Source organism: Ambystoma mexicanum, chromosome 11 (assembly GCF_040938575.1).
Source record: "Ambystoma mexicanum isolate Mex_15411 chromosome 11, UKY_AmexF1_1, whole genome shotgun sequence".
Lineage (NCBI taxonomy): Eukaryota > Metazoa > Chordata > Amphibia > Caudata > Ambystomatidae > Ambystoma > Ambystoma mexicanum.
The window spans coordinates 5,116,763-5,188,851 of NC_090934.1; positions in this window are offsets into that span (position 1 = coordinate 5,116,763).

The window sequence follows — 72,089 nt, forward strand, 5'->3', positions numbered from 1 at the left end:
AGTACAAAAGGAACAGGTAATAAGGAGGCAGAGGAGAGAGTAAGACCGGATGAAGCATTTTGCAAAGTACAGCGGGAACAGGTAATAAGGAGGCAGAGAGGAGGCAGAGGAGAGAGTAAGGTCTGATGAGGCATTATGCAAAGTACAGCGGGAGCAGTTAACAAGGAGGCAGAGAGGAGGCAGAGGAGAGAGTAAGGTCTGATGAAGCATTATGCAAAGTAAAGCGGGAACAGGTAATAAGGAAGCAGAGAGGAGGCAGAGGAGAGAGTAAGGTCTGGGGAAGCATTATGCAAAGTGCAGCGGGAACAGGAAATAAGGAGGCAGAGGTGAGAGTAAGGTCTGATGAAGCATTGTTCAAAGTACAGCGGGAACAGGTAATAAGGAGGCAGAGGAGAGAGTACGGTCTGATGAACCATTACGCTAAGTGCAGCGGGATCAAGTAATAAGGAGGCAGAGAGGAGGCAGAGGAGAGAGTAAGGTCTGATGAGGCATTATGTAAAATACAGCGGGAACAGGTAATAAGGAGGCAGAGAAGAGGCAGAGGAGAGAGTAAGGTCTGTTGAGGTGTTACTGGGAAGTGAGGAGGAGGCCAAAGGAAACTCATGGGAGCAGAGGGAAGAAACCAGACTTGGAAGGAGAGCTCATGGGATAAGACCTGATTTAGAAAGGCAGTGGAGCAGCAGAGAGCAGGGGGGATGAGCAAAGGCCGGAGATTGAAGTTGGGAGAGAGGAAGACACACACACTAAACTCAGTGTATAAAAAAAAGGATAACAGTAAAGACAGTGTGCTAATCCCAAACATATTGATCAAGTCGACATGTGTTTCAACCTTATGTGCTCTTTTGCAAGGCTTTACATTGGCAAATACAATCACATGCAGGTATTCATTCATTCATCTAACATGAATAGTTTGACCACCATTCGATCAAACATAGTAACCAATAAAAAATAGAAATATAATTTAAAAGAAAGAGAAGTCCCAGAAAATGGGGGAAGAGGGAGGAGTATCAGGAGAGATACAGACCATCAACTAATCAAAAGTACCATAGATCTTTTACAATAAAAGAAAGACATTAATTACAACGATAGAAGAAATACAATTGCAAAATCTAAATAATAAATATAACAATTTAAAAAAGATATAAAAAAAGTGTACAGAAATAAAGCAAAAAGAAAGAAAAGAATGTAGTGTTTTTTTCTTAAATTATAGAATCAATACTTTTTCAAAAGGGAGTTTAGGTGGTGCCCCACACATGCGCTATCCAGGAAATCCACCACACACTTTGTTCCTGCCTCCAATAATATGATGATACGCGAAGGATTGGGAATTAGTGTCCCTGCGTGTTTGATTATTGCTTGATGTGAGCAATGTGGTAATGTGGGTTTATAGTCATAATGTCGACAGTCAAAATGTCGAAAAAAAAATGTCGAAAAATAAAATGCCGACTTTTTTTTTCAATGCATTTTTTTTTATATGGGGGGGTTCCCCCCCACCCCCCCTTTTTTAATTTTTTTTTTAATATTTCCCTTTTTTTTTAGCTCCCAAACCCCTAAAATAAATATATAATTAAAAAAAGAGAAAGTCGACATTTTTTTTTCGACATTTTTTTTTCGACATTTTTGTCTGTCGACATTTCTTTTTCGACATTATGACTGTCCACCCTGTTGCTTATAGTGATAGGAAGTTGGAGAAACCCGGGAGTAGAGGGGAAGAGAAGACTGGTGAGTAGAGATATAGTGTGCAAGGGACTGGAGAGGGGAAGTGGTGCTATGTGGAAGGAGGTGACATTAGGCAGCGGACGTGATGCACAGGAGGAGGTGGCAGGTTCAGAGGACGGGAATTCTGCAGAGGGGGGGCAGGAAGTAGTAGCGTCAGATGCTGGAGGTGGTAGTGAAGGGGTGGAGGCACCAGGAACAGAGGGTACTATTAAGGTGGTAGATGTGATAGTACCCAGGGCCCTGCTAGAGGAGGTGGTGGCATGGAGGAATAGTGCTATTAAGGAGGACATCCTTTCAGAAGGTGAGTGTGTCAGGGAAGTAGCAGTGATCGACCCAGGAGCCGAGACTGGTGTTGAGAAGGTTGTGATGCCAGGAGCGCCATATTTCCAGAGGCACTGCTAGAAGGAGGTAGTACAGGGGAGGAGCCCAGGGTCATAACAGACAGGTGGTAACATCAGGAGGGGAGGGCTGTCCAAGCATCGATAATAACCATAGAGGATTTGGACCAGCCGATCATAAATCAGAATGGGTCCCTATAGAGTGGGCTGTGTGCCAGGTGTGCATCATGGCCCCCACTGTATTTTGCCTTTCCCTAAATGATCTGGGTAGGTGGATGGAAGGAGGTCCGGCTTACCTACCCCGAATGGGTAACTCACCAGTAACAGCATGGTTATTTGTGGTTGATGCAGTGATTATGGCTAGGAGTAAAAAGGTATGCACGAGTGTCCATAGGCCGCCTTCTTATATTGCAAAGGGAAAGATTTGCCCATAAATGCCACTAATACAAAGTCATGGTTCTAGGCCCAGCTAAGAGGGAAGGGGAGTGCAAATATATGATCAATGTCAAACCGCTTGAAGTGGTTAATTCTTCTGCTTATTTGGACATGAGGTTTTCACATGTTTCTGGATTGAAACCCCCGATTGATTATTCTATTAGTTCCTTATTGCACTCTTCTGCCAAGGAGTGTGCAAAGACAGTCTCCAGCGCTCTTTTTGAAGATGTGTTGTGGGGTGTCACACACCAGCTCTCAATGACAGTTCAAGGATTCCGGTTAGAAGAATTGGGAAAGTGGCTTGCTAAGTCTAGACTCTACCCTTCCCCCTCTAAGCTTCCCCAGCCACAGGATGGTCTATAGAGATCGGTAACCCATCCTGACTAAGATTCTGCCTGGCTGATGGTGATGGCCTAAAGGCAAACACCCTTTCTAACCATGGGTCCCCAATGCACTATAATGTAAAGACATGCACCTTCCAGATACTCAGGCCCCACTTAGTCTACCCTTGTCAGACCCTGTCTCCTTCCCTTTTACTTCCCACTCCTCTCCACTCTCCCTCTCTCACGCTTCCATTCTGTCGCTCTGATGTCTCCTTGCTCCTTCTCACCTCCATTCTTCAGCACTACTCTTCCCTAAGAAGGTTTTCCCTGCTGCAGTAAAACTAAGGATTCAGTCAGTTCAAAGTAAAAAGAGTCCAGAGTCCTCTTTCAAACCCTATTTCCTTCCCTTACATTCTAGCCCAAAGTATGGAGATGATAACTTTGCCTGGGAAAAGGGTTCTCTTCCCCCAGGATACAGTTCCTTTTCCAAAGTAATCTTTTCCACGTGACGAAAGCAAAGTTCCAAAAAGTCATGAATTCAAGTTCCAGCAGAAGAAATGTGATGACCAAGACAATGGTCATATTCTCCTGGATACAGTCAACACAGTATAAACCAAAAGAGTGTCTTTCTCTTCTTAACACTCTATCATAATGTTCAGCACCAGGCGGTGTGACTCCCTTCCCCTGGTTAAGTTACTGCACATGCCAAGAAGATGCCTCCCTCTAGGCGCTTTAGCACACAGTTCATAAAGTTCACCTTGTACCTGGTTCACTATCTTCTCAGGTACTGGGACGAGGAAGATGATTGTTAATAATCATAATATGGGTGCAAGTCCCAGACCTGCCTTCTTGTACTCTTTACAAAGTCAAGGGGCTTGGATCTTCGCTGACTTTGATCCGGTTTCACACACAGTTCCAAACTAGATGCCTGGTTCACTATTCTGCCAGGTATTTTCTGCGGGTCCCAGACGCTTTTGTGTTGGCTTCTCCATTGTGCTTCTCTTGGGTCCTAGACACTGAGTTAGCGGTTTCCCTTGCCCTTATCATTTCATTTTGTTTTCTTTTGCTCCCTCTGAGCCGCGTACCTTAGACTTTGGTGCGTCCAGGTTCCGTCTTCATCGGGTCTTGGGTCACTCTTCCTGGACCACTCAGTGTCTCTGCTGGTCTCTGCTTGCCTTGGTGGACTCCACGGTCCTCTCTGCTTCTTGGTTTTTGGGGCTTCTCCCCGATTCCTTCTGGTACCAAGACGTTCTGAAGTCATGGTGAAGCAAACTTCCAGTCGGGGACTCTCCTGGTGAGTGATGTCTCGCCCCCTGCACTGCATTGATCTGCCCGGCTCTCTTCTCCTGTTCGGCGGGGAAGGATCCGACATCATCTTTGAATTGCCCTCTTCTTTTTCAACAGTCTCTTGTTTAATAGAAGACGGCAAACGACTAGAACATTCACTGTAGTTTGAGGAGGCATTCTTCATGTTTCTACAACTCCTTGTGGTGGCAGTATTGGTTGGTCTCTTCCCTGTCTCAGCTTTCTTTATATACATGGGAATACCAAAGGAGATGTCACAGGAAGAGGTCTGTGACGGTGCAATAGGGATAAGTGTGTTATTGGGATACCATGTTCTCTCCATTTTGTCCCTAATCCCATGGAGCGCATCCCTATCCATGCCATCCTCTCTCGGGAAATCACTCCGAGGGAAATTAGAAGTGATCCCTCCTTTCAAGAAGTGATGACACCTTGCGCCTCGTCACACTACTCTCCTTCTATTAGCCCTACACTCAAAGCCAGGTACCACCTTCTCCTACCATGCAATAGCTCACATTGCACACTCCTTCAGCAGTCTTTCTCTACACCATCATTCCACCGCCTGGTCTCTTGGTCTTCCTCCTCCCTTGACCTCACATTGACACCTCCCTGTTTCCTTTGCCCCTTTTTATCCTCCCACTTCCCTCTCCATTGGCTCTCTCCCTCACCTACTTCACCAGCCCTACTGCTGCCTTTCCTTTCCCAAGGGGGTTGTTCCAGGTGATCAAACACAAAAAGGGGTCTTAAGCTCCTCCCCTTCTCGCAAACAAGTCAGTGACTCTTAGCAGTGGCAGTATGCTGTAATCATAGACACTTTTCCAGTTAATGTGGGGTTTGTCCAGCATCTATAAGATGCGGGGAATGCTCCGTGACCCCGTCACAGGCATCCAGATTGTCCTTGTTGGTTTTGCTGAGCGCTCCGAGATTGTTGGTATGATGAGCAGTCAGTCAACTCCATACACTCGCCTAGCTGGAGTCCCATTGTATGTGCTGGTCCTGCTCGGGGGGGTGTATTAGATGTGCTGGTGAATGAGGCTGCTCTGAAGCACGATAGCTCACTGCTGTCTCTTTCCAGGGCAGGTTGCTTGTTCTTTTTTCCACTGCAAGGAATTCTGGAAGTTGAAGTCCTGTGGGACAGATAGAGCCTGGTCAGCATTGTGCAGGTCCGGCATAGGGCAAGAAAATGTGGTACTCATTCATACAAACAGGCACAAGTGGAAGAAAAAGCTTGCCATTGTGATTAGTCCAGAGCCAAAGCCAACATAAGAAGGGCTTAAGGGCTGCTAGATCACTAATTGCATGTAAGAAAAATCATTGCTGTTCCCTGCCCCACCTGCAGCAAATGCCCCAGGAAGTAGTTTTCCACTACATCCAATTGGCAGCAATTTGTATGACCCCTGTGGCAGGATCGGGGTCTGGCTCTGTCAAGAGGGGATAGGGAACCCTCCCAACCTGGCCAGGGAGGCCTATCGTGGTTTACCCCAGAGCCATTCCCGCCCAAGGGGCATGATGTTGGAGTTGGCAGGCCTGAGGCCTTGTATCACAAAGTTTTTCGGGAGTGCACATTTTTAGGATTTTGCTCTTGTGGACAACCTACAGTTTTGGGCCTGGGGTGTTGCAGCCACCAAGCAAAACGGGGAACTCCATGCATTTCAGAAAAGAAGACACCCGTGGGAATCCACTGAGGTCACACTTGCATGATTTGCCATAAAATGTATTATCCACAAGCCACGGCAAAGTCCAAAATATGTGGAAAAAACCTCACTTTTCAGACATTTGCCACCAGGAAACCACCGAAACACGCTGCCAACAACACATGTCCTACCTTTGCGTGTTCCCACAGGTTTCCTGATGAAAATGGTTCCTCACATGTGTAGGTGCACCTACCTGGGCGCAAAGGGAAAAGGCTAAACCACAGGTATCCCAAAGTGTTTCGGGAGAGCACATTTTGCAGGATTTTGTTCTTGTGGTCAGCCTACATATTTAGGCCTGGGGTGTTGCAGCCACCAAGGAAAACGGGGAACCCCATGCATTTCTGACAAGAAGACACCTGTGAGAATCCACAGAGGTCTGTCTAGAATGTTTCACCCACTATGTGAGGAACTCATGGTGACAAGTAAAGTGATCACAGTTCAAGGGTGTTTATTGAACAACGAATGATGTATGCAGGTTGAAAAAACAACTAATCTGAACCTAAATCTAAGATGGGAGCAAGCGTCAACCATCAAATGAAAAATTAAGACAGTCCTAGTGGTGTTGTGTCAAAACAAAAGGGCCTGCACTAAGAAACCTGTTGCCAAACCTCACAACTAATACAAAAAGGGGTGTGGAATAGTTCTGAAGAAAAGAAAGAACTGTTCTCAAGTAATATGTCAGGATGCGGTACTGGGGTCTCCCTTCACCACGTTTTTGACACAGGGTAAAATGGGAGCTTGGAGCACTGCACACACTTGAGCTTTCCCAGCACGAGTTAACAGTTCCAATGGCAGCAATCAGGATCGTTGATGGCTAAGTCTCGTTCCTCTTGAAAAATTATTTTGCCTTTGAGGGCCTGATGTTTTCAAACAAACACAAAGTTCTTATCTGCAGTTCACGTTGGGTGATGGGGTCACCCTTGGTTCCCTATCGTCTGGGTATGACCCTTACAGTTCCTTCTCTTAATAGGTTTTGGGTGATGTCTTCACCCTTGGTTCTCCCTCATTTGGGCTCGTACCCGATTCGACTGTTGGCCTTCCTCCACCGGGTTCCCTATGGCTTTCAACAAGTCTTCCTGCTATGGTTCTCACAAAAGTCTGTTCAACAGTTTGCTGTGAACCTCCCTTTCTTGGGTTCTCGTGATCAGGGTGATAACGGCTCACCCCTGGAATCCCTCTTACGGGCGATGACCCTTCTTTGGAAGCGGGACAGTGTACTTCTCGTGTCCTCTCCTTAACAGGGTTCACTCCCCTTGGGTTTTCAATGTTTTTTCAAACAGTTCATAGTGGACGTCTATTGCTTTTGTCAACACACTGTTTCCCGGGACTTTAGACTTTGCCCCTTCTAGTTAGCACCCCTCTTCTGGGTTCACTCTGGCCAACTTCACATTCACTTTCACTTGTAATGTGCACTGGATTCACTTTCCCCTTTTACTTTCACCATGCAGGATTCACTTCCCTTACTTTCTCAAGTTTGTAGATCAAAGTCTTTTGATTGCACAAGGGTTTTACTAGACCTCCAGTTTGACCATTTTGACCTCATCTGGCGGCTCTCCTACGGCCTTCTGGTTTCTGTAGTTTCACTCAAACGGGGATCGTCCAAAGTCTCTCGGAGCAACACCCACATGGTGCCGACTCCCTCTGCAGCTGGTCTCCCCTCAACACTTTCACAGTTCTTACACAGTTCATTGAACTATGTTCAAACTTGCCACTTTGCATTCCTCATGCAACACAGCCCGGCTCTTATCGGTTCTCCCCTCGACTCACCGGCTGTGATCAACCGCTTGGCTTTTGTCTTCTCTGGAGTCAATGCCGGTACCACATGTGCGGAGCTTCCCTCGCATCTGTTTATTGGCATAGTCTTGACCTGTGTACCGTGGACATCTGCTGCAGGACACTTGTGCTATTGTTTGCAGTCTTAGGCTCTCTTCCAAAAAGGTTCTGCGGGTCTGGGACGAAAAGGGCAAGGCCACTTCTTTAATGGCTGCCATCCCGATTCCTGCCACCTTTCTCCGTCTCTTGAACTGCTGTGTGGTAGCCGTCTCGTCGTGCTGTCTGTCGTGCTTGCCTTGCTCGTACTGCGCTCTCTTGCTCCAGCTTTTATCCCAGTGGGGAAAAGGAAGGGCCGTCAGGTGTGTGTGATTTGAGTCCATTGTTAGGGAGAATTCTCTGTTTAGGCTGAATTTCCTACCCTAGTGAGTCCCCCAGCAGCTTTGCTGGATTTTCCATCCTGCCAAGAGTGAGACTCTTTTCTCCCACTCTTGGACATGAATGTGGTAAATTCCTTTGAATGTCAATGTGTTCTATGGGCTATGGGGTCTTTTACTCCATAGGGTCTCATGTATTTTGCTATGTGTGTTACACCGCACCCTCAGTGCCGTAACACTGAGGTGTCCTAGAGGATCCCCACCATAGACTCCATACCCTGGGACTGACTACTGTCTCCCAGGGCATGTAAAGTCACCATTGGCTTTACTAAACCTAAATTTACTAACAGAACTAGTACAAACCATCCTATTGTGGACGTACTGGTAGGGGTAATTCGATTACCCCTGGGTCTGTTGTTCGAGGGGGCACTGTCCCGTCCCCCCTCGTCGAGTTTTGGCTGGTGGCAGTGGAAACTACTTGTTATATTCGACCCCGAATATAACCCTATGGGATTCTTCCCATTGTTGGGGGCTAATACTTTTTCCCGTTAGTCTCTCACATACCGCCGGTTTATTTGTCTTAAATAAATCTACCGGTTGGTATTTTCTGCCAGAACTCGGTTTTTAAAATGGCATCTGTGTTCACCTCTGTAACTCCGAACCAAAGGTTGAGCCCTTTCTTCCACTTTTGGCGGGCTTCTGCACAGAAGCCCTCCAAAGTGGTGCCATTCTGTCTGGGTACCACAGGGGTGTGGGAGGGGGTTTCGGCACCCTGGACTGAGTTGCCTTGCCAACTCAAGTCGCGCTCTGGTGTGATTGGCCCAAGTGATGAGCCACCCGCTCAACACTTAGCGTGGTTTGATTGACAGCTAGGCTGAATGAATGGGGGTTTTCTGCATAAAAGCAGGGCTTTTGGGACTGGATCTTCAGAAGTCGCCACAGGACCTAAGAATCCGACGAGGGTAAAGCTGAGCCGACCTGCAACGACGACACCTCCGGTGGAGCCCTGCTGAACCAACTCACCACTTCCCAACGACAGAGGAGATCTCCCGGCTGGAGAGTCTTCTTCCCCTGACTGGTGGGAACAACCAGTCCCTTTGCTTTTTCTTCGCTTCCAGGACGTAGTGGTCAAATTGCCCGAGCTGAGCACCCCGGCAACCGGATAGCCACTAACCACTGTACCGCGACCAAAAGGTGGTGCCTTGTGACGGAGCACTCCGCGGCTGGTCTCTTCCCTGGTGGTGCAACGATCTTCAACTTTCCTTCTACGACAAGAGCATCTCATCTCTTGGCAAAGCCCCGACTTGCATCCACCACCAGGAACAACTGCCCCCGCCGGAGCTGTCGCTGCACTTACAAGGTACCGTGTCCGCCTGGCTGCCCTTGTGACGGTTAGTGTGAGGTGTCTTAATCCTTACCTTTCCATTGGGTCGCCTCCAGACCTTCTCAACTTGTTGTTCTAAACTGGTCCAACCTTTCTGTGACAATTTGCTACAAAGACTCGAAGTGCATTTCCACTGTGATACTTTTTGGGACATATCGCCTTGCCTCTCTCCGAGTGGGCCTGGCCTCTGACTTTGTGATCGACAGTAGACCCTGCCTTACTTGCCTTGCATTTGCTTGTAAAAGTGTTGGTACCGAGTTGGTTTCATACCCTGCCTTTTCTCTCCCGTTCTAACGACTATTAGAGTGCCATCTAGGTTAAAGCATTCACCTCTGTCTGCAAATAAGTGGTGCCGTTGAACCTAGACTTGTCAAAAAATTCTTAGAGGATTGAGATACTTATAGTAATTGTGATTGAAGTTGTTTGCCGTATTAGTGCCAGTGTGTTTTTCATAGATGTGTTTTTAAAATAAATAATTATATATCTTTACACCCAAGCTCTGTTCCGTGTCTGCTTGTTCTACTGTGTAAATTGCCCTATTTTGTATACCCCACATACTGCCTAACTTTTCTTGAGAGAAGTCTGACTGCTCAGCCACAGCTACCAAGTAAAATCTGTGTGGTACAGACGGCTACCAAGTGGGTTTACTGCCAAACACCTGTAGTCCTAAATCTTTTGCAGTGGTCCCAGAGGGAACTGCACAGGTTTCCGCTTAACACTGGTGTACAGCGGTGGGATTTGTATCGAGCATACAGTTTAGAGTGCTTTTCAACACTTTAGGATAACTAACCACAAAGCTTAGCACTAAAAAGCAACTTTCAAAAAACATGTCTACTATGGAAGTTTACAGTCAGGAGTCCTTTTCAGGAAAAAATACTGAGAGTTTGAGAGCTCTCTGTAGACAAGAGAATCTTTCTGTAAAAGGCTAGAAAGTAGAACTGATAGCGAGATTGCTGGAAAACCAAAGTCTGGGTACTGGTTCAGAGGAACCAACTTCTCCAGCAAACGTAGAAAACAGTGATGATATTGATCTGAATCAAAGTCTTGATAATGAGTCAGAAGAGGAAAGTGAACCTAATGAAGTTAGCCACTCTGAGCCTCTGTCTGCCTTACCTACTGTACCTACGGGGCCCATACCAGGTCCCACATGTAACCCTGCTTATTTTGAACTTGAAAAAATGAATCTCGAATTAGAGTACAAACGTTTTTTAGCCCAATCTGAAAGAAACCAAGAGCTAGAGTTCAGACGGATGAATGCCCAGGCTGAGCAGAAGCAAGCTGAGTTAAGGCTCAGAGAAATAGAACGTAATCATGAGTTAGAGATGAAAAAGTTGTCTGTGGAAAATGCTTCTCTCTCCTCTGGTTCCTCTAGAAGTTTCAGTCCCAAAAGACCCCGGATGCCTAAGTAATTAGTGGGTATGTATGAACCAAAGTTGGATGTGTTGGATTGGTTAAAAATGTTTGAGTATAATCATGGGCTCCAGGACATCACAGGGAATGAGTTACTTCCCTGGTTGTTCTCTAGGCTTCCCCCTGTTGCAACTGATGTGGTAATGGAGTTGGGGGAGGTGGATAAGAAGGATTACGAAAGTGTGAAACTAGCTTTGATAGCTAGGTTCGGGAAGACCCCTTCCCAGTATCTTAAGAGGTTTAGAACCCTCAAAAAGCATGATGGTACCCCTTGGGCTACCTGGGTGAGTGAAGGGTTGAAAAACTTAGAGGGATGGATTAAGGGTTACAAGGTGAACACTTATGAGGGTATGAAGAATCTTTTTATGTTGGATTCTATTTATGATGCCTGTTCTCCTGAGCCCAGACAGCACTTGGCTGATTCGAAGGAATTGGATTCTAGGGAGCTAGCTAAGGCTGCTGACCTATGGGTTGCCAACAGGGCTACTCATAAGGATTCTGGGGCAACTCAGAAAAAGGATGAGGGAAAACAGCCTAAAAAAGACTCAAAAGAGAATTCTAATAACTCAAATTCCAAAGACGGCCCCAAACAAAACCATAAGGGTAAGCCACAAGGAAAACCGCAGCAGAATAGTGTACCTTCTGGTGCCAAACCAGAGGGAGGCCAGAACAAGCCACCATTCCAGAAAGCATTCGGTAAATGCTATGTTTGTGTCTCGACTGACCATGTGAAAGGAGATCCCAGATGCAAGGGTAAACCTTCAGGGGTCCAGCTTGTCTCCTTAGCCTTCGCTCCAGAGGAGGAAGTCCAAATGGCAAGTGGAAACTTTCTACTACTGGCTGATGAACCCACTGGAGTCTCAGCCAGTGTTTCTTTAGTGTCTCTGGGTTTGTGGGAACAACAGAATTTAGATGTCTATAATTCTATCCCAGATAATACTAAAGAGTATTATAAGGACAGTGTCCAGGTGAATGGTCAGGAGACTCCTGCCATTAGGGACACTGGGGCCAGCATAACTGTGGTGAATAAATCTTTTTTTCAGGCTGAAGATGTTGCTAAGGCACCCAAACGCCTCACCAAGTTAGCTGAAAGGCCTGTGCAGATGCTTCCCCAATTACCAGTTCTCATCCAGTGTAACGACATGACTGTGAATATACCTGTCAGCATACAGAGTGAGATACCAGGACGCGTTCTGTTGGGTAACGATTTAAAAACTCTCAGAGTTGTGTCTCATACCCCCAGACCTCCTAGTAAACGGTTACAGGAGCTAACCAGACCTGCAATGGAGAGAACCATGAGAGGTACTCCCGAGGAGATGATGAAGAAGGATATCACTCCTGCTCCACTGGAATTGTCAGCTGCTGTCTCCAAGAAATCAGAAGCGAAAGGGAAACCTAAAACTTCAATACCGAAACCAGCAGCCAGCACTTCAGTGCAGCCAAAACGGACTTCCCCGCGGTTGTCCAAAGTTACACCCGTAACTCCCCCTCCAGCTGAGGCTGAGAGGGTGGTACAACCCTGTGTGGTAGAATTAGACTCTGAGGAAGAGCTAATGGAAGGCCAGGAACTCATTGGAGATCTGGATCCTGTTGACCATCCTGAGTTGCAGTCGTTACTGGCAGAAGGTGGACCCAACAGGGCAGACTTCAGTAAGGGACAGAGGGAATGTCCAACTCTGGAAGGTCTTCGCCACCAGGCAGAAGCTCAGGCTGAAGGGCAAGAGCCTGGGAAATACAGGTTGCACTGGGAAGATGGCCTCTTCTGCAGCAAACCGACCGGGTCTGCACCTGGACACTACAAACGACTTGTAGTACCCCAAGAGAATAGACCACAGTTCCTGCAGTTAGCCCACGAGATTCCTTTGGCTGGTCACTTGAGTTTCAAGAAGACTAAGGAAAGGCTCTCTCTCTACTTTTATTGGCCAAAGATGGGGGCCGAGGTAGAAAAACACTGCAGGAGCTGCCACACCTGCCAGACCTCTGGTAAGGTTGGCTCCAAGAATGTGGCACCTTTAGTGCCTCTCCCAGTTGTGGGAGTCCCATTTGAGAGAGTAGGGATTGACATTGTTGGTCCCCTTGATCCTTCAACTTCCTCAGGCAACAGGTTTATACTTGTTGTAGTAGACCATGCTACTAGGTATCCTGAGGCAATTCCTATGAGGACTGTTACAGCTCCGGCTGTGGCTAAGGCCCTCCTTGGTATTTTTTACCAGGGTCGGGTTTCCTAAGGAAGTAATCTCTGACAGGGGGTCAAACTTTATGTCCCACTACATGAAAGCCATGTGGAAAACCTGTGGAGTTACTTACAAGTTCTCAACAGCTTACCACCCACAAACCAATGGGTTGGTAGAACGGTTCAACCGAACCATGAAGAGCATGATAGGTGCTTTAGAAGAACCCCTTAAACGAAAGTGGGACCTTCTACTGCCATGCCTTCTCTTTGCTTATAGAGAAGTCCCTCAGGAGGAAGTAGGTTATTCTCCCTTTGAGCTTCTCTATGGTCATCCCGTCCAAGGTCCGTTGGCCCTGATTAAGGAGGGGTTGGAGAGTGCTCCTTCCCCCAAGCCAGTCAGAGTGACTGACTACGTGATAGGTCTCCGGAGGAGAATGTCGCACATGATGACAGAAGCAAGTGATAACTTAGAAGCTGGACAAGCATCGGTCAAGCACTGGCATGATCAAAAGGCTAACATGGTTGAGTTCACTCAAGACCAGCTAGTTCTCGTTATGATCCCAACAAGGCAGAGGGCCTTGTAAGACAAATGGATGGGACCCTTCAGAGTTGTGGGTAAACTCGGAGAGGTCAACTATCTGGTGGACTTGGGCAATCCCAAGGAGGCTCCGACAGTCTTCCACACCAACCGACTCAAAGCGTATGTCTCGAGCCCTGATGTAGGAGCGTTGCTTCTAGCATCATCAGAGGAAGAAGAAGAGAGTGAAGCTCTTCCTGATCTCCTCAGAGGCTTACCTTTAGACGAAAAAATTGAAGGAGTAAATCTCTCTTCAAATCTGACCCCTGAGCAACAAGAAGAGTGCAAATCTATGTTGAATCAGTTTGCCTCTCTGTTCTCACTTTCACCAGGCTTGACCCCTTGGGGCCAGCATGACATACTCACTGGTGACTGTCTGCCAGTCAAAAGCAGAGGATACCGAATGTCAGAAAACGTACAAACCCTCATCAAAGGTGAGGTCAGCAAGATGCTTGATCACGGGGTAATAGAGCCCTCTACTAGTCCATGGTCTAGCCCAGTTGTGTTAGTACCAAAGGCCGGATCTAAAGAATTTAGATTCTGCGTGGATTATAGAGCTCTTAATGCAGTCACCAAGACTGATGCCCACCCTTTGCCAAGAACAGATGAGTTGGTGGATAAACTTGGTTCCGCCAGGTTCCTCAGCACATTTGACTTGACGTCAGGCTATTGGCAAATAGCCCTGACAGACCATGCCAAGGAGAAAACTGCATTTTCTACCCCCGTTGGCTTATACCAGTTTAAGGTGATGCCTTTCGGATTGAAAAATGCACCTGCTACATTTCAACAGATGGTAAACCAGGTTCTGAATGGGATGGAGGACTTCTGCATGGCATACTTGGATGACATAGCAGTGTTCAGCAATTCCTGGGAAGAACATGTAACCCACTGAAGAGATGTTTTGCAGGCTCTTGGACAAGCCAATCTGACCATAAAGGCAAGTAAATGCCAAATTGGACAGAGTAAGGTAGTCTATCTTGGACATGAGGTAGGAGGTGGAGAAATAAGGCCTTTGCTCAGTAGGATTGAAGCTGTGCAAAATTAGACAACACCTACTACTCAGACACAGGTGAGAGCCTTCCTAGGCCTCACTGGGTATTACAGGAATTTCATAGAGAACTATGGGACCATAGCTTCTCCACTGAATGTCATCTCTTCGCCCAAATTTCCTAAGAAGGTTAGATGGAACGAGGAGTGCAATCAGGCTTTTGAAAACCTGAAACAGGCTCTTTGCCAAGCCCCAGTACTCAGAGCTCCTGATTACCACCAAACGTTCATTGTGCAGACAGATGCTTCGAATGTAGGAATAGGTGCAGTACTCAGTCAACTGGATGGGAATGGTAGGGAGCACCCCGTTTGCTTCATCAGCCGCAAGCTGAAGGATCCTGAAACAAGGTGGGCAACAATCGAAAGAGAGTGCTTTGCTATCGTGTGGGCTCTGAAGAAGTTTAGGTCGTACTTGTATGGTTCTACTTTTGTCATTCAGACTGACCACCAACCCTTGAGATGGTTAATGCAAATTAAAGGGGAAAACCCAAAACTATTGAGATGGTCGATCTGCCTGCAAGGGTTTGATTTCACCATTGAGCACAGGTCAGGGTGTCACCACCAAAATGCTGATGGTCTCTCTAGGATGTATGTCATCGACTGGAGGTATGAGATTTATCCAGGAGTGGATTAAATCCTCCTGTCCCTTAGTCTGGGGGGGGGGGGCGAGTGTTCTCTGTTTAGGCTGAGTTTCCTAACCTAGTGAGTCCCCCAGCAGATTTGCTAGATTTCTGGAGTTTGTTTTTTTCATCCTGCCAAGAGTGAGACTTTTTTTCTCCCACTCTTGGACATGAATGTGGTAAATTCCTTTGAATGTCAATGTGTTCTATGGGCTATGGGGTCTTTTACTCCATAGGGTCTCATGTATTTTGCTATGTGTGTTACACCGCACCCTCAGTGCCGTAACACTGGGGTGTCCTAGAGGATCCCCACCATAGACTCCATACCCTGGGACTGACTACTGTCTCCCAGGGCATGTACAGTCACCATTGGCTTTACTAGACCTAAATTTACTAACAGAACTAGTACAAACCATCCTATTGTGGACGTACTGGTAGGGGTAATTCGATTACCCCTGGGTCTGTTGTTCGAGGGGGCACTGTCCCGTCCCCCCTCGTCGAGTTTTGGCTGGTGGCAGTGGAAACTACTTGTTATATTCGATCCCGAATATAACTCTATGGGATTCTTCCCATTGTTGGGGGCTAATACTTTTTCCCGTTAGTCTCTAACATACCGCCGGTTTATTTGTCTTAAATAAATCTACCGGTTGGTATTTTCTGCCCGAACTCGGTTTTTAAAATGGCGTCTGTGTTCGCCTCTGTAACTCCGAACCAAAGGTTGAGCCCTTTCTTCCACTTTTGGCGGGCTTCTGCACAGAAGCCCTACAAAGTGGTGCCATTCTGTCTGGGTACCACAGGGGGTGTGGGAGGGGGTTTCGGCACCCTGAACTGAGTTGCCTTGCCAACTCAAGTCGCACTCTGGTGTGATTGGCCCAAGTGATGAGCCACCCCGCTCACCACTTAGCGTGGTTTGATTGACAGCTAGGCTGAATGAATGGGGGTTTTCTGCATAAAAGCAGGGCTTTTAGGACTGGATCTTCAGAAGTCGCCACAGGACCTAAGAATCCGACGAGGGTAAAGCTGAGCCGACCTGCAACGATGACACCTCCGGTGGAGCCCTGCTGAACCGACTCACCACTTCCCAACGACAGAGGAGATCTCCCGGCTGGAGAGTCTTCTTCCCCTGACTGGTGGGAACAACCAGTCCCTTTGCTTTTTCTTCGCTTCCAGGACGTAGTGGTCAAATTGCCCGTGCTAAGCACCCCGGCAACCGGATAGCCACTAACCACTGTACCGCGACCAAAAGGTGGTGCCTTGTGACGGAGCACTCCGTGGCTGGTCTCTTCCCTGGTGGTGCAACGATCTTCAACTTTCCTTCGATGACGAGAGCATCTCATCTCTTGGCAAAGCCCCGACTTGCATCCACCACCAGCAACAACTGCCCCCGCCTGAGCTGTCTCTGCACTTACAAGGTACCGTGTCCGCCTGGCTGCCCTTGTGACGGTTAGCGTGAGGTGTCTTAATCCTTACCTTTCCATTGGGTCGCCTCCAGACCTTCTCAACTTGTTGTTCTAAACTGGTCCAATCTTTCTGTGACAATTCGCTACAAAGACTCGAAGTGCATTTCCACTGTGATACTTTTTGGGACATATCGCCTTTCCTCTCTCCGAGTGGGCCTGGCCTCTGACTTTGTGATCGACAGTAGACCCTGCCTTACTTGCCTTGCATTTGCTTGTAAAAGTGTTGGTACCGAGTTGGTTTCATACCCTGCCTTTTCTCTCCCGTTCTAACGAATATTAGAGTGCCATCCGGTTAAAGCATTCACCTCTGTCTGTAAATAAGTGGTGCCGTTGAACCTAGACTTGTCGAAAAATTCTTAGAGGATTGAGATACTTATAGTAATTGTGATTGAAGTTGTTTGCCGCATTAGTGCCAGTGTGTTTTTCATAGATGTGTTTTTAAAATAAATAATTATATATCTTTACACGCAAGCTCTGTTCCATGTCTGCTTGTTCTACTGTGTAAATTGCCCTATTTTGTATACCCCACATACTGCCTAACTTTTCTTGAGAGAAATCTGACTGCTCAGCCACAGCTACCAAGTGAATCTCTGTGGTACAGGCGGCTACCAAGTGGGTTTACTGCCAAACACCTGTACGCCTAAATCTTTTGCAGTGGTCCCAGAGGGAACTGCACAGGTTTCCGCTTAACATCCATCGCCTAACTTTGCCTGACCCTCGGGTTGGAACATGTTGGGTACACATGTTTAACAATAGTCTGTTGTCTATTGTGTGGTGTGAAGGTGTTTGAAAAGAAAAGTCTTGAAGTCTCAGAGTATCCTACGGGACGTGATGGGGAAAAGGTGCTATTATAAGAAGGGGGTCGTTTGGTAGATTGAGAAGGACGAAATGGGTGCAATTTGTGAAATGGATGAGAATGACCGGGACTGTGATAAGAACATAGGGAATTGTTGGTCGCTTTCGACTGAGAGTTCCCAAAGTGACAATCAGAGAGACATGATTGGTAGGGTTTGCGAGGTAAACGGTAGTAGTTGGGATCGTGAAATAAGCAAAGGGGATTGTGGGATCTGTAGTATTTTACTTTATCCTGTTGGGAGTACAGAAAACAATGATGCCTAGTAGGGTACAGAAAATAATAATCAGAGGGACGGGAAGAAGAATGATTGGGAGTATTTGGATAGGGAACAGAAATACAGGGTTTTTGGAAAAGATGGTTTATGAAGGCTACTGGGTGTGTAATGTATTCATCAGAGGTGGAGGGGATGATGGATTTTTGAAAAGGAAGTTTATCGGATGGAAGCAAGGTCGAGTTGATATAGCCCATAAAAGCTTTGGGGGCCTTATTTTCCTCATCCCTTTCTCCGGTGTAATACTGCGTCTCCCCTTGGGCAATCTCCCGAGCATAACCCTGGGTTCCCCTATTCAGGTGATTGCTTTTTGCTCTTTCGCCCCCAGGGCTAGGATCTGAGCATGTCAAGCTTCCTTTGGCAACCTGAATAAGGGCTCCTCAAGGTTCGCTTGGGAGAATTCCCTCAGGTTTCTCAGAGCAAGCCCCGGCAAAGTCCAAAATATGGGGAAAAAAACAAAGTTTTCAGACTTTTGCCACCAGGAAACCACAGAAACATGCCACCAACAACACTGACCTACCTTCCCGCATTCTCACAGGTGTCCCGACGAAAACGGTACCTCACATGTGTGTGTGCACCTACCTGGCCGCAAATGGAAAAGGCTAAATCACTGGTATGTCAAAGTGTTTCTGGAGAGCACATTTTGCAGGATTTTGCTCTTGTGGACAACCTACAGATTTGGGCCTGTGGTGTCGCAGCCACTAAGGAAAATAGGGAACCCCATGCATTTCTGAAAAGACACCTGTGGGAATCCACAGAGGTCTGACTTGCGTCAATCGCCCTAGAATGTATTACCCACAAGTCACAGCAAAGTCCAAAATTTCGGGGAAAAAGCACAATTTTCAGAACTTTGCCACCAGGAAACCACTGCAACACTCTGCCAGCAACTCATGTCCTACCTTCCCACGTTCCCACATGTGTCCCGACAAAAATGGTACTTTACGTGTGGGTGCACCTACCTGGGCGCAAAGGGAAAAGGCGAAACCACTGTTATCCCAAAGTGTTTTGGGAGAGCACATTTTGCAGGATTTTGCTCTTGTGGACAACGTATAAATGTTTTTGAGTGGGGTGTTGCAGCCACCAAGGAAAACAAGGAACCCCATGTATTTCTGAGAAGATGACACCCGTGGGAATCAACAGCGGTCTGACTTGCGTGAATCGCCCTAGAATGTATTACACACAAGCCACGGCAAAGTGTAAAATATAGGAAAAAAACTAAATTTTCAGACATTTGCCCCCAGGAAACCACCGAAACACACAGCCATCACCACATGCCGTACCTTCTTGCATTCCCACATGTGTCTCGACGTAAACGGTACCTCACGTGTGGGTGCACTTACCTGGGCACAAAGGGAAAATACTAAACCACTGTTATCCCGAAGTGTTTCGGGAGAGCACATTTTGCAGGATTTTTCTCTTGTGGTCAGCCTACATATTTAGGCCTGGGGTGTTGCAGCCACCAAGGAAAACGGGGAACCCCATGCATTTCTGACAAGAAGACACCTGTGAGAATACACAGAGGTCTGACTTGTGCGAATCGCCCTAGAATGTACAAACCACAAGCCCTGGCAAAGTCAAAAATTTGGGGAAAAAACTCAATTTTCAGACATTTGCCACCAGGAAACCACCGAAATACGTCACCACCAACATTTGTCCTACCTTGCCACGTTTCCACATATATCCCAATAAAAGCCAGACCTCATATGCCATCACCCTCCACCATCCTGGAGCTCTGGCTGGGCTGTGTTACAGCTTTTCCCTCCATGGAGGGATGGGGCACCTGCTGGTTCTCCCTGGGACTGCCGCCGGACTTGGGGATGGTCGACCCACATGGGAAACGGGCACCCAAGGCCAGGGACATCAACCCCGACTGTCCTGGTCCTCTGGGTGGCCTGTGTTACAGCTTTTCCCCTTGGGAAACGATGGGGACCTTGCCAGGGCTCACTGGACAGCTGCTGGACTTGGGGATGGTCGACCCACATGGGAAACAGGCACCCAAGGCTAGGGACATCACCCCAACCATCTGTCATGGCCATAGCCCCTGGCCTTGGGACTCGGGGTCTCTGGGCCTCGCCACAGTGTTCCTGCAAGGCCCCAAGGGCCCAATCATGCCCCTCTCGGCTGTCCTGGAGCCAGTCCTGGTGCCTTTGGTGCCAGGCTCATATGGCAGATGGAGTTCCCATTGGGGAATGAACCAACATGGCTGCCCCTACAAGGTTTAGTTCGGAACTGAACCATGCAGTCTAGCATCTAGGGCGTGGTTCGCCCTGGAGGCACCTGGGATACCTGTAGGCTATTTAAGCCACATCCGAGCTGAAGCATGTGCTCTGCGTACTCTGCACTTGCAACGTGACGTTCACCGAGGCCTGCTCGCAGCATTCCAGGCTTGCATCTGGGGAGAGAAAAAGAACACCATATTCCTCCTTACTTGTTCAGCAATCCAGCTCCTCGATCGCTCCGGAGTCTCCTCTGGAACCCGTCCTCACCAGCAAGCAACATCCTAGGGAGAAGAGAGAAGAGGACAATTTAGTAAGCGTTTGTCTTCTGACCCCAAGACCTTTCAGACTCGCGCTTACCTACTGAAGCTCTCCTGGTATTAGACAGCAGTCCGGAAATCTTCCACTCTACGTTCCTCTTCCATCTGATCGCACTCCTTCCAGGATCTTCTCGGCGACCTGCAAGGGAAGAGCAGCACAGGTTAGCCCAATTACAAAGACGCTCATAGCGCCGCGCTCCACGCATTCACTTACCTTCTCGAGCATTGCCCTCTCCATCAGCTCGACGTCTCCATCATCCCTTCTACACCTACGAAAAAAGGAGGAGATTAACAGGGCAACTACTATTACGGACACACACTCTTTAAGAACTATAGACTTACCTCAAGAGCGGAGTCGCAGCAGGACTGGACTCCCGGGCCCACGCCAGTGAACTAACTTGGCTGTAAGGTGCCCAGCCACGACGTGCCCCTGCACAGAACAGCAGGACGGAGAGCGCACCTTATCGAAATACAAGGTGAGGAAGACTCTAAGGGGGTTGCTGGGGGAACTTGGGAGGTGGGCCCAGAGAGAAGGAGATTGTGGCTAAAATAGAACTCCTGTCTTCCAGAATAGATCCACGGCATAACGAGCCCCCGGGGGAGGTGAATCCAAATCAGAAGCGATCCAGTCAAGTCGGGTGGCGTCCCTGTGGATACAAGGTGAGCGTTACAGGTACATTCAGCCCGACAAGAAACCAATGCCTTGCGGAGAGAACTAATTGTGTCCAAAGAACGAACTGATGATCTCGGCAGACAACTCCTTCAATCACAGTCCGGACAAGCCCCTTTGCCTGGAATTAGCCCATCAATGCCAACCCCCACGAGCAATCTGGTGCAGATTACCCTTCCTGGGGCAGTTCTACTAGCTCCACCGGAGCGTTTCTCGGGAGATCCTCGAAGATACGCGACCTTTATGTCAAATACACACAATAATGGGGAAGAGATGTCGACACTCTCCCCCGAACCACGGAAGCCGAATGAAGTCGACCCTCCCACCGTGGTTGCCACAGGTACATGGTATAGATTAAACCGAACACCACGTGGCAGCCAGTGGGGGGAAGAGGGTTAGGGAGAGGTTGTGGACAGGGTAGGGGAAGTTAGGAACACCGGATAGAGGGTCGAGGAGAACCTAGTTTGGATAGGAATGGGGAAGTAACAGGGAAATCCCTACACTAGCTATACCTAACCATACCTTGAAAAACACTCAACACAATGTGTGTTGTCTCATATAACATAGTCACCCTGATACACACTTAACCTACACACTTAACATTCAGTGGATTTGCATAACATGATTAGTTAGTACATCTTGATACATGTACCCCTCTCATTTGCTCTTAGAAAGAAATCATATATAGCTAACATGGCAAGCAAATGGAACATACAATGGGGATTGCCCCCACTATGAAGGACAAAGACTCATGGCCCCCTGGGCTGGCATAAACATTGCTGACATACAGTGAACATGAACAGAAAAATGAAACACATATCTGTGCGTCACACATATAGGCTTTGTGCAATAGTTCATTCCAAACTGCTCCTCCCGTTTCATCTCCGTTTTCAACAACCCTAAAAGTAACTCAGTTCTTGACTCCACAAATAGGGCTACCGTGCGTATACTACCACGTTCTGTGCCTAATAATAACCATGCTCATAGGAAATGCATTTAGTGTCGTTCTTATAAACACTCCCGAGCCCCAGCCCGCACTTATCTTTGGTCCGGGAGGCTCCTGAGCCCTCCCGGACGTAATAGCTGTCGCTCGTAGCAGCCTCTCAGCAAAACACTCCTCACGGCTGCTGAAATATCACGGCCGCAATCTCTGAGTCCCGGCAAGGTTCATAAGCGGGTGGCGGCTCCTTCCTCCTCGTACACAGCAACCTCTGGAAACAAAATAAGCCACACCTGCCATGCGCCGCCTCATATACTGTTACTAATCACGATCAGCTGGCCACACGCGTGCATGGCAATGGACTACATATTTTCCCAAGTACTACTGGGAATTGTAGTCTTTACTGTGTTTTTCTTAAATACAGTCTTTTCCTCGGTCCCTGACATCCGCGCCTGCCCTTATTCCTGACATTACCTCCTCTCCCAGGGCCCTTCCCAGGGCCAGGCTTACCCAGATGTCATAGATGAGATTGTCTGACCAACCTCGGAGCATGTACGGCTTCCGCCGGTTCCCAAGAACAGTCCTCGGGGCCATAGCCTTTCCACTGAATCAAGTACCATAGTTGTTGATTCCTTTTCCTGGCGTCTTGAATGCTTTTAACTTCGCACTCCATCTGGCCTTCCTTCAAAATCGCTGGAGGCCTTTTAGCCGTCATTCCAGGAGCTGCGGGTTTAAGTAAAGACACATGGAATGCCAGGTGTATAGGTAATGTCTTAGGTAGATGCAATTTCATGGCAGTGGGAGACACACATTTATTAATCGTATAAGGAACAATGAAGCGAGGTGAAAATCTCTGTGGACCTATCAAGGATAGATTTTGTGTTGATAACCACACTCTGTCCCCCACTTCATATTTAGGACTTTCCTGTCGATGCTTATCTGCTTGGACCGTATACTGCCTTTTAGCTCTTTCCAAATTTGCCCGTGCCCTTTGCCTGACCTCAAGAAGCAACTGTTTGCGCTCCTGTAACGCCGGCATGTTTTCAACTTCTGGTAAATGTTCCGGAATCATGTTCTGCTCTTGACCATATAGACATTCATTTGGTGCCATTCCCAGGGAAGTGTGGTATGTGTTGCTACAGGTAAACTCCGCAAAACATAAAGCCTGCGCCCAAGATTCTCTGCCATCCCCCAAATACCCTCTTAAGTATTGCTCAAGGGTTTGGATAACTTGCTCCGTCTGTCCATCAGTTTGAGGATGATAACTAGTGTAGAGCGCACAGCTGATTCCTAGCATCTGACAAAAGGCACACCAAAATCGAGAGGTGAATTGCGAGCCTCTATCTGAGACAATACTTTTCGGCAGTCCATGCAACCTTACCACATGTTGTAAAAACAACTCTGCCAACTTCCCTGCCCCAGGTATTCCCACACAACGAACAAAATTAGCTTGTTTTGACAAGACATCCACCACTACCCAAATGGTATCAAATTGCTTATCAGGGGGCAAATCCGTGATAAAATCCATAGAAATATGGGTCCATGGTTTTACAGGAGTGTGTAATGGTTGTAAAAACCCTCTCTTCTTCACATGCTCAGTTTTGTTACGGGCACAATTTTCACACAACCTCAAATAAAGCTCCATATCCTGTATTAAGGTAGGCCACCAAAAATATTTGTCCAACATGTTTTGCATTTTTCTCAAACCTGCATGTCCTGCTAAGGGAGACTTGTGGCACCAGTACAGTGCTTTGTCCTGTAATTCCTTAGTTGGTAAATACATTCTCCCTTGGTGATAAGGAATCCCTTCCCGGACTGTTCGTGCAGGATGACCTTTCAACCACTCCTTTAATTGCCGGGAAGGTAAAGCCTTCTTAACTAGCTCTATAACCTGTTTAGTGATAGCCCCAATAATTGTTTCTGAAGGAATGATGGCCTTTACTTCCCCTACTGCATTCTCCATATTTTGTTGCCTGGATAGAGCATCCGCCTTTCCATTCTTACTACCTGGTCTGAATGTCACCACAAAATCAAATTCGTTGAAGTACTGCAACCATCTCAGTTGTCTAGGACTGAGTAATTGAGCTGTTTTGAAATATTGCAGATTTTTGTGGTCCGTTATCACCACTACCTGATGCCTTGCTCCTAAAAGATAATGTTTCCACTCCAGAAATGCTGACCTAATGGCCAACAATTCCTTGTCAGTGATCGAATAATTCTGTTCACAACTAGACAATTTTCTGGAGTAAATTGCCACTGGATGCCAAATTCCTTTCTCATCTTTCTGTGATAAAATCGCTCCCACGTCCACGTTACTGGCATCCATCTCAACTTGAAACGCTTTGTCTGTATTAGGGTGTTTTAACACAGGGGCAGTAGTGAATGCAATCTTTAACTCCTGAAAGGTTTTCTCAGCCTCAACACTCCAAGTAAATCGCTCCGCTTTCTTTAGCAGTTGTGTAATAGGAGTGACAATTTTGGAGAAATTACTGATAAATCGTCTATAAAAATTGGCAAACCCCAAAAAAGATTGTATGCCTTTTATGCACTGCAGAGATGGCCAATTCATCACTGCCTGAACCTTTTTTGGATCCATCACAATCCCTGAGTTCGTCAGTATGAAGCCCAAAAACTCTACTTGCGTTACATGGAATGCACATTTTTCCAATTTCACACATAATTGATACTCCTGTAATCTATTCAACACTGCCTTCACATGTCCTACATGTTGTTCTAGGGAATCTGAATAAATCAAAATATCTTCAATGTAAACAATAACAAAAACATCAATAAACTCATGCAATACCTCTTGCATAAAAAACTGAAAAGCTGCGGGAGCATTACATAAACCAAAAGGCATCACCAAATACTCAAACAATCCAAACTTGGTTCTGAATGCATTTTTCCACTCATCTCCCTCTTTTACTCGTATTACATGGTACGCACCCCTTAAATCCAACCTAGTATAAATCTTGGCAGCCCTCACCTGATCTAATAGGACCGAAATCAAAGGTAAGGGGAATCTGTTCTTAATTGTGACTTTGTTCAATGCACGATAATCAATGCATGTGCGTAAGGTTCCTTCCTTCTTAGGGACAAAAAATAATGGTGAAGAAACTGGAGAGGTCGAGTGTCTCCTTAACCATGGCATTCCCAGAATCAAACCAAATTGAGGGGCTGCAATTAAATCAAAAGTAATTTCCTCGCGATGACCACCTACACAAATCATTTCCAATCTTTGAGTCTGCTTCTTTATGGGGCCTGATATCAATGGTGAACCATCTACTGACTGTACTCCTTCCACCCTTTGCTTGTCTACTAATGGTAATCCTAACTGTACTGCAAGGTTAATGTCCACAAAATTGCCTGTAGCCCCTGAATCAACCATCTGCATCACTTCCTGCTTTGTCAATGCAAAACATAATGTTACCAGGAAATATAAATGAGAATTCATACCCCCTACCATATTTTCAATTCATCTGGGGAACCCTATTTCCCTCGGGCCTGTCACCTGTGTTCCCACTAAGGCCGGCCCAAATCTTTTCCCGCTTCCTTTGTACTCTTTTCTCCTCCTCCACTTTTCTGAGGCGTATTGGGGCAAGTTCGAATAAAGTGTCCTGCTTGCCCACAATACAAACACAACTTGTTCATCTTGCGTTGCTCTCTCTGCCACTGTAATGGTCCCCTTACACTCCCAATCTGCATGGGTTCCACTTCACTTGTCCGCCGTCCTCTACTCCTATCTAGCCGTACAAATGGCACTGCTTCTGGTCTTTTCTTATCACCTTTCCTCTCATTCATTCTATGATCCAATCGCAGAGCTAGGTCTATCATGGCAGTGCAGGTTCTGGGCTGCTGTTCTACTTGAGCAATCGCATCTTTCAGTTCATCCCGTAATCCTTGATAAAATAACACTGTTTGCTTGGCCACCGGCCACTCTGTCTCAATTACCAATCTGTTAAAATGTGTTACATACGTTACCAGATCCCGGGCTCCTTGCTTTAATCCTAACAACTCTTATCCTGTGCTAGAGACACCTCCCGTCGATCAAATAGTCTACCAAATTCCGCTAAAAACCTGTCCCAATTATACAATAGAGGGTCATCTTTTTGCACCAATGGCATTGCCCATGCTGCTGCATCTCCTGTCAAATAAGAAATCACAAAAGCTGTCCTAGCCTGAATAGTCTCAAACGCTGTAGGCTTGCACAAAAAATGTAATCTACATTGGGAAAGGAACATCATGTACTTTCTCGGATCCCCCGAGAAGCGTTCTGGAGCTGCTAGCGGTACACTTCTGGGAGGGTGTACAATTACTGTAGGATTCTGACTTGCCGAAGTTCCCATAGCACTGGTCACTTCCAACAGAGTCTTTTGTGCAATTAAACTTTGTACTTGTGTCTTTAAGTTATCAGATTCTTGTCTAGCATGCGCTAATTCTACCTGAATTTCTTGGAGTGCCTTAAGCACATCGACCAAAGGCAGAGGTGTCGCTTCCATTTGGCTTGGGTGATTGAGAGTATCCCAATATGGGGGTGGCTTGTTATGTCAAATACACACAATAATGGGGAAGAGATGTCGACACTCTCCCCCGAACCACGGAAGCCGAATGAAGTCAACCCTCCCACCGTGGTTGGCACAGGTACCTGGTATAGATTAAACAGGACACCACGTGGCAGCCAGTGGGGGGAAGAGGGTTAGTGAGAGGTTGTGGACAGGGTAGGGGAAGTTAGGAACACCGGATAGAGGGTGAGGAGAACCTCGTTTGGATAGGAATGGGGAAGTAACAGGGAAAATCCCTACACTAGCTATACCTAACCACAGCTTGAAAAACACTCACCACAATGTGTGTTGTCTTATATAACAGTCACCCTGATACACACTTATCCTGCACACTTAACATTCAGTGGATTTGCATAACATGATTAGTTAGTACATCTTGATACATGCACCCCTCTCATTTGCTCTTAGAAAGAAAACATATATAGTTAACATGGCAAGCAAATGGAACATACAATGGGGATTGCCCCCACTATGAAAGACAAAGACTCATGGCCCCCTGGGCTGGCGTAATCATTGCTGACATACAGTGAACATGAACAGAAAAATGAAACACATATCTGTGCGTCACACATATAGGCTTTGTGCAATAGTTCATTCCGAACTGCTCCTCCCGTTTCATCTTCGTTTTCAACAACCCTAAAAGTAACTCAGTTCTTGACTCCACAAATAGGGCAACCGTGCGTATACTACCACGTTCTGTGCCTAATAATAACCATGCTCATAGGGAATGCATTTAGTGCCGTTCTTATAAACACTCCCGAGCCCCAGCCCGCACTTATCTTTGGTCCGGGAGGCTCCTGAGCCCTCCCGGACGTAGTAGCTGTCGCACGTTGCAGCCTCTCAGCAAAACACACCTCACAGCTGCTGAAATATCACTGCCACAATTTATGAGTCCCGGCAACGTCCATAAGCGGGCGGCGGCTCCTTCCTCCTCGTACACAGCAACCTCCGGAAACAAAATAAGCCACACCTGCCGTGCGCCGTGGGCCGCCTCATAAACTGTTACTAATCACGATCAGCTGGCCACACGCGCGCACGGCAATGGACTACATATTTTCCCAAATGCTACTAGGAATTGTAGTCTTTACTGTGTTTTTCTTAAATACAGTTTTTTCCTCGGTCTCTGATATCCGTGCCTGCCCTTATTCCTGACACTTTATGAATCAGTGTCGCCTCCACTTTTTTTGCAGACCTGGGGCATTTCCCAATGACCAGTCGCGAGTGGCTTTTGTGTTGTCCTACTTGAGTGGCAGTGCAGCAGACTGGTCGGTACCGTTCATTAGCCGGGATGATCCGCTGTTACACGATTTTGGGGGCTTTCAACAGGAGTTGGAAAAGCTCTTCGCCCGTCGTTCTCATGGACAGGCCTTAGACAACGAACTCTTGACCCTCCGTCAAGGAAACCAAGATCTGTTGACATACATAGCTACCTTTCATAGGTTTGTGGTCGAAGCAGAGTGGCCAGAGGACAAAAGAACCACCTTGTTCCACTGGGGCTTGTGAGGGGAGTGAAAGGATGTACTTGCCCAAGTAGTCGATCCACCCAAGGACTGTGCCGAGTTCATTAATCTGGTAGTTCAACTTGACCATCGGTTCCAAGATCGGAGAACAGATCGAAGTAAACTGGATGCATGCCCCATGTTTGTGCGCCCCAAAGATCATGCCCAGCGGGGAACAGAAAGTTCTGTAGAACCAATGCAACTAGGAGGAGTTAGACACCCTCTAACCAAAGCAGAAAGGGACAAGAGTAGGGAACAGCAGTTAGGCATACCATTTCCTTAAGGAGTGCCTGGTAAAACCACCAACAAGAACCGTAGGAGCCACAGATAAGGAGAAACCAAGTTTGAAGTCGGAAAACTACCAAGCCCGGCAATTGTAGGGGTCCAATTGTTTAGTGAAGAAATCCAATTACAGACCTCCCATTTTGCTTTACCTGTGATCCTGATCACCCATCAACAGCCATCAAAGATGCATTCGTTAGAAACTTACATTGATATCGGAGCTGTGGGGAATTACATGGACCGGGATCTTACAGCAAAGATGGGGCTCCCACTCTGCTCAAAGCCCACCACAGAGACTGTAACCACTGTAGATGGCACTGAAATCGCCTCCGGTCCCGTGTCCGAATGTACCACTGATCTCACCCTCTTATGTCAGGATGTTCATTGCGAATCAATCACTTTTGACCTCATCAAAGCACCGCAGTTCCGATTAATCCTAGGGATGCCGTGGCTGGTCGCACATAATCCACGGATTAACTGGCGTGCCCGAGAGTTGGTCTTCTCCCAGGACTGCACACACACGCGCTATCCCAAAGGAAGGAAGAGAAAGAATACTGGCTCATCCGTTCAGGAAGGGGCAATAAGTGTCTTAGGTGTGGTTGCTACCCTACCAATCCAATATCAGGACTTTCAAGATGTGTTTCAAAAGGAACAAGCAAATACTTTGCCGCCCCACAGACCTTATGATTGCCAGAGCGATCTGATACCTGGTGCCCAAATTTCTTGTGGCCGTATCTACGCACTCACTGAACCCGAGAACCAACATTTGAAGTCATATCTGAAACAATATCTGGACAACGGTTTCATCCGCCCCTCAAAGTCATCAGCAGCGTCTCCCTTATTCTTTGTGCCGAAGAAGGAAGGAGAATTGAGGACCTGTATCGACTACTGCGCATTGAACTAAGTCACCGTCAAGAATCGCTAACCCTTACCCCTGATCCCAGAATTATTAGACTAAGTCAAAGATGCCCAAATCTACACGAAATTGGATCTTAGAGGGGCATACCATCTTGTGCGCATTCAAAAAGGGGATGAATGGAAAGCGGCGTTCTGTACCAAATATGGCTTATATGAATATCAAGTAATGCCATTTGGCCTGTGTAACGCCCCGGCCGCATTCCAATATTTCATGAACGATGTTCTGAGAGAGCTGATTGACATCTGCGCCTTAGTCTACATAGACGAGATCCTGGTATATTTGGCCTCAGAGCAAGATCATGTTAAGCAGGTACGGTCCGTCCTTACCAAGCTCCATCAACATCATCTCTACGCCAAACTTGAGAAATGTTCATTCCACGTTACAGAAGTAGAGTTCCTGGGATTTATCCTCACTCCAAAAGGAATACGAATGGATATGCACAAAGTCGATGCCGTCCTCAATTGGCCAGCCCCAAGCTCATTCAAGGGAGTCCAGAGCATGCTAGGTTTTGCAAGCTTTTACCGCCGATTCATCTCAGGATTCTTGCAAATAGTACACCCGATCACCTCGTTGTTAAGGAAGTGCAACAAGACATTCCAATGGACTGAAGAGGCTGAAAAAGCTTTTCAAGAACTCAAGGCTAAATTCACTATCGCTCCAATCTTACAACATCCTCGCCCAGAGCTTCCATATGTGGTGGAGACAGACGTTTCCAGCATGGCTATGGGTGCCGTACTATCACAAAGGGACACACATACCGGCCACTTACATCCTGTGGCCTTCTGGTCACGTAAATTTTCACTACCTGAGCTCAATTATGCCATCACTGATAAAGAGCTTCTGGCCATAAAAGCGGCCTTCAAGGCCTGGTGACATTATCTGTTGGGAGCCAGACACACTATCACAGTGATAACTGACCACCAAAATCTACAATACTTGAAGAGTGTGAAGGCTCAATCCTCTCAACAACTACGCTGGGACCTTTTCTTTGCGGGGTACGACTATGTGATCACGTTCTGGCCTGGAGTCAGAAATGGCAAAGCTGACGCCCTTTCACGCATGGGCACCGATGAGCTGGTGTATACACCTCCTGATCCCGTGGCCATCATTCCGGGTGACAGGCTTTTAGGCATTACAACCACCATGACTCAAGATCAGTTGCTGCAAGAAATCCGACAAGTAATGACTCAGGAACAACTACATGAATGGAATTAGAGAGGAGAGCACTATAGTGTGAAGGACCAATTACCTTACTACAGAGATCGGTTATTCATGCCTGAAAAAGAGCTTCAAGAACAGGTTATCTCGGAGTATCATGACTCCCTCATGGAAGGGCCACCCGGAAGTTGCTAAAACCCTGGCCAAGGTGAAACCAAGTTACTGGTGGCCAACGTGGCGCAGAGATGTTATTCAATGTATCACCTCCTGTGGTATCTGTGCTCAAAATAAATCGTCAAAACAAAAACCAGCTGGGCTCCTGCAACCACTGGACATCCCGCCGGCTCTGTGGCACACGTTGTCTCTTGACTTCATCACCGACCTACCCTCTTGTCAAGGTTATAACACCATCCTAGTGATCGTAGTCCTGTTCTCCAAGATGGCTCATTTCTTCCGTTTAAAGGACTACCAAACGCATCCAGTCTGGCTAAAACCTTCCTTGAACACATGGTACGGCTACATGGGTTCCCATCAGTCTTGATCTCGGATCGAGGTACCCAATTTGTGTTCAACTTCTCGAGGAAATGTTGCTCGATGGCCCAAATAGACATTCGACTATCCACTAGCCATCACCCCAAACGGATGGTCAAACGGAGAGGACGAACCAGACGCTCGAACAATACTTGCGCTGCATGCTTCACCAAGTGGAAGGGGATTGGAAAGACTTATTGTGGATCGCCGAGTATGCCTATAACAATTCACTACACAGCAGTACCGGGCAGACTCCATTTTATACTGTGTATGGCAGACACCCACGCATGTCAGAACTGGACATTCCTACGACTCTGGAAATGCCAGCCATCAAGACCCTACACGTGACCATTTTGCAGGCTTTCACAAGAGCCATTGAACAGTTGCGCCAAGCTAAAGTTCACCAGAAGAAATACACGGACCTGCATCGTGAAAAGGCCCAAGACTACCAAATAGGGGACAGGTTGTGGCCAGCATCTAAAAATGTGCCTCTAAAGGGAACCCAGACTTTCCGCCCACGATTCCTGGGGCCGTTTCCCATTGAGTCCATCATAAACCCAGCAGCAGTTAAACTGACGTTGCCAACCAACATGCGGATACACCCGGTGTTTCATGTATCCTTTTTGAAACTAGTTCAGCCTGGGACTCGAGTAACTACCCCACTGGGACCTGTGATGATCCACGGAGAGCCAGAATTTGAAGTAAAGGACATTCTAGACTCAAAGTACGTTAGAACAAAACTTTACTCTCTAGTAGACTGGAAAGGGTATGGCCCACAGAACAGAACATGGGAACCCAGTGATTACATTAATGCACCACGTCTAATACGATGTTTTCATCAGGAGTACCCCACCAAGCCGGGACCGGACAGAAGAACCACCTTGAGAGGGGCCGTGGGGGGGGAAGTGCTGTCACGGCCATAGCCCCTGGCCTTGGGACTCGGGTCTCTGGGCCTCGCAAGAGTGTTCCTGCAAGGTCCCAAGGGCCCAGTCATGCGCCTCTCGGCTGTCCTGGAGCCAGTCCTGGCACCTTTGGCGCCAGGCTCATATGACAGATGGAGTTCCTATTGGGGAATGGACCAACATGGCTGCCCCGACAAGGTTCAGTTCGGAACTGAACCATGCAGTCTAGCATCTAGGGCGTGGTCCGCCCTGGAGGCACCTGGGATACCTGTAGGCTATTTAAGCCATGCCCGAGCTGAAGCACGCACTTCGCGTTGCTCTGCACTCACAGCGTGAAGTTCACCAAGACCTGCTCCCAGCATTCCAGGCCTGCATCTTGGGAGAGGAGAAGAACACCATTATTCCTCTTTACCTGTTCAGCAATCCAGCTCCTCGATCGCTCTGGAGTCTTCTCTGGAACCCGTCCTCACCAGCAAGCAACATCCTAGGGAGAAGAGAGAAGAGGACAATTTAGTAAGCGTTCGTCTTCCGATTCCAACGCCTTTCAGACTTGCGCTTACCTACCGAAGCTCTCCTGGTATTCGACAGCGGTCTGGACATCTTGCACTCTACGTTCCGCTTCCATCTGATCGCACTCCTTCCAGGAACTTCTCGGCGACCTGCAAGGGAAAAACAGCACAGGTTAGCCCAATTCCAAAGACGCTCATAGCGCTGCGCTCCGCGCATTCACTTACCTTCTTGAGCATTGTCGTCTCCATCAGCTCGACTTCTCCATCATCCCTTCTACACCTACCAGAAAAGGAGGAGATTAACAGGGCAACTACTATTACGGACACACACTCTTTAAGAACTATAGACTTACCTCAAGAGCAGAGTCGCAGCAGGACTGGACTCCCGGGCTGACGCCAGTGAAGTAACTTGGCTGTAAGGTGCCCAGCCACGACGCGCCCCTGCACAGAACAGCAGGACGGAGAGCGCACCTTATCGAAATGGAAGGGGAGGAATACTCTAAGGGGGTTGCTGGGGGGCACTTGGGAGTTGGGCCCCGAAAGAAGGAGATTGTGGCTAAAACAGAACTCCTGTCTTCCAGAATAGATCCACGGCAGCACGAGTCCCCAGGGAGGTTAAACCAAATCAGAAGCGATCCAGTTAAGTCGGGTGGCGTCCCTGTGCATACAAGGTGAGCGTTACACCATCCTGGAGTTCTGGCAGGCCTGCGTTACAGGTTTTCCCTCCAGGGAGGGATGGGGACGCTGCCAGGACTCTGTTAGGGAGAATTCTCAGAAATGTGCTAATTCCTCTCTACTTTAGAGACCCCCAGCACTTTTGCTGGACTCTAGGACTTTTTAACTTTTAACCTGGAGAGAGTGAGACCTTTTTCCCACTCTCGCGTGTATTTTTTGTGATTTGAACACTGTGTTTCTTTTGGTTGTGGAGTCTGACAAACTCCATAGGCATCATCTTTTACATTGTGACACACAGCACCTTCAGTGCAGTGGCACAGGGAAGTCTTTCAGATTTCCCAAACGTTTAAATACCGTCTCTTGGATAAACTACTGTTTCCAAGAGCAGTAAAGTAAAATTTACTTTACTTACCATTGCAACTTGCTAGACCCAGCACACCCTATCTTACAATAGAGTGCTGGAGGGGCTTACCTAGTATCCCCTTTGCCTAGTTTCTCATGTAACATTTTTATGTTACTGTTTCCTCGATGAATGGCTGGTGGCAGTGGTTTACTATTAACTACCGGTGTGTGTTTTTACCTCGGGCCGCATCCACAGCTACAGTAAGGCACCCATGCGTGCCTATTTTGTTAAAATGGCCCCGGTCTTCTTTTTTTTCGCAATTTCTTGTTGTAAAGGTCCTTCTTGAGATTTACTCTGTGCACCAAACCCAGTTTGGTCCCTTTGTTCATTTTGTCTTTGGCAGGATTGACGAGTGAAGCCCACCTCTGGCTCCATGATGTCTGGCATGGGCAGGAAGTGAGGGAGGTTCCCGAAACTCCCTGTGCTTAATCCCCTTGGTTACAGGAATGCACTCAAAGGTGTTTGTCTGGCTGGCTGTCCGGCAAGGACAGCTACCCTGCTGTGTGTGTGACAGCTAGGCTGGAATGAATGGGAGAAACCTGCATAAAAGGCGAGGGTCTTTGGCCTGGAAGGCAGAGTTGACCACTGGACGAAGGAATCCGAAGAAGAACTTGGAAGAGATGCCTGCTGCCTTTCGTGGACCGTTGGTTTGCCCGGTGAAGCCCTGCTGCTATGCTCAAGCTCTGAATTTGCCTCGACTAGAGAAGCCCTGCAAGGACGACTTCTCCCTTTGAGTTGGTGGGACCAATCAACTCCAAAGTGAACTCGTTTGGACATCCTCTCGAAGCTGGCTATACTGCCGCTGCTGCTTGAACCAAAGTGCCAGGGAGACGAACACCAAATTGAGGGCATCACTTTTAAGTCAGACCGGAGCTCCAGGAAGATCCTCCGGACTCCCAGGAAGCAGGACTGACCAAGCTTGAGCCACCTCAACAGATTGCTGGATCCCAGATGCGAGGAAAGTCTGAAGTGATAGCCAAGAACCGCGGTGGTGCTATTTGCTGAGACACGAGGAGCTGAAACTGCGAAGTGCTGCTGAATTCAAGTTTGTCCTTTGCTACTGCTGACCATCCCATTGCAGTGCAGGAGTCCCCAGAAGTCCTCCCTCTTGTCCCCATGACTCAGGCTGCCCAGGAACAACAGGATCTGCAGAACTGCACAGGAACAGAAGCCAGCTGAAAACATTTCTTCTAACCAAAGGTACTGTGCAGTCTAAGAGAACTTACCTCTTGTCATTGTAACCTGACCTGATCTCAGTTGAGACTTGCCTTGGTTGCTCTGGAGAGTTGCTTGCATCTTCTACTTCTCGCAAGCCTAAACAGCTTGTGGCCCTACATTGATTCTACTTTTTCTACAAAGACTTCTAAAGCATTGTGCAAGACTTTTACTTACCTGCAAGAAGTGCTTCAGCTCACCTAGACTTTTGCTAACTTAACATTGGCTGTCCTGGCTCCCTGAAAGTCTCTTCTTACCTCCGACTGTATGTTTTACCTTCCTTCCAGGAAAGGGTTAACTTACTTTGCAATGGGGGGTTTCAAAAATAGTTACCTGCTTCAGAATATTTGTGGGATCTCCTGTTTTATTCTGATAACCTTTTCTTTGACACCATTCTCAGTATTGCTCTAAATGTACCAATGATGTATTAATGTCCAGTGTCCTAGCTATTGAAGTCCCCTGAGGGTGTAGGAAGTGTCTGTGTGCCATCCCCAATGGGTATTTGCTGATTTAGAGAAACAAAGAGTGTGTATTTTGGAGTGTATTTGTGTGTTACTGTTATATTGCCCCCTTCTGAAGAAGGCTTATTGAAACTGACTGCTAAATAAATTAATAATTGTTTAATCAAGAAACCTTGAGTGTAAGTGTTTATTTGGATACTTGTCACTGTTAATCTCTGTGTAACCACCCTACTGCTCACATCGCCCCCTCTTGACATAAGCCTGGCTGCTCAGCCACATTACCAACCTGCGTAGTACAGACTTATACCAAAGGTTGGGTTCCTATTAGCAGGAGATCAAGGTTGTTGTAGTCTCCCAAAGGGTACTGCACCAAATCTTGCCCAAACGACTCCCTGAGTCCACCGCTGAACTTGGGGACGGTCAACCAACAAGGAAGACAGCCGCCCAAGGCCGGGCCCATCACCCTCCACCATCCTGGCTGGGCTGCGTTACAGCTTTTCCCTCCGTGGAGGGATGGGGACCCTGCCGGGGGTTCCCAGGACTGCTGCTGGACTTGGGGATGGTTGAGCCCCATTCCGTCAAGTATTTGTCGTTGTCTGTGGACATTTGACGGACCGTAATCCACTGACTCGAGATACTATATCTGACCTGTTCTAGTCTGCGTCGGGTTTCTTACTAATTTGTTCCCTTTATTCTTATAATTAATTTATAACGCGCTTAATACCCAGGATTGGTTTCTGAGCGCAGGCTCGGTATTCGCACCTATGCTGAGCTGCATCATTTCGTATTGCGGACAACCGTGTGGCCTCGGAGCGCCCCCCCCCCCTCACTGAAATGCGGTGATTCTGGGGTTACCCCAACCTTTTCTACCCTGTCGCGCCTCTATGCGCCCACCTATGCGTCCCTATGCGTCCCTATCCTTGACGCTGCCATAGCCGTCCGGCTTTGCACGAGCAGAAACTGTATGGGCCTCATTACGACTCAGGCGGTAAGGGGTTAACGGCAGCGTTAACAGCGCCGACCCTTACCGCCTGAGTACGAGGTCCCTTAGCGCCATGGCGCTTTTAACACCTGCTTTTAGCAGGTGTTAAAATCCATGGCGCTAAGGGATCATGGAGTTAATTACGCCACCGTAATTTACGGTGGCGTAATTAACGCCTTCCCCACTCCCATTATACCCTATGGGGCAAAAATGGGCATGGGGAAGGGTAAATGGGGATTGGGGACTTACCGCCCCGCCAAGGTCGGAATGGGGCGGTAAGTCCGCCAACCACCATGGCGTAAACGTAGTTTACGCCATGGTGGTAAAGTCACGGCCCAGGCGGTAACTTACCGCCTGGGTCGTAATGTCAATCCCCCCCCGCCCCCCCCTCGCCCGTCTGCCCTAACAGGATTCTACTTGCAGAGTGTGGCAGGTGTTTAGGGAAAGAGAGAAATGCACTCAATGTTGTGCATTATGCAGTGCTCCGGGTGAGGATTAATTGTATTCGCATTACATTGATTTGGTCTGTGCCCCCGTCCTATGCACCCTATCTTACAGGAAGTATTTAAAGCCTTTCTTAAAGAAACCCCAACATTTTTCAGCTATACTGCTGTTTCCCTGCATTTTTACCTCTGATGATATCCGGCAAGGCTGTCTGGTGGTACGTGACTCCTGCAGGCAAACCTTGTTGGGGACCCCTAACTGCTTCTGGCAGTTCGAGCTGTCATCAGTGCTACTGGCTGTGCCGCCAGTTCCATTCCCCCACTTTTCTTACCTTTAGCTGGATTGGGCCCCTGTGCAACAACCCCTTTTTGCTTCCCTGCTCGAAAGCCTGACTCGTTTGTGTGCTTTGTGATGTGACAGATTCCCCTTGAGCTGCTTCCTTGAGTGACCGGGCTGTGCACATTTAGTTTTGCCCCCTGCCATGTAAGCTAATCCTTTCTTAGATTTTTTCAATTGGGGTAAAGATTTCTCTTTCCCCAGTGGCTCCTTCTATCCCCCTAATTTCGTCCTGGGCTACGCAAATTTTTGTGGGGGCTTTGTCGTGCCCCCGGCCGGCTGGTGACGGTCATTAGTACCTTGCTGCGCCCTTGGTTGGCCATTTACCCATTTCCTGTTCTTCTCGTGTATGCGGGTGTGGCACTTGTACTTGTGCCTTGGCACCCTAGTGTGGAAAAACACCCCACCCCTGAGCCCACCTGGACTGGTGGTAGTATGTAGTGGGCTCGGCTTGCACCCTCCGTTTGACCCGCACTAAACATGGCTACCTACCCGCTTCGATTGTTATCGCCCTGTAGACTGCTGGATTTCATGTTTTCGTGAGCCTGTGCAGTGCTCTTGTTGCTTTATTTGTGAGCCTGTGCAGTGCTCTTGTTGCTGTATTTGCCCGTGCAGTGCTCTTGTTGCTGTATTTGTGAGCCTGTGCAGTGCTCTTGTTGCTGTATTTGCCCGGGCAGTGCTCTTGTTGCTGTATTTGTGAGCCTGTGCAGTGCTCTTGTTGCTGTATTTGCCCGTGCAGTGCTCTTGTTGTTGTATTTGTGAGCCTGTGCAGTGCTCTTGTTGCTGTATTTGTGAGCCAGTGCAGTGCTCTTGTTGCTTTATTTGGGAGCCCGTGCAGTGCTCTTGTTGCTTTATTTGTGAGCCCATGCAGTGCTTTTGTTGTTGTATTTGTGAGCCCGTGCAGTGCTCTTGTTGCTGTATTTGCCCGTGCAGTGCTCTTGTTGTTGTATTTGTGAGCCTGTGCAGTGCTCTTGTTGCTGTATTTGTGAGCCAGTGCAGTGCTCTTGTTGCTTTATTTGCCCGTGCAGTGCTCTTGTTGCTGTATTTGTGAGCCTGTGCAGTGCTCTTGTTGCTGTATTTGCCCGGGCAGTGCTCTTGTTGCTGTATTTGTGAGCCTGTGCAGTGCTCTTGTTGCTGTATTTGCCCGTGCAGTGTTCTTGTTGTTGTATTTGTGAGCCTGTGCAGTGCTCTTGTTGCTGTATTTGTGAGCCAGTGCAGTGCTCTTGTTGCTTTATTTGGGAGCCCGTGCAGTGCTCTTGTTGCTTTATTTGTGAGCCCATGCAGTGCTTTTGTTGTTGTATTTGTGAGCCCGTGCAGTGCTCTTGTTGCTGTATTTGTGAGCCCGTGCAGTGCTCTTGTTGCTGTATTTGTGAGCCCGTGCAGTGCTCTTGTTGCTTTATTTGTGAGCCCGTGCAGTGCTCTTGTTGCTGTATTTGCCCGTGCAGTGCTCTTGTTGCTTTATTTGTGAGCCCGTGCAGTGCTCTTGTAGCTGTATTTGCCTGTGCAGTGCTCTTGTTGCTGTATTTGTGAGCCCGTGCAGTGCTCTTGTTGCTGTATTTGTGAGCCCGTGCAGTGCTCTTGTTGCTGTATTTGTGAGCCCGTGCAGTGCTCTTGTTGCTGTATTTGTGAGCCCGTGCAGTGCTCTTGTTGCTGTATTTGCCCGTGCAGTGCTCTTGTTGCTGTATTTGTGAGCCTGTGCAGTGCTCTTGTTGCTGTATTTGTGAGCCCGTGCAGTGCTCTTGTTGCTGTATTTGTGAGCCCGTGCAGTGCTCTTGTTGCTGTATTTGTGTGCCCGTGCAGTGCTCTTGTTGCTGTATTTGTGAGCCCATGCAGTGCTCTTGTTGCTGTATTTGTGAGCCCGTGCAGTGCTCTTGTTGCTTTATTTGTGAGCCTGTGCAGTGCTCTTATTGCTGTATTTGTGAGCCCGTGCAGTGCTCTTGTTGCTGTATTTGGGAGCCTGTGCAGTGCTCTTGTTGCTGTATTTGTGAGCCCGTGCAGTGCTCTTGTTGCTGTATTTGTGAGCCCGTGCAGTGCTCTTGTTGCTTTATTTGTGAGCCCGTGCAGTGCTCTTGTTGCTTTATTTGTGAGCCCGCGCAGTGCTCTTGTTGCTGTATTTGCCTGTGCAGTGCTCTTGTTGCTGTATTTGGGAGCCTGTGCAGCGCTCTTGTTGCTGTATTTGGGAGCCTGTGCAGCGCTCTTGTTGCTGTATTTGTGAGCCTGTGCAGTGCTCTTGTTGCTGTATTTGCCTGTGCAGTGCTCTTGTTGCTGTATTTGTGAGCCCGTGCAGTGCTCTTGTTGCTGTATTTGTGTGCCCGTGCAGTGCTCTTGTTGCTGTATTTGTGAGCCCATGCAGTGCTCTTGTTGCTGTATTTGTGAGCCCGTGCAGTGCTCTTGTTGCTTTATTTGTGAGCCTGTGCAGTGCTCTTATTGCTGTATTTGTGAGCCCATGCAGTGCTCTTGTTGCTGTATTTGGGAGCCTGTGCAGTGCTCTTGTTGCTGTATTTGTGAGCCCGTGCAGTGCTCTTGTTGCTGTATTTGTGAGCCCGTGCAGTGCTCTTGTTGCTTTATTTGTGAGCCCGTGCAGTGCTCTTGTTGCTTTATTTGTGAGCCCGTGCAGTGCTCTTGTTGCTGTATTTGTGAGCCCGTGCAGTGCTCTTGTTGCTTTATTTGTGAGCCCGTGCAGTGCTCTTGTTGCTTTATTTGTGAGCCCGTGCAGTGCTCTTGTTGCTGTATTTGTGAGCCCGTGCAGTGCTCTTGTTGCTTTATTTGTGAGCCTGTGCAGTGCTCTTATTGCTGTATTTGTGAGCCCGTGCAGTGCTCTTGTTGCTGTATTTGGGAGCCTGTGCAGTGCTCTTGTTGCTGTATTTGTGAGCCCGTGCAGTGCTCTTGTTGCTGTATTTGTGAGCCCGTGCAGTGCTCTTGTTGCTGTATTTGCCCGTGCAGTGCTCTTGTTGCTGTATTTGTGAGCCTGTGCACTGCTCTTGTTGCTGTATTTGTGAGCCCGTGCAGTGCTCTTGTTGCTGTATTTGTGAGCCCGTGCAGTGCTCTTGTTGCTTTATTTGTGAGCCCGTGCAGTGCTCTTGTTGCTGTATTTGCCTGTGCAGTGCTCTTGTTGCTGTATTTGGGAGCCTGTGCAGTGCTCTTGTTGCTGTATTTGTGAGCCCGTGCAGTGCTCTTGTTGCTGTATTTGCTTGTGCAGTGCTCTTGTTGCTGTATTTGTGAGCCTGTGCAGTGCTCTTGTTGCTGTATTTGTGAGCCCGTGCAGTGCTCTTGTTGCTGTATTTGTGAGCCTGTGCAGTGCTTTTGTTGCTGTATTTGCCTGTGCAGTGCTCTTGTTGCTTTATTTGTGAGCCCGTGCAGTGCTCTTGTTGCTGTATTTGTGAGCCCATGCAGTGCTCTTGTTGCTGTATTTGTGAGCCCGTGCAGTGCTCTTGTTGCTGTATTTGTGAGCCCGTGCAGTGCTCTTGTTGCTGTATTTGTGAGCCCGTGCAGTGCTCTTGTTGCTGTATTTGTGAGCCCGTGCAGTGCTCTTGTTGCTTTATTTGTGAGCCTGTGCAGTGCTCTTATTGCTGTATTTGTGAGCCCGTGCAGTGCTCTTGTTGCTGTATTTGGGAGCCTGTGCAGTGCTCTTGTTGCTGTATTTGTGAGCCCGTGCAGTGCTCTTGTTGCTGTATTTGTGAGCCCGTGCAGTGCTCTTGTTGCTGTATTTGTGAGCCCGTGCAGTGCTCTTGTTGCTGTATTTGTGAGCCCGTGCAGTGCTCTTGTTGCTTTATTTGTGAGCCCATGCAGTGCTCTTGTTGCTGTATTTGTGAGCCCGTGCAGTGCTCTTGTTGCTTTATTTGTGAGCCTGTGCAGTGCTCTTATTGCTGTATTTGTGAGCCTGTGCAGTGCTTTTGTTGCTGTATTTGCCTGTGCAGTGCTCTTGTTGCTTTATTTGTGAGCCCGTGCAGTGCTCTTGTTGCTGTATTTGTGAGCCCATGCAGTGCTCTTGTTGCTGTATTTGTGAGCCCGTGCAGTGCTCTTGTTGCTGTATTTGTGAGCCCGTGCAGTGCTCTTGTTGCTGTATTTGTGAGCCCATGCAGTGCTCTTGTTGCTGTATTTGTGAGCCCGTGCAGTGCTCTTGTTGCTGTATTTGTGAGCCCGTGCAGTGCTCTTGTTGCTGTATTTGTGAGCCCGTGCAGTGCTCTTGTTGCTTTATTTGTGAGCCTGTGCAGTGCTCTTATTGCTGTATTTGTGAGCCCGTGCAGTGCTCTTGTTGCTGTATTTGGGAGCCTGTGCAGTGCTCTTGTTGCTGTATTTGTGAGCCCGTGCAGTGCTCTTGTTGCTGTATTTGTGAGACCGTGCAGTGCTCTTGTTGCTGTATTTGTGAGCCCGTGCAGTGCTCTTGTTGCTGTATTTGTGAGCCCGTGCAGTGCTCTTGTTGCTGTATTTGTGAGCCCGTGCAGTGCTCTTGTTGCTGTATTTGTGAGCCCGTGCAGTGCTCTTGTTGCTGTATTTGTGAGCCTGTGCAGTGCTCTTGTTGCTGTATTTGTGAGCCCATGCAGTGCTCTTGTTGTTGTATTTGTGAGCCCGTGCAGTGCTCTTGTTGCTTTATTTGTGAGCCCGTGCAGTGCTCTTGTTGCTTTATTTGTGAGCCCGTGCAGTGCTCTTGTTGCTTTATTTGTGAGCCTGTGCAGTGCTCTTGTTGCTGTATTTGCCTGTGCAGTGCTCTTGTTGCTTTATTTGGGAGCCCGTGCAGTGCTCTTGTTGCTTTATTTGTGAGCCCGTGCAGTGCTCTTGTTGCTTTATTTGTGAGCCCGTGCAGTGCTCTTGTTGCTGTATTTGTGATCCTGTGCAGTGCTCTTGTTGCTGTATTTGTGAGCCCGTGCAGTGCTCTTGTTGCTGAATTTGTGAGCCCGTGCAGTGCTCTTGTTGCTGTATTTGTGAGCCCGTGCAGTGCTCTTGTTGCTTTATTTGTGAGCCCGTGCAGTGCTCTTGTTGCTGTATTTGCCCGTGCAGTGCTCTTGTTGCTTTATTTGTGAGCCCGTGCAGTGCTCTTGTTGCTGTATTTGTGAGCCCGTGCAGTGCTCTTGTTGCTGTATTTGTGAGCCCGTGCAGTGCTCTTGTTGCTGTATTTGTGAGCCCGTGCAGTGCTCTTGTTGCTGTATTTGTGAGCCCGTGCAGTGCTCTTGTTGCTGTATTTGTGAGCCCGTGCAGTGCTCTTGTTGCTTTATTTGTGAGCCCGTGCAGTGCTCTTATTGCTGTATTTGTGAGCCCGTGCAGTGCTCTTGTTGCTGTATTTGGGAGCCTGTGCAGTGCTCTTGTTGCTGTATTTGGGAGACCGTGCAGTGCTCTTGTTGCTGTATTTGTGAGCCCGTGCAGTGCTCTTGTTGCTGTATTTGTGAGCCCGTGCAGTGCTCTTGTTGCTGTATTTGTGAGCCCGTGCAGTGCTCTTGTTGTTGTATTTGCCTGTGCAGTGCTCTTGTTGCTTTATTTGGGAGCCCGTGCAGTGCTCTTGTTGCTTTATTTGTGAGCCCGTGCAGTGCTCTTGTTGCTGTATTTGTGAGCCGTGCAGTGCTCTTGTTGCTTTATTTGTGAGCCCGTGCAGTGCTCTTATTGCTGTATTTGTGAGCCCGTGCAGTGCTCTTGTTGCTTTATTTGTGAGCCCGTGCAGTGCTCTTGTTGCTGTATTTGTGAGCCCGTGCAGTGCTCTTGTTGCTGTATTTGTGAGCCCGTGCAGTGCTCTTGTTGCTGTGTTTGTGAGCCCGTGCAGTGCTCTTGTTGCTGTGTTTGTGAGCCCGTGCAGTGCTCTTGTTGCTTTATTTGTGAGCCCGTGCAGTGCTCTTGTTGCTGTATTTGTGAGCCCGTGCAGTGCTCTTGTTGCTGTATTTGTGAGCCCGTGCAGTGCTCTTGTTGCTGTATTTGTGAGCCCGTGCAGTGCTCTTGTTGCTGTATTTGGGAGCCCGTGCAGTGCTCTTGTTGCTGTATTTGTGAGCCCGTGCAGTGCTCTTGTTGCTGTATTTGTGAGCCCGTGCAGTGCTCTTGTTGCTGTATTTGTGAGCCCGTGCAGTGCTCTTGTTGCTGTATTTGTGAGCCCGTGCAGTGCTCTTGTTGTTGTAAACCGTTCTTTTGGGTCCTCCTTTCATTCAAGCGTCTCACACCTTGTCTGGCTTTCTCTGTGACTTTCCTTCCCCTACTTGTCCAGGAACTGCCTGACACGTGTTTGTTCTCTTGTTGCGGATGTTGTAGCCGACTTCTGGTATGGTTTTTGGCAGTAGCCTTTGTTTGCCATCAGTGTAGCTCACTTCTTGTACCGCACCCTGTTCTTCCGGTCTTTTCTCGTCTCCTTCCTTACTTTGCTAATATGGACTTGAGTGAGGACTTGGTTTTGCACTCTGGCTCCCTACCCGCATATTCAAGTGATGCCCTCTCTTGCTTTCCTATGCGTGAGTGGCAGATGAAAACCCGTTATGCTGCTGCTGTTTGACCCAAAGTTTTTACCCGTTGGCTATGGAGATCCTCGCATTTGAGCCACAATGGGTAGTCTTGCTTTATTTAGCTTTGTTGAGGGCTGAAATTGTAACCTGCTGATCTTCGCAGCCAGCACTCTACCGGCTGAGCTATTTTATTAGTCTAAATGTGTTGTGTAAGCGCCTTACCTTACCAGCTAACAAAAAGAAACCCTTCCAATGTTGGGACGACTCCCTGGGCCACTGGCATCCGACCTTGTGGTCCCCCACCGTTGATGGCTTTGGGAGCAACCCGGTGCTCTGGGGCTAATGCTGGTGTTATCTCTGTAATCCAAGACTTCTCATGATTCTGTCGTGACATTTTCCGACCATCATACCATGTGTTCTTCTGTAGTCCTAGCGTCCGGTGCTCCTGTCACGGCTTGCGCAAAAATGACCCCTGATGTTAGTGTTCCTTATTCTGCCAATTTAGACAGTTTCCTTTCTGATCTTCATGTGCCTTTAAAACTACTGATCATCTGCGTTATGCTCTTTTGGACAGAATTCCAAATGTGTAAGTGCGCATAACTAATGTATCCATTTCTAATGACTTCATTTCCAAATTCCAGTGTCCTCTGACCTGGGAAACTGGCAGAAGGCAGGATGTCTGCGATGTCGCTGAAAACTGAGTCAGCAGCTGTGTGGTATGCAGTCAAAGGCTCTGGTCCTCTAGCTGCCAATGCTTCTTCATTCAGCAGTCTGGGGCCCTCCTGGATGTTCTTGCCTTCCCTTTTGTACATTTTTTCATAACCACCACCCGTGCTGGTTTCTGTGTTTGTGATTTGCGCTCTGCCAGCTGCTTAAACCCGCTCTGTTTGAGCTCTGCTACTGAACCGAATGCGAGCTGCTTTAATCTGTCAAATGAAAGTCACACAAGCCTGAATTTTCTCCTTCCCCCATAAGGTCACTGTCTCTAGAGCTCTGGTTTTCTCTAGGCTGGACTATTGCAACTGCCTCTTGCTAAATATGCCTGCCTCTACTCTGCGCCCTCTGCAACTCATCCAGAACAGGACTGCGAGACTTGTCCTTGGCCTTTCAAGCCCAGGGATCGTATCTCTGCAGGTCTGAAATCTCTGCACTGGCTCCCAGCAGCTGCAAGGGTTAAGTTCAAAACCCTCTGCATTGTCTACAAGGCCTTCTGGGGCCTCAATACCTTCAACTCTCTCTTCCGAAACATCTGCTCTTCGCTCATCTGCCTCCAACTCCCTCAGGGTCAGTTGCTTCTCCAAGCAACAAGTTGGTAGTAGATCTCTTTCTTCTGCTGGCGCCTCCCCCTCGAACAGCCTCCCTGCCACTCTGAAATTTGAGGAGAACCATCTCCGGTTCCGGAAGCACCTCAAGACCTTCCTCTTTGCTTCTGCTTTCTCTCCTCCTCTCCCCTGCTGATCGCCTGACTGAAACTGCACTGGTTTCCTGGCTACCCTCTTACCTCGGGCCCAGATCCCCTCCCCGCCAGTTGCACACCTGCACTGCCCCCCTTGCAACCCTGGCACTCAGGGACTGTTTCTGTATCCCTACAGCCCCCCACCAGCACTTGACACCTGATGTCCGCACTTTTCATTTATTGTCTTTATTTATTTTACCGTTTATCCTATGTACTGCACTGCCCCCTTCCCCTTTTCCCCTGCACTTTTCCCCTTACCCCCTACCCTGCACTTGCATGATCTCACTGTCACCTGGCCTAGTAAGATCATTGTCTCTGTCTTCCCTTTGTTCCCCCTCCCTTGCCTCATCGCGCCTTGAAACACTTGTGTGTAGGCGCGTTATAAACGCCATATCATATCATATTAATCTGCCCCCATGGAGGTCTACATGACATGCCCTACCCCTTTCATACAAGCCATCCCTGGTGGCCTAGTGATCCCCAACCCCCATGAAAAACACACTGCCCCTTCCTAGGGGCAGATTGGCAGATTACACTAGTAATCTGCCCCTAGGGGGGCTAAATGACATGCCCCACCCATTTGGGGCTGGATGGTGAAAGGGCCTCTCCCCCGCTTTCAAGAAACCCATCCCTGGTGGTCTAGTGACCCCCCACCCCCAGTTACAACAAAAGTACTCCTTCCTAGGGGCAGATTGGCAGACTACCCTACCAATATGCCCCCGGGGAGGGCTACACGGCATGCCCCGCCATCCATTTCGGGTGGGGGGTAGAGGGACACCCCTCTTTCATTTATAAAAATCCCTGGTGGTCTAGTGGGCCCCCCACCCGCCACAAAAACCCCACCAAAAACAAAACACATTTTTCTTTAGTTTTGTTTTTGTTTGACCCTTCCCTAGGGGCCTGTGGGCACATTAGTGTGCCAATCTGCCACCAGGGTGGGCTGTAGGCTAAACGTTATGGGCCATGCTTTAGGGGCCGGGGGGAGGGCCGCTTATGTAGTAAGCGACCCCCACTTAAAAAAAAACCTGGTGCTCTAGTGGCATTGCATGGCGCGGATAGAGTGATCAGCGCCCAGCAATGCTTCAAGGTAGGTGTCGTTGGAATGGGGAGAGTCTCCTCTTTCCAAGTACATCTCCTTAATCGAAACAGCATAATAATGCATGAGATCAAGGAGTAAACCTACCTTCAGCTTCGCTGCCGTAGCCGAAAATGTGTGCGTCAGTGAAATATACACTCAGTTTGACATTAGCACACATTAAGCACGCTGACGTGAAACTGAAGGAAATCCAACCCCAGCAATCGTCCAAACACAAGTGCCAAAAAGGATGAGGTACTGGAAATGTAGTGCCAAGGACGAGATACCTTGTCCTTGGCACTTAAAGGCATGGTCTAGTAAAAATGTGTATTGTCCCTACGGGTCGGCCATGTTTTTTTAAGCCTAAGTGGCTCGATTTTAGAAAACTTTCCTATGGACCTTACCCGAATTTTCGTCCATTAAACGCACGCGAAAACAAGCACCAGGGAGCCTCCATTTTCTGATAATCCTATCTTTTCCCCGATCGCCCTGGCTGACCTGCTTTTGCGGCACTAAATCAACTCCCCTGCCCGTGAGCCTGACATTGTCAAAACATTCATATTCCCCGCCCCGCTCCGTGACGTTACTGTGCTGCGTAGGCAAACGTGCCCAGTCGTCTTCTACGCGACTCCACACAGAACCCGGAAACCAACACAGACCATCTCACAACACAGCGCGCCACAATTCGGAATATGAAACTGTACTTTAAAATCAAACAGCAACACGGTACATTTGGTAAAGTACATTTATTTTACATTAAATGTTTAGAGAATATTCAGCAATTGCCATATGAACTCCGAAAGCCATTTATTTTTTTTTATCTGTATCCGCCATGGTACACAGGGTGTTGCTTTTCGTTAAAAGAAGCACTTTGGAAGCACAGTGAACCGCAAGGCTGTTCCATCAACTAGGCACTAGTCCATCGTAAAGGTTGATATGTTGCTTCTAGCCACTAGTACAGCGTAAGGGCATGTGGGCCCTTGGCGATCATCCCATAAAATTGTCAGTGTGCTCCAGTTGTTCACACGAAGCTGCAGGTGTCTACTGTAAAAGCCATCTGCTGGTGTCTCAAACCGATGGCAGTAGCAGAAGGGGAGCAAATACCTGTTATGAAAACAAAAAAATTATAATTAGTCTCGCCAGCCGATCTTCATTAATATTACTTATTTTATTTATTACAGCCGATCAGAAACTATTTGCTTGCAAGGATAGTTCAATGGAGTATGTTCGGCTCTAAAATCAATGCGAAAAGTAACGAAATAAATCGAGGCCAACACACAATGATAAACGACAGTTAGTCTACATGCGTGAGGAATGATATGATATATGATATGGCATTTGTAACGCGCCTATACTCAAGTGTTTCTAGGTGCGAGGAGGCAGGTGGAGAACAAGGGCAGACAGACAATGAACCTACTAGGCCAGGTGTCTTTCTGATCGCGCATGGGGAGGGTGGGGGAGGGGGGTAAAAGTGCTGTACATGGTTAGTTGAATACAAATTAAATAATAGGGCCAGCTGGTGGCAAGTGCAAAGTAAATGCAGGGAGAAGGGACTGAAGGATACAGAGACAGTCCCGTAGTGCAGGGAGGCAGTGCAGGGAAAAGTGGCTGGGCCAAGGACCGAGATCAGTGAGGCCAGTGGACCTGCATGCCCATGTGCCCACTACGAACACGTTTTACTTTCTTTTCCTAGCTCTTCATTCATTCATTTATTCATGCATCCATTCATTAAATCTTCATTCCGGTATAAAAGCGTATAAAGATTTACTTACATTATATTTGATATTTCCATTGTGTCTCTTCGTTATGCAGTCTGTAAAACGGACCGTGCTCTTGACAACGATTTTTCGTATACTGAACTAAAATGAAACTCGGTCTAGTTTCTGAATTTTCCGCCTTATCGACTCTTACGTTATTGCGCACCCCCTTCAAATGTAGTTCTTTCGGCATGGTCCCTGTCTCAAGGTCAAAAAACATTAGACCCTTATACTTCCAGTGCGACTTGTGGGCCTCATCTGGGCGCGAGCTGAAAATCAAAGCCGCTGTCCTTCGCATTCTTTATTTGCAACATCACGTAGTATAGGCATCTGTGAGAACCTGAAGTTTAGAATCCGTCTATATAGTGCGCCTCAATGTGCAAATGCGAACTGGCTTCTCTCCCAAATGCCACGGCCCGCTTGGCTGGCGCGTTCTAAGTGCCCCAATTTTGTCCCCGTTGTCTGCGAGTTTTGCAGCCCAAATTGAGACATTTAATTTTTGGGGGAAGGTCAGGGAAAGTATAAAGTTCCACAGGAGTTGAGTTAAAAGTGAGATTTATTGTTTGTTTTATTATTTGCAATACGCAAGCCTCCCCTCCGTTAACAGTGCACAGCATTTACATTTACATGAGATGAGACATGAGAAAAATATATACATACACATATGTGAGGTGAATAGAGAGAATTCAAAGATGACACCCAGCTTGTTCGCCACCCATGATGGTGAAGGTAGGGGTTAGGTTTACAGGTACACTGTACAATAACATTTATTTACAAAAAGACAATTGTATTGCAATTATTTAAACCGGGATTTGTACTTCACAATCAGCTGTGCTTCGGGTGGGCATGGCACAGTCGCAATGTTCGGTGGCAATGGATCACTGCTCTGCACAGAAACGTCCAAAATTCCATATCTGTGCTTCTCTAACACAGCAACAATAAGGCCTTTCACAAAGTCGAACTGCATTTCATCATAGACTGGTTTGATCACCCATTGCTTACTTCGTTTTGAAAACACCTTAGTGTATCGAGGCATACTTACTTTACCCCTAGTCCTAGATTGTTCACGTCCGACATTGCTGTTATGGGCCAAGACCGCTAGTAGAGTGCGATGTTTCATGCCCCGAAAGCTAAAATGCAAGCACTTTGGCCTGTACTTCAGGCACATATTGTGGAACACCTCCAAATCTCCTGTGTGACAGAATTCTGTCAGTCCTCTCAAATCTCTTGATAGAGTTTTGTCGAAAACAATCTTCTCAATGGCTTTGTGTGTCGGTGAAGATGGAATCAACCACTTCTTCTTCCGTGCCTCCTCTAGGGACAAAGGGCCATGTTCACATTGGTGGAAATGTTCATTTGCTGTCCAGCGGTGAACGTTGGCACAGTGGTGCATCAGTGACTGCCATTTTTCAAGTAGTATTTCCACTGACCCTTCACAAGTTTTGGAGCTCCACCAAAGATGGTTGCTGATAGACTGGGACCACTGTGAAATACTTTCCAAACCTTTTTTTTCCCTGCAGCCGAGATTTTCTTATTGATTGATTTAGCAAGATGCCATACGTCAAATTGATGTTTAATATGTGGGAACTGCTCTCTCATTGTCTTGGCAATTGAAACGTGTCTATCCGTGGCTATGAGGTCGATGTGCATTCCCCTTGATTGTAGATATTCCACTGATTTTATAAATCCTAGTTTCTCCATGGCCACTGACGATGTACATTGTGTTACCTGTACGACCACCGAACTCACAATTTTCTTACTATCCATGTCCTGAAAGTGGTAGGTGCAGTACTTGGCAGAAAATCCAGGGCTGTCGCACTGTCCATCGCCAGCTAGCCTGAATCGTTTGCCTTCGAATGTACTTGCTAGAGACAATTGTTCAATTTTCCAAGCATCACTAATGGCCGGAAACGGATAATCACGTTGGTATATGTAGTATAGCGCTTTAGAAATGAAATGGAGTCCCACAAACTGAAAGAAAGCCTCTAACTTTCTAAAACTGGAGCCACTAAAAAGTGATGCAGCTGCACACAGTAGATTGCCTGCTAGCAGTTTCCCCAGCATCGGTTGTGCAGACCATGAGAACCTATGATTTAATCTACAGGCGGCATTTATTTTGACATTACTGCCTTTTATTTGACGAGTCACATTAATCAATGGCTTCCCACATACTTTCCCTCTAATGGAATGCACACATTTCAGCATACTTATAATTTCCATCAAATCACTGTCGAATACAATGTATTTGCTCTCTTTCATTAGACTGTCATCCTGCGTCAACGTTGTTTCGGCCTGTGACGTTGTGGAGATTTCAACACATTGGAAAGTAATATTGCTGATATCAAGTTCTGATGCGTCTATGGATGCTGCGGCTGGTTCATTCTCTGTCATTTCCACATCTATTACTTCAACATTGATGGGACAACACAACAATGTTGACAGGTTTTTTGGTGTGCACATTTTTGGCGGGTGTAGATTGTGTGAATTGATCTGCAACTACTTCAGAGCTATCTTCAATACATTCAATAACATCTTCTTGTGGTGGTGCGGTCGCACTGTAGCTATGGTCCAATGCAACTTTGCTGTAGTCTCCAAACACAGTTACTTCATGTTCTGGCCATTGGACATGAGCATCTCGAGCCTGAACACGCCTCGCCTCAATTAATAGTTCCTCCATAGTGTACACGGTCTGGCAAGCCACATCTCTCATTCGCTTCACTGTCTGTGTGTGTATAGTTCTGACACCCACGGGTAACTGGAGGAGAGATTGGAAAAGGGATGTTCAGTTTAAACACAAGATGGAGTGTAGTAGAATTGACTGGAAAAAAAACATAAAATAGTCCCCAGCACAAACATTTTTTTAAAGTTATGAACTGTTTGTAACTAACCTTTTTTTGTTTTTTTTTCTTTGCAACTTTTTTGACTCGACCTTCAACATCTGCACGCTGTAGCTCCGATTCGTTTCCGCATGTCCTCCCTTCCTCTTGCGCTGCAACGACTATATTTTCTGTATCCGCATAGACAGCACGGAATGAGGCTCCATCGTCTCCCTGAAACATAGTACTTTCATTACTATGTATCAAAATATTGTTAGCATAAAACACACGTGAGGACGACCACACAGGTACATCTCAATAGCCAAACACGATTTAAACATTGTGTGCAACAATCAAACGACAAGTATTCGACCAGTGATGATCTATTTCGATGGAACTGTCAGTATCCATACCTCTGGCTCTGCATGGACTGCCATGAATGGTTGTATTGGAGAGGAGGCATCCGCATCTCCCTGAAACACAGTACTTGCATTAGTATGCTTTTCAATATTGGAAACACAACACACACTTGGGGTCGACGGCACAGGTACATATAAAGAGATAACCACAAATGATGCATTGTCCAAAAGAATCAAGGAAAATCCAAATATGATCACATTTCATTGACTTATTTCAACGATTCCTTTACATCTGCATCATCTAAATGAGATGTTGTGATTGTGGTGGAAGCTTTGTCGTCTCCCTGAAACACAGCACTTGCGTTAATAGGGAAGAAAGTATAGCAAATGGAATCACGTTATATGATCACGCATGATGGAGCTGTCATTATCCATACCTCGTGCTGCTGAAGAATATCTATGGATGTTGCAAATGTAGTGCGCACTTCCGAAAGCTGTTGCGCCGATTCGTATACGCATGGTCCCGCTTCCACTTCCCCTGGAATTACTTGAATGTCAGGCTCTGCATCAAGTGCAGGGGTTGACGCTCCATCAACTGCCTGAAACATAGTACTTGCATTAGTGAGGATTACAATAGTGAAAACATAACACACACCTGGGGTCGACAGCACAGGTACATATCAACGGCTAACCACGAATTAAACATTGTGTAGAACAATCAAACGACAAGAATTCCAGCTCTGATGATGACGCTCGAACATCTGGAAATGTTGTAGATGTGGCGGACGCTTCAGCATCTCCCTGAAAGAAAGTACTTGCATTAGTATGGATAACACTAATTATAACTGAAAACAAACACCAGTGGACGATAACTAAGGTGTGTATCAATTGGAAAGCCCTAACCAAACATTCGGTAAAATGATTACACGATAAAATAAAACTATTACTTGACATGCATAAAACAAGTCTGTAGCGGATTAGCCTAGTAAGATTACCTGATACGCGCTAGAAGTGGTTGATAACTGCGACCACGTCAAGGATGTAGAATGTACTTGCTTCAGATTCAAGGGATAGTCAAGAAGTTGTAAAGGTAAATTAATGATTGATAATGAAATGCCAATATTAAAAATAGCCATGTAAGGCGACAGAATACTTGTAAAATGCTCAATACAGCACAGTTCCCTGTTCCCATATATATATACATTGCGTTTGTGGGTTATGAAATCGAAAAAGAATATATTGGTAAATGTCATTATTCAAAAAACTATACACTCATATCAATATCGAAATTATTACAAGGGATAGAACACCTACAATATCAATTAATCAGTTCGGATACCTACACACTACCGCAAGGCCTAAAGCTAAATCCGGACACTTGACTCACCGGTGGCGGAATGTGGACGAATAGAGTGTGAATAGCGTTTTCGAGCAATTTCCGTGTCGTTCGCCGTTTATTCTTCTTTGTTACCCAAGATGTTGTGTACATGTCCAAGGAAAAGTGCCGGCTGCAGATGCGGTATCGATCACCCCTCTTGTCCTGTAAGACTTGTTGGACTCTACTTTCCAGCTCATCCAGTGGATATCCGCAATGTCTGACCCATTCTCTTATTCGATCAACAGTTTTCGGGAATACATGCATTTTAGTGCCTTCAGATTTCGCATGGTTCTTCGAAGGGCAACCGCTAATCGAACAGGCAGGCATTGTTGATAAATCTGAAAAGTAAATATTGACATTATTATACCATCTTCAAGAATAAAGATTTGATACAAAAGTAAATGAATCATACAATGATCAATGCAAGGTTTGTTTTGGTCGCAGGAACTATACCAGTTCATTATGTGCTGCTTAGTATTTGCATAAGTTGCAGAAATGTATAATTGATGTGAATGAAATCTGAACATGTGACTCGTCCCTTGGATGTTCTGTCTTGCACGAGAAGGAAACATGCTTACATTATAGACTGGACCCCCGAAGGATGCAATTCGATGACAATAGACACAAATGAAAATAAATAGATCTATTGATAGCAAAGCAATGGAAATTCAAGTCAATAGCAATGAGACCAATGACCATAGCACTATTGGGTACTCTACTCGCAAACAGATAGAAATTTAAAAATCTGCGAAATATGACTAGGATACATGGCCTTACCTTGACCAACAAACAGTTGGATTCAGCAAGCAGAGCAGTATGTTGCAGGAGAATAGGTGGGTGGCCACAGGTAGCGCACTGATGGGTATGCTCGAAGAGGTCACAGAAGTTCACGGATAGCACGACGACGAGCAGATTAGCGTAGATCTCAGTGGTTCCCAGGTAGCACGTTCAGGAGTTGACTTGCAAAGCACAAAGATGTTCTCATGAGACATATCGAGTGGTTTTTAAAGTATTAGAAACTGGGGTGTGTTTGTGAATGAATGACGTATGTATGTTGTGGTATTAGGGGGGCGGCCTGCTTCAAGGGGAGGCCTGGCTGGAGACACGGGGTCTGAGGAGGCCATGTGACCGATGGCCCCTTGGCGTGGGACACCTTTTGAAGTGTACATGTAGTTTGGCACCCTGGCCTTTCGCGCCCCTGACAGCCCCCCATGCCAGCGCGCATCCACCGGCGCGAACCGCCTTTGATACAGGGGTGTGGGATGGATGGGCCTGGGGCGTGCAGATAAGGCACAGGAAGACTGCTGAATGGAGACACACTTATGTGGATTGCAGGGGGGCGGCCTGCCTCAGGGGGGGCCTGCCTGGAGACACGGGGTCTGAGGAGACCATGTGACCGATGGCCCCTTGGCGTGGGATACCTTTTGAAGTGTACATGTAGTTTGGCACCTTGGCCTTTCGCGCCCCTGACAGCCCCCCATGCCAGCGCGCATCCACTGGCGCGAACCGCCTTTATATCAATATATAGTATATCGTCTTTAAATCAATGATAGTATATCGTTGCTTATCAATAACAAATGCCACATACCGGAGATTCTTGTGAGCACAGACCCACACTTGAACCGGTGTATTATAGTGGTCAAGACCCAAGGCCTGTATAATCCAATGGTAATTGTTAGTATAGACATATGTGTGACTTTTATAGAGACATAACCCACTGAAAGACTTTGAACAAGTGTTATTTAGTGCATGCATTATCGAGAATATGTTATGTTAGCTTAGATAGATAGTGACCACCCTGCTTCACAGCGACCAGACCTTCACCCATTCGGAGCACAGATGTCTGACGTCCATCCTTGAATGGAGACACACTTGATTCATTTAAAAAATCGAAACAACCGTTGTTAAAATATATGTGGTGTTTTATTTTGTATCTTATTTTGATGACACAAAAATACAAGACTTTAAACATTGTACAGTTCAGGTTGCAGCACAGCGAGAGAAAATACCCTGTACTGACCGCTGTCACTCGGGAACGTTTCTCTAATGGCACGAACGGCACAGGCGGGTATCACTCTTTGAACGCGGTGTCCAAGCCTCCCGTGGAGCCACCATGTAAAGGAACGATAGGCCACCAGCCTGTACCACCTGTGAAAAGGAATGAAACAAACTGTTTTTAAATGACCAAGATAAGTTTAATAATTGGCACAATCTGGACTGAGTTTGGATAGGTGGGTTGAGGTGCCTAAAATAATAAACTAAGTTTTGTCATCATTCAGGCAAAGTCCATGGGTGGCCATCCATGCCTGAACGATGCTATAAATTCTATTCACCAGAGCCAAATCCACAGCGTAATCTCCGGTAAGAGGTAGGAGGATTTGGGTATCGTCTGCATAATTCGTGTAGGCGATACCTAAATGGTCCATTTCGCCGAAGAGTGGCTTAGTGAATACATTATAGAGTGTTGGTGACACACAAGATCCCTGTGGTACACCGCAAGTTATGGGGATGGGGTCTGCTGAGGCCGATGGAGAAAAGACTCTTATGGTCCTGTTGCTCAGGAAAGACTCGATCCAGGTTATAGCCTCCTTAGAGAAATGAGCTGCAGAGTCTAGGTGTCTACATAAGACTTTGTGATCAACCAAGTCAAATGCAGCCGAGAGATCTAGAAGGAGGAGTAAGGCTAATTGGCCTTTATCTCTGAACTCATCTATTTGGGCCTTAAGATCAATTAAAGCCGACTCTGTACCATATTGGGGGCGGAATCCGGATTGACGAGAGCCTAGTAGGGAGTTAGATTCCAGGAAGTTCTGTATTTATATGTAGGCCACTTTATCTAAAATTTTTAAAAGAAATGGCACAGTCGTGATGGGCCTGAAGTTAGTTGGCATGGCGGGGTCAAGGGTTTGCTTTTTGAGAAGTGGTAGTACCCAAGATTCTTTCAAATTGTTCGGGACAGTACCAATTGTGAATGAGGAGTTAATAAGTTTAGTTATGAAGGGCGCGAGTTCTCTCGCAGCATCCTTGATAAATTGCGCCGGGCATTGGTCGCCCTTGCAGTTGGATGGTTTAAGTCCCAGTATGACCTTCTCCACCTCAATGGTCGATACTTTAGGGAAGCTAAAGCGTGTTTCTTGATTGCAGTGTGGTGGTGGGGCTGTGCTCTGTGTGGTTCGGGGTGTTAGAGAGGCTTTCTTATGGGCAATTTTAGTCTGTAGGTTGGAGACTCAGTTAAGGCGTGCTGGATACTGGAGCACCACGTTTTATCTTTTATGCAGTTTTCTTGAGGTACAATGGGTTTTTCCAGCTCTTTCAGAATACTGAACAATTCTTTGGTGCTAGATTTGGATTGAGATATTCTGTTGTTATAGGTCTCCTGTTTGGTTAAGCGAATGTCTGTCTTATATTGGGTTGAGACATTGGTGAGATTTAGTTTATTTTCTGCTGATGGAGAGAGTCTCCAAGCAGTTTCAAGCTTTCTTTTGAGTAGTCTGAGGTTTTTTAGGTGAGGGGTGAACCAAGAGTTAAGGTGTTTTTTTAGGTTTGCTCTTCCTTAGTTTTAGAGGTGCAATATTATCAAGGGCTGAGTTCATGATTTCGTCAAACTGTTCAACTAAGGAGTTAGGGTCCCTGTTGTCAGGTATGGAATTGTTAGGTAATTAAGTTGTTCGATTTTATTTTGCCGGTAGTTCATACAGTTTGGATAGGCGAGCAAGCAATCTTAAGTTTCTGTCAGCAGTGCTACATGGCGCCTGTGTGATAGAGTATTCTTGTTGCTGGCTAGTTCTGTGTACAGTTTTGTATTTTTGTGAGTCTGTCATTGTATGGCGGGTATGAGTATTAGGTGGGGTTGTTGTACAAGAAAGCCTACTGGTGCTAGTTTTGGTGAGCAGGCTGTTGATCTATAATGCTAGTAGGACGGAGAGGGCAATGTGGATCGTTAACCAAGCTGTCTTAGATAAGGCACCGGTTGGGAGTCTGCCTTTACCGTGAATGTACATGCTGTCAAGGGTAGTAAGCAGTCCTAGTTGAGCCAGAAGGCTACTGGTCGGCTAATTCCAGGACACGGTACTATAGGGTGCGGAATGAGTAAACTAGTATAGGTATATCCGCATTGGTGGCCTATTATGGTCACTGTGGGACACAGTTGGGCAGGTTACTTAGGTCTATACTGGTGCATCAGGGTACATCGATTAGCGTAAGGCTAGACTAATGTCATAAGGCACATCAAAGAATGAGGCAGGATAGTGGTAATCTACTGCAGTAGGGCACTGCGGCAGGCAAGAGTCAAGCTAATATGGTGGCAGCCGCAAACATGAGATAGCGGGGCAGTGCTAGTGTAATGGCAGTGGTATAACTAAGGCTGGGCAACAACTGTAATGTGCCACACATCTAACAACACGGTAGTAGCATATCTAGTGCTAGGCAATTGCAATGATGTGGCACAGTGATTAGCATGGAGCAGGCTAATGCGAATATAGTGACGTATTCAGCTAATGCAGAATAAGCTAAAAATGCAGTTTGCAGGTGGCTGAATGCGGTTTCAACAATACCTCACGCGGTTTCAACAATAATGGTTCACCTAGATTCAACTTTCACAGAATAAGCTAAAAATGCAGTATTATGTTGTATAAATTCAATTATCACAGTGTGTTAGGGAGAATTCTCTTTAAAGGCTAATTTCCCAAACCTAGTGAGTCCCCCAGCAGCTTTGCTGGATTTTTGGGGTTTGTTTTTTTCTCCTGCTAAGAGTGAGACTCTTTTTCTCCCACTCTTAGGCATGATTTGAGGTATGTCTTGACTTATTGGCTATGGGGTCTTTTACTCCATAGGGTATCATCTGTTTGTATGTGTGTTACACAGCACCCTCAGTGCAGTAACACAGGGGTGTCATAGTGACCCCCAAACATAGACTCCATGCCCTGGGACTGACTACTGTCTCACAGGGCATGTAAAGTCACCATTGGCTTTATTAGTCCAAATTTGTGAACAGAACCAGTACAAACCATCATATTGTGTAAGTACTGGAAGGGATTAATTAGATTGCCCCTGGGTCTGTTTTCAAGGGGGCACTGTTCAGTCCCCCCTTGTCGAGTTTCTGGCTGGTGGCAGTGGTTATCACTCGAAATATTCCACCGGAATATTTCCTAGGGGATTTTCCCATTCATTTTAAACGCACCACTTTTTGGTGCAATGTTAAAGATACCACTGGTTTATTTATTTAATATTAAATCACCGGTTGGGTCTTTTCGCCAGAACTCGGTTCCAAAATGGCGTTTGTGTCCGTCTCTGTAACTCTGGCCCAGGTCGAGCCCTCTCCACAGAAGCCCTCCAAATGATGCCACTCTGTCTGGGGACCACAGGATGTGTGGGAGAGGGAATAGGCACCCTGGACTGCGTTGCCTTCGCAACTCAAGTCGCACTCTATTCTGATTGGCCCAGTGGTGAGCCGCCCAGCTTACCACTTAGCATGTTTGAGTGACAGCTACGCTGTTGAATGGGGGTATTTCTGCATAAAAGCAGTGCTTTGGGGACTGGAACTTCAGAAGTCGCCACAGGACCTAAAGAATCCAAAGAGGGGAGAAGCTGAGCCATCTGCAATGGCGACACCACCGGTGGAGCCCTGCTACAACGACCTCACCACTTTCCCGACGACAAGAGAAGATCTTCTGCTGGACGAGTCTTCTTCCCTTTGAGCTGGTGGGACCAACCAATTTGCCATTCGCCTTCCAGGACGTCTCTTGGTCGAATCTCCCGTGCCAAGCACCCCGGCGGCCAGATAGCCAAGCTTCACCACTGTGACCGCGAATAAAAGGAACGCACCTTTTAACCGAGAACTCCGTGGCTGGTTTCATCCCTGTGCAGTGCAACGACTTCAAGTTTCCTCCTCGACGAGATCTTCTCTTCCCCTGGTCGAAACGACTTGCACCCGCTGCCAGGAACAACTGCCACCGCTGGAGCTTCCTCACTTTTCAAGGTACTGTGTTCCGCCTGGCCTCCTTTCAACGGATTGCTAAAGGTGACCCTTAAATCCTTGGCTTTCCAACTGGGTTGGCCCCAGACCTTCTAACTTTATCTTCTACATCGTACCTACCTCTTTTGAACATTTTCGCAAAGACTTGAGTGCATTTTAAACTGTGTGATCTTGGGCACATTTCACTTTGCTCTATTTAAAGTGGGCCTGGCCTATGAACTTTGGCTCTACAGTAGACTCTGCCTTCACCAACTTGCTATGGTCTTATAAAAGTGTTGGTAACTGTTTTATTTTTATGACCTGCCTTTTTCTCTCCCTTTAACAGAATTATTGGAGTGCCATCTAGGTTACGCGCTCACCTCTGTTTTACAAATAAGTGGTGTTTTAACTTAGACTTGTCTAATAATTATTAAGGGAGGTGTGTATACTTTTGTTGATTGTGTTTGAACTTGCTTTGCTATATAGTGCTAGTGTATTTCTTAAAGTGTGTGTTAAATAAATAATTATATACTTTTGATACCAAAGCTCTGGTCAGTGTTTGCTTGTTCTACTGTGTTTTTAGCCCTATTGTGTATACTCTATATACTGCCTTACTCTTCTTGAGAGAAGTCTGACTGCTCAGCCGCAGCTACCAGGTAAATCTGGGTGGTGCAGACTGCTACCAATTGGGTTTACTGCGTACTCCTGTAGTCTTAATCTTCTTGCAGTGTTCCCCAAGGGAACTGCACAGGATTCTGCCTAACACAGTGTAAGCTAAGAATGCAATATGCAGGTGGCTGAGTGCGGTTTCAACATTGGGGGTTCACCTAGATTCAATTATCACAATGTAAGTTAAAATTTAGTATACAGATGGCTGAATGCATGTGGTAGTAGTAGATCAGTCACTTTATAGTGTGCCTAAGTTCGAGTTTCACAATATAGACTGCAATGCTAAGTGTAAGCAATTATGTGTGTATGTAACGGTAGAAGCGAGTGTCATTTCCGTAGTCTGCCTGTAAATAGTTTTAGGATGAGAAAGGTAGTGTTAACATGGTAGTTAACTAGCAGTATTGGCAGTGTGATATAGCCATGGAGGCAGAGCTAGTTTGTAGGGGTGCATAGATGTAATTGTGGCAGTAATCTGGCAGCGTAATCAAGAACGTCTTCCAACATTTTACAGGCATTACATCAGCAGGCAATTTATCACAGTAGTACACAAGGGTGTCTGCAGTACAATAAGAGACGTGGTGGGAGCATGGGAGTCTGTTATAGAATACGTGTGGCGGAATAACTCTGCCTGAGGGCGGAGTAGGTTACGGAACAAGTCTCGGGTGAGTCGGTGGGTTGGAGGTGGGCGTAGCGCCATAGGGCTCTTTGGGTTCATAAGGAGTAGTTGGGGATAACGGGAGCGCCGTTACACACTGTTTAGATTGGAAGTATTGTTGATAAACGCTCACTTACTTACAAGGTGAGGGGCTGTTGGGGCAGCAAGTCTGGCTGACGGTCCGGATGTTTCAGGACAGGCTGGGACAGGCGATGGCCTTGCAGACGCGGGCCTTTCGTCAGGCGGGCCGGCTCTCGCCTCCGGTGCTTGATTGGCTACAAGAAAGCAGCTGTAGCCAATCAGAAGGCACTGTGGGCTGGCTGGGCTGGCCAGGCTATTCCGGAATGATGAAGAGGCAAGGCGGCCATCTTAACATGGAGGTTTCCACGTGTAGCTCAATGGCGGCAGTATAAACTGGGCAATTTCCAGGCGGTGCGCATACTTTTAAGAACGTTGGTGATAAAAGGTAGCACCTCTCCAGTTGACCTCTCCAAGTTTTCCCACAACCTTGAAGGGTACTATCCACTTGTCCTGTAAGTCCCTCTGCCTTGTAGGTACCATAACTAACATTTGCTGGTCTTGAGTAAACTCAACCATGTTGGCCTTCTGGTCATGCCAATGTTTGACCAGAACCTGACCTGCTTTTAAGTTATCTGATGCTTCTGCCATCATGTGTGACATTCTCCTCCGGAGACCTATCACATAGTCGGTGACTCTCTCTGGTTTGGGGAAAGGAGCACTCTCCAACCCCTCCTTAATCAGGGCAAGGAGCCTCTAACTGGATGGCCATAGAGAAGCTCAAATGGATTAAATCCAACTTCCTCCTGAGGGACTTCTCTATAAGCAAATAGAGGGCATGGCAGTAGAAGGTCCCACTTTCTCCTAAGGGGTTCCTCTAAAACACATATCATGCAGGTCATTGTACGGGTGAACCTCTCAACCAATCCATTTGTCTGTGGATGGTAGGCAGTCTATAACTTGTAAGTCACTCCACAGTTTTTCCAAATGGCCTGCATGTAGTGGGACATAAAATTAGATCCCCTGTCAAAGATAACTTCCTTAGGAAAACCTACCCTGGTAAAATACCAAGTAGGGCCTTAGCACCAGCCTGAGCTGTAACAGTCCTCATAGGTATGGCTTCAGATACCTAGTAGCATGGTCTACTACAACCAGGATAAACCTGTTTCCTGAAGATGTTGGAGGGTCTAAGGGACCAACAATGTCGATTCCTATCCTCTGAAAAGGGACTCCCACCACTGGGAGAGGCACCAAGGGTGCCACATTCTTGGCTCCACTCTTGCCAGAGGTTTGGCAAATGTGACAGCTCCTACAGAATGTATCTACATCAGACCCCAACTTAGGCCAGTAGAAATACAAAGAGAGCCTTTCCTTGGTCTTCTTGAAACTCAAGTGACCAGACAAAGGTATCTCATGGGCTAACTGTAGGAACTGGAATCTGCTTTCTAGGGGCACCGTAGAAGAGGCCATCTTCCCAGTACAACCTATGCTTCCCTGGCTCTTGCCCATCCAGCTGGGAAGCTGCCTGTTGGCAAAGACCTTCAAGAGTAGGACACTCTCTTTGACCTCTGCTGAAGTCTGCCCTACAGGGTCCACCTTCTGCCAGTAAAGACTGCAGCTCATGATGGTCTGCAGGATCCAGATCTCCAACAGGAGCAAGGTCCTCTTCCAGCACTGATTCCTCAGCAGCTGATTCAACCACACAAGGTTGTTCCACACACTCAGCCTCAGCTGGTGGAGGAGTCACAGGTGTGACTTGAGGCAGTCCTCTCGGGGATGTCCCTGTTGGTACCACAGGAGTGCTGACTGGTTTCTTCCTAGAGGTTTTCCTCCTTTCTTTTAAAGATTGCAGTCAGTAAGTCCTGTGAACTGGGAGTTATAGTTTCCTCTATAATCTCCTCTTGAGAGCCCTTTAAGGTACTCTCTCTGCCCTTCCTAGTCTGCTCCTGTTTCCTTTTGCTGGGAGGCCTGGGGGTGCTTGATACAACTCCAAGAGTTTTTAAGTCATTCCCCAACTGGACTCTCCCAGGTACTTCACTCTGCACTCTTACAGGTATCTTGACAGTCATGTCATTGCACTGGATGAGAGCTGGTAACTGTGGAAGCATTTGAACAGGGCCTCCAGCAAGCTTAGTTTGGTATTTGGGTGCCTTAGCAACATCCTCTACCTTGAAAAAAAGATTAATCAACTACAGTAATGCTGGCCCCAGTGTCTCTGATGGCAAGGGTCTCCTGACCATTCACAAGAACACTGTCTTTGCAATACTCTTTAGTATTTTCTGGAATGGAATTATAGACATCTAAGTTCTGCTGTTCCCACAGACCCAGGGATACTAAAGAAACACTGGCTGAGACTTTCATGGGTTCCTCAGCCTGTAAGCAAAAGTTTCCACTTGCCATTGATACTTCATCCTCTGGGGAGAAGGCTAAGGAGACAGTGTGAACCCCTGAATGTTTACCCTTACATCTGGGATACCCTTTCACATGATCAGTTGACCCACAAGCATAACATTTTCAAAATGTCTTTGTGAATGGGGGTTTGTTCTACCGCAAGAAAATAACTTTATATAAGTATACTTCCACTATGCACAAGAGCAGAACTGACCAAAGGTTACTTAAAGTCTCACGAGGAGAGCTTCGCAGCAGGAAAATCAAGAATTAAGGACAGAGAGAAACTCAGACGAAGGCAAGTCATGCCAAGAAGCCAAGGTCGTACCAGCTGAAATAGCCCAACAGTGCATACAATTAATGAAGAGAAGAACAGAGTATCCTATTCTGAAAGGTCAAGATAAGCCACAGGAGGCAGATGGCTAGCAAAATTAAATCAAATACACAAATTGCATGGAGAACAAGACAATTTCACGGTGTCGGAATCACGTGACCGAGCAAGCAGAAGGGATGAAACTTTCACACCTACGCATGGAGTTTTGCCATGCCCAGACGCCTTCACTTTTCCAGACCAAGAAGCAGTCTCGGGGACAAAATACAAAGAAATAATTGACACATGACTACTGAAGTGATGATTGATTGTTGCAATAATTGGAGGGAGGCTGGGGGAGCGGACAAGCTCCCTGAACCTGGCCTGCTATTCTGCACACAGCTAGGCTGGTGGAGAAGTATGAGTGGGGTTGATGGCAACACAATCATAGTGGACCAAGTAATCTAGGGTCCCACAGTTAGTAGAACCAATGAGATGTCGTACTTTTAGTGACGTCTACAGTAGCCATTTTGAAGGAAGGGCTTAGATGCCCCACCTGACACTGTTTATCCAATCCCCCTCACTTCGTTACCATATATAGAAATAGTACCTATATCAAAGTTACCATTTTAAGCGTTACACGTTAGTGATGATGAGTTTTTAGTATAAAAGATGTGTTTTTTATGAAGTTCGTTGGAGTTGTTGAAGCGAGAAGGAAGATCGGGCGATTGCTGATGTTCTTGAACTCCACGTTTTTTGTACTTGTCATTAAACAGACTCCCTTTGCCAAACTATTGAGTTGTCATTATTGAATTGATGCTAGAGTATTAATCTGCATCCCCATCCATCTCACGGTTGCTGCTACTCATCTTAAAGTTCTATTGGGCAACCCCCATCTTTATGTGCCGGTTGGGGTCCTAGTGCACAAAGGTGTGAGTGCCTTAAAGACCACAAACTGGTATCCTTCCCACTGGCTATCCGGTTTTCAACAGCACTCTGGAGAAAATTCGACCAGTATGGGGACGGTGTCCTGGCGGTTTACGAGTTGGTTGTTCCCACCAAACTCAAGAGAAGAAGTTAACCTTGATGGGCTGTTAGGCAGAATTATATGCAGTACCCTTTGGGAACACAACACACAATTAAGACTACAAGTGACAGTACAAATTCACCTTTGGAACAAGCCCGTACTACACAGTTAAAGTGGTAGCTGTGGCTGAGCAGCCAGACTTATCTCAAGAGTAAGTGAGCAGTATCAAATATTTACACAAAGGACAGCAATTACTATGATTCAGGCAAACACTGACTCAAGGTTTTCAAGTAAAAGAATATACATTTATTTCACTCTTCAGTTGTATTACAGTTCACTCTTCTAAGCAGTTTAAAAATCGCACTCTTAATACACCACACCTCTTCCCTTAAATTCCAGACAAGTTAAGCTCACTGAATGAAGGGGGAGCAAAATGGCACTCCAGCAATTTAAAAGGGAGGGAAAGACAGAAGTTAACAGAAATTGAATCACACCAACAGGTATGTACTCAGGGCAATCGAACAAGAGAGACTACAATGATAAAATCAGATAGAAAAGGCTTAGGGCCAAAGTCAATGGTTCAAAAGTCTTTTGCTCAAGATAATACAGTTCAGTGTAGTTTGCGGTAAAGTTCATGGCACGGTTTCCGGACGAGGTTGGTTGGTTGAAAAGTTAGTTCAAAGAGAAGAGAAGGACAAGCCCTCGGATTGGAGAAAGATTTCAAACACTTTCACCGCGGCTGAACGAAACAAACAACCGGATTTGCACAGTACCTTAAAACGGAGAGGGAGCTGTAGCTGAGGCAGACGTTCCTGGTAATTCCTGCAGGCTCACGGTTCCTGAAGTGACTGTCGGACTGATCAGAAGTAGGAAGACTGGAGGGTCCTGCACTACCCAGGGAAGAAACCAGCAGCAGAGCAAAGCAACGAATAAAAGGTGAGCCCCTTAAAACCCAAGCAGGGTCCGACCTTCCTGGCTATCCGGCCCACTGTAGCTCTGTACAGCGAATTTGACCAGAGGAGGGGTCCTGGCTTGCAGTTTGGGTGAACTGGTTGGTCCCACCAGCTCAAGGGAAGAAGTTTCCTGGAGGATCTTCTCTGTCATCGGATCTGAAGATTCGGACCTGCAGCAGGGCTTCACCGGGCGGTTCAGTCGTTGTAGGGGTCCTCTTCTTCCAGTTCCTCGTTGGTTCTTTCATTCCAGTGGCGACTCTGCTCTTCCATTCCCAGAGACCTGCTTTTTATGCAGTTTTCCCCCATTAATACAGCCTGGCTGTCAATCACACAGCAGGATGGCTGTCCCGGACCAGTCCCCTTAGCCAATCAGATAGGAGTGCGACTTGGGTTACCAAGGGAACCCATGGCAGGGGTCCTAAAATCCCTCCCTCACATCCTGCCTACCCAGACTCTCAGGCGCCTAAAGGAGGGCTTCTGTGGGGAAGCCCATGAAAATGTAATGAACAAAGGGACTGTTGGGGAGAATTCTCATTCTATGGCTAATTTCCCTCACCTAGTGAGTCCCCCAGCAGCTGTACTGGATTCCTGGAGTTTACTTTTTCCACTTGGTAAGAGTGTGAGCCTTTTTCCCACTTTTATATGTGTTTGCCATGTGTATTTCTACTGTTTGTGTGATTGTGGGCTCTGGAGGACACCACTCCATGAGCCCCACTATTATGTGTGTTACACAGCACCTTCAGTGCAGTGACACAGGGTTGTATTTGAGAGTTCCCACTGACTACATTTTTCTGGGGCTGACTACTGTCCCCCAGAAAACAGGTAAAGTTGCCATTTACTTTACATAGTCATTTAAAACTACAGACCCAGTACACCCCATTTTACATGGAGTACTGGAAAGGGTTAACTCCTATCCCTTTTTGTCTGTGCCTCTCTGAGCTTTGTTTTGCTCTTTTAACATTTAGACTTGGCTGGTGGCAGTGGTATCTACCCTAACTTTTCTACCACGATTATACTATATAAATGTGGTACTGTTCTAGGCTATTGTATTAGCCTCAAACATAAACCCGCTTGAACAAATACTCTTTCTTTTGGCTCCAGTCAGGTTTATTCACCATTTCTTTTTGTTAAAGTCCTTCTTGTGTTTTGCTTTTCGCAGCAAACCAGGTTTGCCTTCTTTGTTCACCGTCTTTTGGCGGGCTTCTCTCAAGAAGCCCTCCTTTTGGCACCTGGGTGTCTAGGTGGGCTGAATGTGAGGGAGGGGTGTAGTCACCCCCTGAACAGGGTATCCTTGGAAAGCCAAGTCGTACTTTGTCGTGATTGGCTGAGGTGGTTGTCCGGGCCGGACAACCCCCCTGCTGTGTGATTGACAGCCAGGCTGTGTGAATGGGGGATTTTCGCATTAAAAAAAGGCAGGACTCTTGGGCTGGAAGTCAGAGTCGCCACTGGAACTGCAAGGAACCGAATAGAAGTGGAGAAGAAGACGGCTGCTGCAACTACCGAGTCCCGGTGGAGCCCTGCTGCAGTCCTGACCTATCTACTCTTCAACGACAAGAGAAGATCCAGTCCGGAGTCTTCTTCCCTTTAGCCTGGTGGGATCAACCAGCTCATCTTCAACTGGCAGAGGATTTTCTTCTTGGTCGAAATCGCTGCACACAGCTGTAGTGGTCCGGATAGCCATCTGAAGAGCCTCTCCTGTTTTTAAAGGAGCGCACCTTTTATTCACTGTTGCTTTTGCTGCTGCTGGCCTCATCCCTGGGTAGTGCAGATCGCTCCAGACGTCCTCCTTCTTGTCCCCATGACTGAAGCTTCAGGAACCGTGAGTCTGCAGGAACTACCAGGAACAACTGCCATGGCACCAGCTCTTCTTCACTTGAATAATGTACTGTGTCCGACCTCGAGGAACTGGGGTAAACCCGTTTCCTCACCAAAGGCTTGTCCTTATCTTCCTTTGCTCTTATTCGTTTGTTTGTTTATTATTTATATAGCGCTTCCGAACCCAGAGGTAAAAGGGCGCTTGGTACAAGGTTACATCATATACAGTTTACAATTATACATTTATACAGTTTGTACATAGAAACATAGTTACGGTATAGATAGTAACATCATTTATGCTTCCTCATTTGACAATATCCAAGTACTCATGGCAATCTCGAATTGTGAACTGTACTAACCGTGTGATCCTCAACAACAGGAACCCTGGTCCACTTGACTCTGGCGCAGGTCTATTAACTTTTATTCACTTGTAGGAAAGTGTCCTCTGACTCTATATGCCTTGACAAAAGTATTGCCTATGATTTTTATCCCCAACTCTCTTGTGTTGGTTCATGTGCTAAGTGTGTTTTAACTCCGGTAACATTTCTTCCGGCGGGTACGCAGATCTTTAGTAAGACCAAACTGTCATTACGGTCAAAAAGTAATCGCTTCTGTCCCCCCGGTAACGTCTTTGTTTCCCAACACCGGTTTGTCAAAACCAAAGGTACTTACCTTGAATTGTATTACACAAAGTGAATTGGTTGTGTGTAGTGTATTTTACGTGTGGTTTTGAACTAATAGAAGTGTTGTGTTTTATAACAGATGGTTTAAAAATAAATGCGCTTATATTTTTTACCTGAAACCTTGAGTCAGTGTTTGCTTGAGCCACAGTAATTGTGGTCCCTTTGTGTAATCTCTGCTACTGCTCATATACTCTTGAGATAAGTCTGGCTGCTCCGCAACTGCTACCACTTTAACAGTGTAGTACAGGCTTGTACCAAAGGTGAACTTGTATTACCACTTGTAGTCTTAATTGTGTGAGGTGGTCCCTAAGGGCACTGCACAGGATTCTGCCTAACAGGGACCAAACCTGGTTTGGCGCGCAGAGTAAAACACGAGAAAGACATTTACAAAAAGAAATGGTGAATAAACCCAGCCAGAAACATAATAAAACATATATGGTCCAGCGGGTTTATGTTTGAGGCTAATATAATAGCCCAAAACAATACCATGGTTATTTAAGATAACTGCAGTATAATAAATAGGGTAGTTACCACTGCCACAGCCAAGTCTTAGTGTAAAGGGAGCAAAACAATGCTTCAAGAGGCACAGATAAAAAGGGATAAGAATTAACCCTTTCCAATACTCCATGTAAAATGGGGTGTAATGGATCTGTGGTAAAAGTGACTAAATAAAGTTAATGGCAAATTTACCTTTTCTGGGGGACGGTAGTCAGCCCCAGAAAATGGTGTTGGTGGGAAGTCTAAAAGACAACCCTGTGTCACTGCACTGAAGGTGCTGTGTCACACATAGGAAGAAAATTGTGCTAGGGAGTAGGTGAGGCTCCAGTGCCCAAGATCACACAAAAAGTAGAAATACACATAGCAAAACACATGTAAGAGTGGGAAGAAAGGCTCACTCTCTTACTAGGTGAGAAAAATAAATCCTAGAAGTCCATCAAAGCTGCTGAGGGACTCAGTAGGTAAGGGAAATCAACCATTTATGAGAATTCGCCCTAACAAGGGCTTCTCTGTCGACTGAGTTTCAGGCAATTCGGAGCTGCAGCAGGGCTTCACCAGGTGGACCAGGAGTTGCATCAGTTGTCTTCCTTCAGCTCGTCTTCGGTTCTTTCGTTCCAGTGGTCGACTCCGCTTTCCAAGTCCCAGAGACCTGCTTTTAAACAGTTTCCCCTATTCATTCCAGCCTGGCTGTCACTCACAAAGCAGGGTGGCTGTCCTTGCCGGACAGCCAGCCAGTCATGCCAGAGTGCATTTAGGTCTCCTAGGAGACTAAGCACAGGGAGTTTCGGGCACCTCCCTCACATGCTGTCCACCCCAGACACTCAGGCGCCAGACGAGGGCTTCAGCACTAAAGCCCGCCAAAGACCACCGAACAAAGGGACCAAACCTGGTTTGGCGCGCAGAGACAAACACAAGAAGGACCTTTCCAAAAAGGAATGGTGAAAAAAGTCGACCGGAGTCTGTTTTTACAGATAGGTCTGGGGGCCATATTGGAAAACATGGCTGACCTGATTTTTAGCTACCGGTGTTCGCGGTCTGGAAAAATCATGGTAGTTTGTTTAAAATCACTGCCACCAGCCATTTCAAGTGGGAAAGGGTAATATTTGACTGTTACATGAGTGTTTAGACTCAAGGGATGCTAGGCATCGCCTCCAGCACTCTATAGGAAGATAGTGTGTGCTGGGCCTGTAAATTTAAAGAGACTAGTAAAGTCAATTTAACTTTACATGCTCTAGGAGACAGTAGTCAGTCCCAGAGAAGGTGTTTAAACCTTGGGGAGTCTGAAAGACACCCCTGTGTCACTGCACTGAGGGTGCTGTGTGACACACAGAAAAAGAGGATGCCTATGGAGTTGTTTTAAAACTCCATATCCAAAGAACACAAAAGTAAAACACACATCAAAATACATTGAAGAGTGGGAAACAAAAGGCTCACACTTTTCCCTAAGTAAAAAATTAAATCCTAGAAATGCAGCAAAGTTGCTGGGGGTCTCAAAAGGTAAGGGAAATTAGCACATTCTTGAGAATTCTACCTAACACTGACTTTTGGGACGAGGGACTGTCCCTAATGAAGAACCCGTCCTCAGCCCCAGCGAAGAGGGACCTCTACGAGAAGAAATACAGGGTGCCGGCCTCTGCACCCAAGTGTTTGAGATACCAACCTTCCCCGGATTCAGTGGTCTCGGCGGCGGCTAGGAACAAATCTTCTGGCTCATCCTCATCAGCGACCTCCTCCCCCCGGACAGCGAGGGGAAGAAGTTGGATGGCATTGGGTCACCGAACCGGGCAGCGACGACCATCAAGGTGCCCAATGCCCTCGCCATTGTGGCGCGTTAAGACAGGGAGCTCTGGTTCAAGATCGCTCCGCTCCTGGACTTCCTTCCCGACGACAAGAGGGCAGAAGCGTTGGAGATCCTGCAGAAGGGCGAAGTGGCATCGGACCATGCCATTACCATGGCCACGGACATTGCCGACATGGGGTTTCGCCAAATGGGCAACAGCGTTTGCGTTCGTCGGCAAGGATGGTTAAGAGCCACACATTTTCACCAGAATGTTCAGTCGAAGGTATTGGACATGCCTTTCCACGGGGACAATTTGTTTGGGAAGACTGTGGATGAGTCTCTTCAGTCCATCAAGGCGGACACTGAGACAGCTCGTGCCTTGGGCACGCTTCAGCAACGACGCCCGTCCTTTCGGACTTCTGTCGGAAAATCCCAAGGCTCTTCCAAAGGCTTCGATGGAGGTACTGTGTCCTACCATCAACCGTCCCGCTCTTCGGCCCAGGAGGCCTACAGGGGCCGCAACAATTCTGGAGGAGGTCACCGTCGTTGCCAAAGTGGCGCCTCCACAACGAAGCAGGATTGAACCGGCCGTGGCGTCGGGCCCCCAGCCGCACACCCCGGTAGGAGGCCAGGTGGTGAACTTCATCAGCGTGTGGAAGTCCATCTCCACCGACCGTTGCGTGCTGGATGCTCTCGCCCACGGACACACCCTAGAAATCCAACGGAAGTGTCCGCGTATACCACCTGTGGCCAGGCAGGAAAACCACATCCTTCAGCTTCTTCTGGAGGTACGGGCCATGTTAAGAAAGGGTGCCATAGAGCTCGTCCCAAAGAGGCTCCGGGGCTCCGGAGAGTACTATCGTTACTTCCTCGTCAAGAAGAAGACGGGCGGTTGGAGGCCCATCCTAGACCCCCGCCGTCTGAACAAGTACATCAAATCTCAAGATTTTCAGATGGTCACCCTTCAGCATGTGCTAGGATAGCCGGAAGAAGGGGACTTTCTATCGTCGCTAGACTTGGAGGATGCCTATTTTCACATCCCCATACATAGGGGACACCGCAAGTTTCTGCGCTTCATGGTTCAAGGGCAACATTACCAGTTGAAGGCCCTACCCTCCGGATTGAAGTTGGCGCCAAGGGTTTTCACCAATTGCCTGGCGCCGGCGCTGGCGCGCCTGCGTCTACGAGGCATCCACGTTTACCCTTACCTGGATGACTGACTCATCCGAGCGAAATCGAGGGACATCGCGGTTGAATACACAGCGAAGACCGCCCAGCTACTGACGGATCTGGGGTTCTCTGTGAACTATGCAAAGTCCTGCTTGGTGCCATCGCAGGACACGCTGTTTCTGGGGTCCCGACTCAACACAGTGTTGTGCCTGGCATCTCCGTCGGAGGAGAGGATAGTGGCCATCTTGAGCAAGGTACAACGGCTGTTGACCCTGAAGCTCGCCATCAAATCCCTACTCGGCATGATGTCGTCATGCATATTCCTCATTCGGCTGTGCAGACTACGGATGCGTCCACTGCAAGTGTTCCTCAACGCCCGTTGGATTCAAGTGTCGGTAAGCTTCGAGGACAAGATCACTCTCGACGAGATGTTCAGTCGAGCGATACAGTGGGGGGGACTCCGTGCGCCTCTGTCTGGAGGTTCCAGACCCCACCTAATCAGGAGACGGTCATGATGGACACCTCCCTGGAAGGATGGGGGGCGCACACCGGAAGTCGTCACGCAAGAGGCCTGTGGCTACCGGAGGAGAAGACGTTACATATCAATGTGTTGAAGCTGCGGGCAGTGTTTTGGGCCCACAAGTCCTTCCTTCCGTCCCTCAAGGGCAAGGTGGCTATGGTCTTCACAGACAACACCACCATGATGTTCTACATCCAGAAGCAGGGGGTCACCAGATCCCCGGCGCTCTCCAGAGAGGCACAGGACCAATGGCACTGGGCCGTTGCCCAAGGGATGTCCCTCATCCAGTTTCACCTGGCAGGAGTGAAGAACACCGTCACTGACTCTCTCAGCAGGGAGTTGCGCTCATGCCATGAGTGGGAGCTTCTCCAGGACCAAGAGTCTCTTCTGTTCCGACGAAAGGGCATTCCCCAGATCGATCTGTTTGCGACGGTGACGAACACCAAGTGCCAGAGGTTCGCCAGCGGTTTCCCCAGCCGGGGTGGATGGGGGAATCGTTCTTATTCCCCTTGGATGGCCTTTTTCTGTATGTGTTCCCTCCGTTGCCATTGCTTCTTCGACTAATCAATCAACTCAGACGTTCCCGGTGCACGATGATACTTGTCGCACTGGCGTGGCCGAGACAGATATGGTACCCGGACCTTCTGGACATGTCAGTGTCCCCTCCAGTCAAGTTTCCGGCGGCCGCAGATCTTCTCGCCAGAGAAGGAGGCGCGATTCTGCATCACGACGCAGGGTCGCTGAACTTGCAGGCCTGGCTCCTGCAGCGCCTGAGTTCGGTCGATACGATCTCCCGGCGGACTGCAAGGAGGTGCTTGCCAAGGCCAGCGCTTCATCTACACTGAAATGATACGGACATAAGTGGAGGAGGTTGGCCATCGGGTGCACAGAAGATCGACCCTCTACGAGTTACGGCTCCTCAGGTTCTGCCGTATTTGCTGACGCTGGCCAAAGCAGGACTGGCCAATGCTTCCATCAAAGTTCATCTTGCGGCTATCTCCCGCTACACCAGAGCTCGTGGACGGTCGTCATTATGCTCACACCGTCTAGTTAAGGAGTTTGTCAAAGGGTTTTTCCGTTTGGTCCCACCAGTGAAGTCTCCGGCGTGGGAACATGTGGTTCTGACTCGGCTCATGGGTCCTCCATTCGAGCCTTTGCATTCAGGATTGCTGAAGTTTTTATCGTGGAAGACAGCATTCCTCATGGCCATCACCTCTGCACGATGAGTGGGAGAGATTCAGGCTCTGTCCTGCCAGCCACCTTACTTGACTTTTCACGACACAAGGGTGGTGCTGCGGACACACCTCTCCTTCATTCCCAAGGTGCCGTCGGACTTTCATCTAAACAAGCCCTTGGTGTTACCTGTGTTTTTTCAAACGCCTTCGTCGCCGGCCTAAAGGAATTTGCACTCGCTGGATGTGGCTAAAGCGCTGAAATTCTATGTGGACTGCACAAAGGGTTTCCAGAAGACGTCACAACTTTTGTGAACTTTGGGACTCTAAATACTGAGAAGGCACTATCCAAGGCTTCCATTTCGAGGTGGCTCTCTGGCTACATCATCCATTGTCACTGGTTGGCAAACCGACCATTGCCTGGCCGTCCGAGAGTCCATT